Consider the following 72,089-nt stretch of genomic DNA (forward strand, 5'->3'; position numbering starts at 1 on the left):
ACATGGACTGGCCATTGGCCTTTTGTTGGAACAGACGTTTCACTTTTCATATGCTGAATAAAGCTTTTTTCTTTGTCCCTGTGAACTTGATTTAGCTGTACATCATGTTGATGTTGTTTTACATGCCCTTGCACCTGTAATGCTTGGTTTACAATGTTGCATACTGATGTGTTGATGTGAGGTACTCCCTGTGGTCCATGAGATATGTATCCTATTCTGGTGGGTATCCATGTCATCCTTTGCAGCTACCTGGGTGTGTCTGGATCAACTATTTGGGAACATCTCTCTGTGAGCATTTCATTGGCATGGTCACATCTGTGGCGTGCACCCCTGCACATATGATGTGCTTCCCATTGTCCAAATTGTCACTTCCACATACTTCGTGCTCATCACTACTGGACCTACAGGTGTGGGCATCATTGTAATAGGAGCAACTGGCGCTCTGTGCAACTTGCTAGACATATGTTTTGGGTATGTGCAGATGACTTAGGGAAGACTCCCGTACCCAGGCTGTTGTGACCAGAGCTTTCAATGTGTGGTAACTGATGGCTGACTGACCAAGTGTTCTGCAGACATGAGTGGGACTTGCGGGGAATATGTTTGGCACAGCTGGGCTCCCACAGGAGTTTTGTCCCCTCAAATTGGTGTGTTGTCCAGTGACATGGCCTGGGCCCATGGTGTGTGTTGTATGTGCATGTGTGTGTGTCCACATCCCTGTTCATACACAGACAGTGTTCCCTTGATATGTTCCTGTTGTTGATGCTTGCTGAGTGGTACTGTGTTCATCCCACTACTTTTCCAATGGGCTACCAGGTGTGTGGGTGCATGACACACTACTGTTAATTGGTGTATCATCATTGGGATTTGTCAGTTCTGAGTGGTGATGATGTTGTCAGACACATATGGGACACAGTCAGGGTTCCTCAAGGCACTTGTTTGTTTGCAATATCATGTAGTTGTCCCTAGGTGGTATTTTTTAGTGATTGAGACATTGGTATGTGTGTGTGACTGCTCCCACTTGTCGGGTTCGCGGCTGCGATGCTGGCAGGTGTCAGCATGGGTGCCTTGTGTTTCTCCTTGGCATCTGCATGGTCCTGGGACTGTGGCAGGGATTCTGAAGGTTACATGACCTTTGAGGTCATGGCCATGTACCGCATACTGTGCAGTGTGTCTCTCATTCCCCAGGGTTGTAAACAGTCCTTGTGTGATGTGTGTGTGCACCATAGTTCCTGCCAACATTCCTGTGTTTGGCATGGGTGCATGTGCAATGTCACCTGTCCATGTGGACTTTACAGATATACATTGTTGCAGTTCAGGTGTGTGGTGTTGAGGGTGAATTGATGTGAATGTTTGCATAGATGGTCCCCTAGCTCCTGTTTGTCCATGGATGAGGGGCCATGCTGAGTGATGTGTGTTTGTGTATGTGTGATGTACCTTTGTGGCACAGGACACATGTCTGGGTTTCCCAGTTTGTACGACATCTGCCTTTGTCATCACAGTGGAGGTGTCATGCATGCTTGTGTCACCCCACTGTCTGGTCCATGGGGGTAGTGGTGTTGTGTGTCAGTCTCTTGCTGTGTTAGTTGGTGTTCATTCCAGCTTGTGTCACATGTGTCTGTTGTGCTTCCTCTCATCTCCCAACGCCTGATTGCCCACTGAGGGTGTCCCATTGATGGTTTACTTTTGTATGGCACTGTGTCCACAACTGTGTCACTGTGGTTCAGCCACCCTCATGTGTTGTGTAGTTGCCTGGGGATACTGTGACACACACACATGTTGTGTCCGATGTGCAGTGTGAGTTTGCCTGTTTGTGCATCTGCACCAGTGCATTGGTATTGCTGTTGTGGGCCTTGGTCTGGATGCTGTTTCTGTGATTTTGCATGCTGTCCCTGTGAGTCATTTTACATCATTGTGCACATTCAACATGGTTGTTGGGTGCCATTGCTGGCATGGAATGCGAGTTTGTGAGCTGACACCTACAGTCTACACATGTTGTTTTGATTGGTGTGTCTATTTTCGAGATGTGTGCATGCTTGGTGATGCTCACTTCTGCTGTTGTGTTGTGCTGTTATGTTTTCACAGCACTGTTAGCCTCACCACATCTCGGTGTGTATGGGACACAACCACTAGTTTGCCCCAGAAGTGTTTGATGTGTTGGGAGCAGGGATCATACATGCTGTTTGTTATTTGCAGCTTTGACCATGATGACACTTACCTTTTGGTCACTGTGATGAGGGGAGGTTTAGTCCCCATCACCACAATGCTCCACATCTGCTGCATTTTGGAAACCCCCACTTAACTTCTGTTCTACACAGTGAGGGGGTGTTCTTTTTACATTTCCACAGTGCTATGGTGATGCTTGCCTTGTGTATGTCACACTCATGTGTTGGTCACACATGTGCTGTTACTTACATTGTATGCTCGTAGCCATAATCACTGTTGTGGGCATTTGTCACAGACTACACACTGTTGTCATGATGCCATGGGGGATGTATTTTGCAGACATACCTGATGTTTGCGTATGCTGGATGTGCTGCGCATCACCCATCCTATGGCTGGGGGTGGCAGGGGTGATGGGCAACATAAGCACTATGGGTGTGGGTGGCAGTAGTGCTGGGCAACATAAGCCCTATGGCTGGGGGTGGCAGGGGTGATGGGCAACAGGTCCCCTGTGAGTGGGGGTGGTAGGGGTGATGGGCAACATAAGCACTATGGGTGTGGGCAACAAAGTCCCTATGGCTGGGGGTGGCAGGGGTGATGGGCAACATAAGCCCTATGGCTGGGGGTTGCAGGGGTGATGGGCAACATAAGCCCTATGGCTGGGGGTGGCAGGGGTGATGGGCAACAGGTCCCCTGTGAGTGGGGGTGGCAGTGGTGCAGGGCAACATATTCCTTATGAGTGGGGGTGGCAGGGGTGATGGGCAACATAAGCCCTGTTAGCGGGGGTGGCAGGGGTGATGGGCAACATAAGCCCTATGACTGGGGGTGGCAGGGGTGATGGGCAACAGGTCCCCTGTGAGTGGGGGTGGCAGGGGTGATGGGCAACATAAGCCATATGGCTGGGGGTGGCAGGGGTGATGGCCAACAGGTCCCCTGTGAGTGGGGGTGGCAGGGGTGATGGGCAACAGGTCCCCTGTGAGTGGGGGTGGCAGTGGTGATGGGCAATAGGTCCCCTGTGAGTGGGGGTGGCAGGGGTGATGGGCAACATAAGCCCTATGGCTGGGGGTGGCAGGGGTGATGGGCAACATAAGCCCTATGGCTGGGGGTGGCAGGGGTGATGGGCAACAGGTCCCCTGTGAGTGGGGGTGGCAGGGGTAATGGGCAACAGGCCCCCTGTGAGTGGCAGGGGTGATGGGCAACATGAGCCCTGTGAGTGGGGGTGGCAGTAGTGCTGGGCAACATAAGCCCTATGGCTGGGGGGGCAGGGGTGATGGGCAACATAAGCCCTGTGAGTGGGGGTGGCAGGGGTGATGGGAAACATAAGCCCTATGGCTGGGGGTGTCAGGGGTGATGGGCAACATAAGCCCTATGGCTGGGGGGGCAGGGGTGATGGGCAACAGGTCCCCTGTGAGTGGGGGTGGCAGGGGTGATGGGCAACATGAGCCCTGTGAGTGGGGGTGGCAGGGGTGATGGGCAACAGGCCCCCTATGTGGTGCTGGCCATGCAACCCGTATGGTGGGCTGTTGTTAGTGGCCAGGATGCGGATCCCCTGTGTGTGTGTGCCATTTTGAGTGTACGTGTCGTTTGTTTGTGTTGTAGGTGTCTAACTTACTGTCTGCGCCGTCGGCGTCGGTCCCTGATCCGGTCATAGATGTAGAGTACTGGTATGACCTGCGCGATGGGATTCATGATGTGTTCGTGTCGTACACGTTGCTTGTTGCTCCGTCTCATACCCGCTGCAAGCTGGTCCGTCTCCTAGCCGTGTATTGAGTTGTGGCGCGAATCGTAGCTGATATGCTTGTTTTCCGGATGTTGTGACGTGCCGTACGTGATGACCCGTCCGGCACGTAGGAAGTACGCATCGTACTTGTCATGCCGGAAACTGCAATGGATACTGCTTCCGGGCGACTCGGTTCCTCTTTAGGACTTGCGGCTCGGACGGAGAATGGGGCTTGATTCACAGCCTACGTGTCGGTCGTATTTTTGGCAGTTATGCGCATTGTACTTACTCTGCAGGACGGACCGGCTCCGGGTACGTGTCGGTCGCAGGGTAAGGCTACGGACAGCTGTCCGACCAGCCTTAGTAGGAACACCATTAACTAAAATAATTAATTGTTCACTTTCTTCTTTCTCTACACCAATAGTTTCAATATTTGTCTTTAAATCTAGAGGTAAATATACAACTCTTCCTTTCAATCCTCTCTGTAAATCTGTGGGAGGCAATTTACATGTTTTAGGCTCCATACAAACAATAGCCTGAAACAGGTGCACAGATTGAATCCGAATAGACTCATACGTTTTTAAATCTATCAGTTCTGGAGGAATAGCTACCAACTCTAGATTATTATGGGCAGCTCTAGCTGGCATTTAATTATCCTCTAATTTGTTATAACAATATTTACAAATACGTTGATCAGTACCCAAATCAAAGCAATCCTCTACCAACAAATAAGTTGCAAATTCCTTCCACTTATCATTATTTTCTCTTTCACTTTTTAAATGCAGATCAACCTTCCTAGTCTGATGTTTATAGTGTAGTGAGTTCGTCGACAACAAATACAAGTACAATTTGGCCTTTCACACGAAATTACCTTAAACTTTGTAATTTCTTCTTCAAACTTCTCTGTACCACTATTTTCCACATTTTCTTCAACGCCTACTTCTATCAATGTTTCACTTTGTCTACTCTCTTCTTCAGGACCAAAGTAACGAAACTCTATTTCATCACTAACTTTTTTTTACATCTGATACTGACCCATGCAAAAGAGCACTGTTTAAGTCATTTAAAAAAATTGCTGGACTTTTTGCATAATACAATCTTCTGACTAACTTCCGCATTTGAGAATGATGTACTGCTAACATTCTAAAATGATGAAAAACAATTCGACATACTTTTCTAGAAAGACAAGCCAGAGAATGACATTGCAAACCAGTATTTGTTCTCACTCTGCAAGGATGTAGTCCTTGAAACATCTTAATTTTTTGTTTAACACTTTTTTTACTATAGACTCATAAGCAATTGTGTAAAATATCAATAGATTCCTGTTGTATACTGCAAATACTACTACAATCCCTGTATACACTGGGGCTTTAGTACGTCTCCCTAGAACTTCATCAGCTATCACTTCTTCTACATTTCTAGGAACCATCTTTTCTTTTTCAATTGGACAACCGTTTTTCACTTCATAAGCACGACCACTGGTATCAACTGCATACAATAATGTATTAGTTTGAAAATAGCTCTCTTCATTAAAAAAAGGCTCTGAACATGAACTGTGTTTCCATTCACCCAAAAAAATATCACGAAAGTTAGTTCTGTTAATTACTCTCTTCTTTTTACTTTTGGCCTTCATAACATGTATTGGCTTATCTAATGATCGAATTCTGTTTAAAACTAAAATGAATAATTTCCTTTTAAATTCAAAAGCCTTTTCAACAATAGTTTCAATCAGTTTCTTCTTTTTATAAAATGCTGATCTTTTTTTTATATTCCTTCACATCTTTTAACAAATTAAAGACAACTCTATTATAAAACATTCTTTTCCTTATTTCATCAAATGTATTCTTTCTCCTTTTACCACACATTGTTTTTTGAGAATGTAATTTTCCATTAATTTTTCCTTTTTGCTTCTTATTTTTCTTTGTTGTTGAGGCATTCTTTCTACTTTCCACATTGTGCACACTGTTTCTAGCCTTTGAAAGTTTTTTAAATAAATTCTTTTGTTCTCTTACCGCAAGACTTTTTCTTTTTTCCCACATGTTGTTGTTCATCTAATTCTTGCTGTTGTGTTTTCTTCAAATAATGGTCCTTTTCTTGACGTTTCCTCTTTTCTGTTATTCTAGTCATGGTACGTTTTTTTTAATGATGATGAACAATATCCGTTAAAAAAAAAAATATATAATATTATTAAAATAAATCTATAAAATATACTATTATATTAGTAAACAAACATGTACATAAAAACCATTTAAACAATTTGTTTTAAAATCACAATCCATTTACTGCAGTACACAGGTACTAACTGGATAATTGTAGGACTCAATGAGTAGTGTTTACGTGTTTGGAGGACTGCATCAATAGTGGCTAGATGATTGTAATACTGGATGTATTAGTACCTGGGTCATTCCATGAATACATGGGTACTGACTGGATGATTAGCGTACTGCAACAAAAGAGAATGATGAATTTATAAGTGCTCGTGTCTTGGCACAATGATTAGATAGGGACATGGTTCTGTCAGGATGATTGCAGGAGTGGACAGAGAGTGACAATATGATTGTTGCACTGCATGGCTACTACCTGGGTTTTGCAGGAGTGAATCAGTAGTGTGGAGGGGGTTAGGGCACTGCATAGATTGTGCTCATTTGACTGTAGCACTAGCTGTCTTCATGCCTGAGTCATTGTACAAGTGCATGGATAGTGACTGGATACTGACAGTGCTGCAAATTGAAAGCAGGGTGAGTTTATAAGTGTTTGTGTTTTGGCACAGTAATTATATAAGGACATGGTTCTGTCAGGATGATTGCAGGAGTGGACAGAGAGTGACAGTGTGATTCTTGCGCTGCATGGCTACTACATGGATTTTTGCAGGAGTGAATCAGTAGTGTGGAGGGAGTTAGGGGACTGCATAGATTGTGCACATTTGACTGTAGTACTACGTGTCTTAATGCCTGACTCAATGTACAAGTGCATGGAAAGTGACTGGATATTTACAGTGCTGCAAATTGAGAGCAGGGTGAGTTTATAAGTGCTTGTGTTTTGGCACAGTAATTATATAAGGACATGGTTCTGTCAGGATGATTGCAGGAGTGGACAGAGATGACAGTGTGATTGTTACTCTGCATGACTACTACCTGGGTTTTTGCAGGAGTGAATCAGTAATCTGCAGGGGGTTAAGGGACTGGATAGATTGTGCACATTTGACTGTAGCACTGCGTGTCTTAATGCCTGAGTCATTGTACAAGTGCATGGATACTGACTGGCTAGTTAGAGTGCTGGTAGTTGACAGGAGGGTGAGTTTAGAAGTGCTTGTGTTTTGGCACAGTGATTAGATAAGGACATGGTTCTGTCAGGATGATTGCAGGAGTGGACAGAGAGTGACAGTGTGATTGGGGCATTGCATTAGTACTGCATAGGTTATTGCAGGAGTGAATCAGTAATCAGCAGGGGGTTAGGGGACTGGATAGATTGTGCACATTTGACTGTAGCACTGTGTGTCTTAATGTCTGAGTCATTCTACAAGTGCATGAATACTGACTGGATAGTTAGAGTGCTGGTAGTTGACAGGAAGGTGAGTTTCTAAGTGCTTGTATTTCAGCACAGTGATTAGATAAGGACATGGTTCCGTTAGGATAATTGCAGGAGTGGCCAGAGAGTGACAGTTTGATTGGGGCACTGCATGAGTACTAACTGGGTTATTGCAGGAGTGAATCAGTAATCTGCAGTGGTTTAGGGGACTGGATAGATTGTGCACATTTGACTGTAGCACTGCGTGTCTTAATGCCTGAGTCATTGTACAGGTGCATGGATAGTGACTGGATAGTTAGAGTGCTGGTAGTTGACAGCAGGGTGAGTTTATAAGTGCTTGTGTTTTGGCACAGTGATTAGATAAGGACATGGTTCTGTCAGGATATTTGCAGGAGCGGACATAGAGTGACAGTGTGATTGCTGAACTGCCTGGCTACTACCTGGATTTTTGCAGGAGTGAATCAGTAATCTGCAGGGGGTTAGGGGACTGTATAGATTGTGCACATTTGACTGTAGCACTGCGTGTCTTAATGTCTGAGTCATTGTACAAGTGCATGGATACTGACTGGCTAGTTAGAGTGCTGGTAGTTAACAGGAGGGTGAGTTTATAAGTGCTTGTGTTTTGGCACAGTGATTAGATAAGGACATGGTTCTGTCAGGATGATTGCAGGAGTGGACAGAGAGTGACAGTGTGATTGTTACACTGCATGACTACTACCTGGGTTTTTGCAGGAGTGAATCAGTAATCTGCAGGGGGTTAGGGGACTGGATAGATTGTGCACATTTAACTGTGCCACTGCGTATCTTAATTCCCATAGTTATTGTACAAGTGCTTGGATACTGACTGGATAGTTAGAGTCCTGGTAGTTGACAGCAGGGTGAGTTTATAAGTGCTTGTATTTCAGGACAGTGATTAGATAAGGACATGGTTCTGTTAGGATAATTGCAGGAGTGGACAGAGAGTGATAGTGTGATTGGGGCATTGCATTAGTACTACCTAGGTTATTGCAGGAGTGAATCAGTATTCAGCAGGGGGTTAGGGGACTGGATAGATTGTGCACATTTGACTGTAGCACTGTGTGTCTTAATGTCTGAGTCATTCTACAAGTGCATGAATACTGACTGGATAGTTAGAGTGCTGGTAGTTGACAGGAAGGTGAGTTTCTAAGTGCTTATATTTCAGCACAGTGATTAGATAAGGACATGGTTCCGTTAGGATAATTGCAGGAGTGGCCAGAGAGTGACAGTTTGATTGGGGCACTGCATGAGTACTAACTGGGTTATTGCAGGAGTGAATCAGTAATCTGCAGTGGTTTAGGGGACTGGATAGATTGTGCACATTTGACTGTAGCACTGCGTGTCTTAATGCCTGAGTCATTGTACAAGTGCATGGATAGTGACTGGCTAGTTAGAGTGCTGGTAGTTGACAGCAGGGTGAGTTTATAAGTGCTTGTGTTTTGGCACAGTGATTAGATAAGGACATGGTTCTGTCAGGATATTTGCAGGAGCAGACAGAGAGTGACAGTGTGATTGCTGAACTGCATGGCTACTACCTGGAATTTTGCAGGAGTGAATCAGTAATCTGCAGGGGGTTAGGGGACTGCATAGATTGTGCACATTTGACTGTAGCACTGTGTGTCTTAATGCCTGAGTTATTGTACAAGTGCATGGATATTGACTCGATAGTTAGAGTGCTGGTAGTTAACAGCAGGGTGAGTTTATAAGTGCTTGTGATTTGGCACAGAGATTAGATAAGGACATGGTTCTGTCAGGATAATTGCAAGAGTGGACAGAGAGTAACAGTGTGATTGGGGCACTGCATGAGTACTACCTGGATTATTGCAGGAGTGAATCAGTAGTCTGCAGGGGGTTAGGGGACTGCATAGATTTTGCACATTTGGCTGTAGCACTGCATGTCTTAATGCCTGAGTCATTGTACAAGTGCAAGGATTGTGACTGGATAGTGAGAGTGCTGGTAGTTGACAGCAGGGTGAGTTTATAAGTGCTTATGTTTTGGAACAGTGATTAGATAAAGACAAGCTTCTGACAGTCTCTCTCTGTCCACTCCTGGAATCATCCTGTGTGATTGGTGGACTGCATAGGTACTACCTGGGTAATTGCAGGAGTGAATCAGTAGTCTGCAGGGGGTTAGAGAACCGCAGAGATTGTGCGCATTTTTTTTTTTAAATCTTTTTATTAACTTTGCTCAAGGTCTCATACATTACACAGCAGTGTTCAAATGCCTCGCAAACAAACAGCATGACATTTCACATTTGAGGACCAACTGGGCAGCAAAATGGGCCAGCTACAACTGTCCCCCCTCTCCCCCCCACCCCTCATAGCTCGATACTTGCACCATGGACCCCACACCCTCTTCCATTTCTTAGCACAACCTCTGGACTTATAGATTGTTTCTTCCGCCCTCTGACACCGATCCAGGTCCCTGAGCCATTGGTCCCATTGTGGGGGCGCCTGCGCCCCCCAACTACTCGTGATTTTTCCTTTTTGCCACCCCAGCCGCTGTTGCCAACCAGATCTCGTACCTGGACCAGTCCGTGGCTCCTTTGATCAAAAGAAGTAGACACCTGGGTTCCACCGGGAGCAGCGATCCCACCACCGTCGCCATCGTGTGTGCTACTTTAGTCCAAAATGGCACTATGTTCGAGCATTCCCACAGGATATGGAAGAAAGTACCCTCCCCCCGACACCCCCTTACACACAGAGGGGACAGGCTCCTACCCCATGAGAATAAGTGGGTACACGAGTAGTACACCCGATGCAAGATTTTAAATTGCACGAGGCGGAACCGCATCCGGATGGCAATTTCGCGGGGGCCCTGCAGGGCGTCCTGCCAGTCCTCGTCCTCCAGGCTTCCAACGTCCCCCTCATATTTTTCTCGCAGGGACACCAAAGGGTCAGGCATTTTGTTAATGAGCTTACGGTAGATGGTGGTTGTTAGTTTCCCTGGAATAGGGTCGAGTAGGAGCCTATCCTCCAAAGGAGAGTATTCGGGGAGCGAAGAGCCCAAGTGTATGTGAGAGCGTAGGGCATGGGTGAGGTGCAGATACTGGTAATGTTGGGAGTTGTGCATTTGGTACTCCTTTTAAAGGTAGTCAAAGGATCTAGGGGCGCTCCCCTTCCAAACATCGCCCAGGTAATCTATCCAAATCAGTTTCCATCCCTTGAAGCCGGATAGTCTCAAGACCTCAGCTAACTGGTCACCGAACCAGAGCGGCGTCCTGCCCGTGAAGGTGCCCGCCCACCCTAAGAATTTATTGGCCTCCCTCCAGCACTGTATCACCACCCTGGTATGCGTAGGTAGGTCCCTGCACTGCTTCCACGAGTACAAAAGCTGCTCACAGTTGCCCGCCGGCATAGCATATCTATCCACCCTGTAAGCCGGCTCCGACCCTACCGCGTACACCCAATCATTGACCATATGCAACTGGGAAGCCCAGTAATACTGAGGAAATATGAATTTTGTGATCAGTTATGTCCCCTATCGTAGACCCCAACGGCTCCATGTACATGCTATAAGTACATGTATGTTCCCTCCTACTCCAGTTTTGAAGACGCAAATATATGTGCGTCCACCGTCAACATGTCCTCTTTCAGATCCGCCATGAATGGGTCAGATATTCCATTCCTAAGTATGAAAGGCCACCGACTTTATGTGGTTCACTTTCCACATTTTACAGATTCAGGCGAGTAGGCCCGAATTCTGTCATCAAGCCTTTTCCTGCCTTCTGCTTCTGAAAGCTCCAGTCTGAGCCTGCATCTGTGACCATGAACTTTGTCTTACTCCTTGCGCGGCTAACGGAGCCTGATCCAGCCTGTCGCCTGCCAAAAACTGTATTTCACCTTCGAGATTATCTCCTTCGCTCCTCATCCGATGCATTCCTGTCTAGTAGTTTAGGTAAACATTCCTCCAGCTACCGTGCAAAGGGGCCAGGCCTCGCTGTCCTCATGCAAGTAATTCATAGCCCCGTTACCATGGAATATTCCTACCCCCTCGCATCTAGTGTAGACACTTAGACGCTTGTACACGCACTAACAGTCAGTATAGTCAGTATAGAATAAGATTCTATCCTAAGAGACCTCTCTTTTTGGATAACACAGTTCTTTAAACATAGGATATTAGATATGATTAGGGATTAGGTTGACATAACCCCAGACTTCTGTCTCCACACGTAGAGCTAAATGTCAAGTCCCCTTCACCCTCTAGTTGCACGTCAATCACACGTCATGCGGCTGCGTGCGCATCTTTGCCAAACATTTCTGCTGACATTGCAGGATTCTTTTATGGATCCACCCACTTGTGACATCATGTTTAATGACGTTTCTTGAATTACGCCCTCTATTAGCTACGTATGCACCTTTTATCAGCTGTTACGCCTCTTGCATCTGTTTCACTGTAATGTATTTTCTATAAAACTGCCTACCTGTCAATAATATATGCTCCCTTCCTTCCTGAACTTTCGTGGTGATGGAATAGAAGGCCCACAATTCGAATTGTCTTCCTTTTTATAGGAATAAAGCATTTTAAAACCTCTAATACCACGGATTCTGCCTCTTATATTTACTGAGTTATTCTTAATAGACTTTACCGCATAAAAAATAGTACCGGTAACGAAATATTTACCACAAAAATTGGCGCCCGAACAGGGACACTTTCTCATCTCACGCGCCGGCGGTGCGTTGCAGGCCCGGTCTCCTGCCACAGCTGAACGGACAAAAACGCGTACCCGCAGGATTTCCTGTATCTCCCTCCGGCCAAGCGGGAGCGACTGAGGCTGCGATCAACACCCAGACGAGGCGGTGAGAAGTGCGAAGTATCCCGACCAGAGCCTAGCTGAGAGAGCAAGATCCGAGGTATACAGAGACCCGCCAGGTTCCGAAGTTCCGAGTCCAGTCGAGTCGAGTCCAGTCCGGTCCAGTTTCAGTTCCGTTCCGAGGCCTTCCGTTCCGAGCTACCCGGTGAGTACCATTACCGGGGAGGCATTTAACGTGCACATAGTCTGTGCCGGTCAAGACGGGTTTGGGTACACAAATCCGGTCTGCACTGTTTCAGCAGTGTATCTGTACTGTTTAGCAGTATATATAGTATATATAGTATGTCTTGCATATAAATAAGTATTATCTAGTGTCAGTATTATGTCAGTAACTAGTTTTCTATTAGTTATCATTGTTCGTAGAACTGTTAAGCGTTAAATGTTTTAAATACGTTCTATATATTGTGGTGTGAATGACTGTTCATTATTGTGTTTTCTTGTATAAAGTGTATTCTAGAAACAAGATCTAAAAATGCCGCTCTTTTCGAAACTAAGACAGATCAAAACTAGAAAAGGGGTACTCGAAGAAGCTGTTCCCATTCCACCTAGGGACACTCCAGGGTACTTCATGTATCATAAGCATGGCCTAGATGCCGTATTATTTCTTGATTTATGGGTGGACTACACCAAAGAATTACCAGAGAGTCAGAGATGGCCCGCAGCGGGGACCTGGGATGCAGATTGCATCATGAGAGTAGAAGAAGAATTATGGAAAAAGAAAGCCAGACAGTCACAGAAAGATGCCATTGAATTATGGCGTAAAGAATCGTATAGACGTACAGAAAAAGCACTCAGACAGGAAGATAAGGGTAGAGAGAATTCAAATAAAACCCGAGAAAATCTATTACTTGAGGAAGGTACCCGAGTAAAATCAGAACAAGTAGATAGACAAAGAAACGCCCTTATGAATGGTATGTATCCACTTCTGGCCGAAGGGTTACCTAAGGCTACTCCGGAAATACCAAAAGACTTGCCACCTCCATTGTTTCCGATAAAAGCACATCCCAAATCACATCCCAAAACAGCAAAGGACGTTTTTCTTTCCTCCTATTTAGACGACGCAGCTCCCGAGTATGCTAATGCCATACCACCCACACCGCTTGCCGATGGTGTTCAACACCAAGAGCATACGTCTGTATCCCCGCAATTACAAACTCCTACACAAGTTCCAACAGACTCGTCCGTCTCTACAGTTTTTCCCGCATCTACAATCTCCATCCTACGCCCAACGAATCCTTTCGTGCCTAGCACCTCAGATGGTGCTACAGGAGGTACGACAGATATGTTTGCCACACCGCCGAGAAATAAACAGACTCTTAGAGATTTAGCCCTCCAACGTACGCCCAAACTAGCAACTCCCGACATGCTTAAGGAACTTCTAGTAGATTGTAGATATGATCCTGTGCCCGGTAAACGGGATGAAATGCTGCTGTCATCATTACGTATTCGACGAGCTGCAATATATTTAACGAAGCTACCAGGAATGGCTACACATTTAGAAAATATATCACTTTGTCCAGTCAGGGCGAGGTCCTGAAAGTATTAGCAGAGCCATGGAGTACCAGAAAGCGGAGGTACAAGGACAACTGTTACGTTTCCTCATAAACTGTGTAATTAGAAATCAAGACCGGTCTGGGGTAAATCCGGAAGAAATGCAAAAACTTGTCACTTGGGGCCAGAATATATCAGAAGGGAGACATGATAAACAGTTATGTATAGTAGCTATGTACCGAAAGATCCGCAAAGAAGTAGAACGAATACACGAAGAAAGATTAGAGGTAGACGCCGCTGACCTAAACAGAAAGAGGAGGAGCAAGAGTCAGAGCAAGTAGAAACGATAGCTTATGTAGGTAGAGGAAGACCCCATAATAATACTAGAGGCTCTAATGACCCGATACGTCCAATACGTCCAGAATATAATAGACATTTTCCAAACCCTATGCTAAATACAAAATCCCCCGAACACTTATTCCAAGCCGCTGATAAATTACTCCGAGATCGAAGGGGGTACCACATGCTCGATTCCATGGACGAACAAGAATTAGCCAGGTCAGCAGTACAATGGGCTGACAGTCCCGGCGAATACAATGATGATGTACTTGCACACACGTTTCTGAATCTTGACCCGTACGAACAGCGTTTAGCTAGTATATACATGATTCAACACCTCCTTATATTATATAAAAGCCAACACTCCGATCCAGGACCCTTACCTGACATATTGACAGAACTACTCACGAATATATGGAGAGGGTCAGGTACTGATTTGATTAAGGAAATACTAGAATCCCGAAACCAATATTTAAATTTCGTATGCCCAGAACACGTTCCAGTTCCCATAATGGGAAGAAAAATGTATCACATAGATAGACAGAACCCGTTACGCGAAGTACACCCAATTAGAGGTGCCGGTGATAATTTTACACGCGTATTTGTGTACACGCCTATAACTAAATTAGAATTATTAGAAATGAAGAAAGTAGTACCCAGCCATGACAAGGATCCAGCAGGTTTCCACCGTGAGATAAAAGACATGTTACTCATGGGAGAGTATACCTACCCCGACATTATGAAAATATTAAAAGTCCTATTACCCGCCGGTGTTTATGAGAAACTCAAAGAAAAGGAATGGGAGGTGGGAGACCAAAAGATAGATTGGACAGCATTAGAAAACGAAGAAAAGGCCCGAGCTGCAGGAGCAGGACTTGGGGAAAAGACTACAGCACTAGCAGGACTACTAGTGCAGGTACTGCCACGTTTATTAACTACGAAAAAGGAAGACTGGGGTGCAATCTCAGCCTGTAAACAAAAGCCAGACGAAGATACTAGTGATTTCTATTCCCGATTTGAAAAATGTTTTGGTATAAATAGTGGCATAAAAGCCAGTAGTGAGTCATACCCACATCTGTTTGTGACAAAATTAGTTGAAAATTCTCTGATACAAGTTAAGAATAGAGTATTGAAATTCGAAAGTACCTGGCAAGGTAATACCCCAACACAGATGCTCCAGATGTTACAATATCACCACAATAGAATTAGAGAAGAACAAGAACACGAACAAAGACGTATGAAAGATACAAAAATGAAAATGCTTGTTGCACAGTCAGTTCCAGCTGATGGTCATCATAAGGGTGATTCCGCAGGTCCTACGAAAGGGACATGCAACTATTGTAAACAACCAGGTCATTATATACACGATTGTCCAGTCCTGAAACATAATATTGCCACAGGTAGAACGCATGAGAGACCACGTCCACCTAGACAGGATCAGAATCAACAACAAATACCTCAGCATGCACAACCTAGGTTAGCTCCGCAACAATTAGCTCCGCAACAGGCAGCTCCACAACAGATCGTAGCACCACCACAAGCGCAGCCTATTGCTGCAACACAAGCAACAACACAACAGATGTATCAGTATGCACAAGCAGATTATCCCGATTATCAACGATACTCATGAGATAGCCTAGAGAGGGAAGTTGGCTTACCCCTTATTGAGGTTCCTGTAGATCAAGAGGGACCTTATGTACATAGTGAACTATTAGGGGAAGACAGAAAGTTTTTACTTGATACAGGGGCAAGCAGAACAACTATAAGACGCAGTGAAGTTCCAGGGGCACCCCTCTCAGGCTCACAGAATATTTCCCTTGGATTCTCAGGAAAACCTATAATTAATGATGTAACACAACCTCTTCCACTTACGATTGGTCCATTGACACGTACTACAGATTTATTGCTTACTAAATCATGTCCAGAAAACTTGTTAGGTATAAAAACATTGAAAGCTCTAGGAGCTATAATATGTTGTTCTCCGGAAGGAGTACGACTATTTTTACGTGACTTTAAAGGTCACTACGTATCCAGAGACATGGATCACCGACTGCAGAATTTACCTACACATTTATGGGCACAAGGCCCCACTGATGTTGGTTGCATGAATATTACACCATATCGTGTCACACTAAAAACAGGAGTAATATTACCACGAATACGACAATATAAGTTACCACCGGATGCTGTTGTGGCTTTACTGCAAATCATTGACGAGCTCATTGCACAAGGAGTGGTTGTTGAAACCGACTCCAATGTATGTAATTCTCCGATAATTCCGATTCTTAAAAGAACGGATCCAAAAGCTCCACCAGTATATCGATTAGTTATTGATCTGCGCGAATTAAATAAATGTATTGTACCACAATACCCCGTGGTCCCAGATATCTCTTCATTACTCACAGCTATTGACTCAGAAGCAACGTTCTTCACTGTAATTGATCTCAAGAATGCTTTCTTTAGTGTCCCAATCGATCCGGAAAGTCAATATTTGTTCGGGTTCAGTTTAAATGGACGAAGTTTTAAATTCACACGCGCACCTCAAGGATTTACAGAAAGCCCCAGCATCTATAGCCAAGCACTGAAACGAGAACTTGACAGTATCCACATGCCAGTTAACACTGCCTTGCTTCAATATGTCGATGATCTGCTGATCACTGCCCGAAGCGAACCTGAATGTGAAAAAGCGTCACTGACGGTTTTAAAATTTCTGGCTGACAAGGGGCACAAGGTGTCCCCTTCTAAGCTGCAATTCTGTGTCCAGCGAGTTGTTTACCTTGGGCACTCGCTGTCCAAGGAGGGAAGGCAGCTTATATCCGACCGCATACAGTTAATCGCTAACATACCACCACCCAAGACACAAAAGGAGGTACGGGCTTTTATAGGCCTCACTTCATACTGTAGGCAGTGGATCCCTCAATATGCATTTCTAGCAAAACCACTCATCCAGTTGACAACGCAGGAGGCAGCCACATCGACTGTCCTCCCTTGGACTCAAGAACATACACACGCCTTTGAAAATTTAAAGAAAGCTTTATGTCAAGCACCTGTTTTAGCAACACCATGTTACAGTAAACAGTTTACACTCTTTGTTACAGAACGCGAAGGTACTGCCTTGTCAGTACTCACTCAGGAACAAGCAGGATCACACAAACCATGTGCTTATTTCTCTAGTACATTAGATCCAGTAGCTCAGGCTCTTCCTGCGTGCCTGAAATCGGTGGCAGCAACAGCTTTAGCAATCAGACAAAGCGATGCCATAGTGTTAGGACATCAATTGACAGTACAAGTACCACACGCAGTAGAGGTTCTCTTGAACCGCACACAAACACAACACTTGACTATAGCAAGACTCACCGGTTACGAACTGACATTGTTTCAGCCACACATAGAAATCAGACGTTGTAATACGTTAAACCCTGCTACACTGTTACCAGTAGGCGGAACAGATCCATTGGCACATGATTGTGTCGAAGTCATCACTATCACGACGAAACCCAGACAAGACTTGACAGACATCCCTTTGTCAGATCCAGACTTGACATTGTATGTAGATGGGTCATGTATGAGAACAAGTACAGGAGAGTTAGTGGCCGCTTACGCAGTCACAACAGACACTGAAGTCATTGAAACAAATCGTATTAACACTTTGTCAGCTCAAGCAGCAGAGCTCACCGCTCTGACACAAGCCTGTATTCAAGCCACAAATAAAAAGGTCAACATATACACAGATTCACGTTATGCCTTCGGAGTCGTCCATGACTTCGGCGTACTGTGGCGAGAGAGAGGTTATTTAACTTCTCACGGGGCTCACATCCAACACGGACCCCTCATTCAAACCCTATTAGATGCGATTCATCTACCTACTGAAATATCGATTATGAAATGCAAAACCCATACAAAAGTTACCGATATCATTTCTCAGGGTAATGACCTAGCTGACAGAACAGCTAAACAGACTGCTCAGAATCAGACTCACACAACTGACATGACAAAGACAATAGTTCCGACACCAACACATTGCATGACAGTTAAGGATCCCGCCCTTGATGTAATTGACATACAGACACATGCTACACCAGAAGAAATAAAGAAATGGACTGAATTAGGAGGGATCCAAACGGATCAGGGATGGATGACGAAGGAAAAATCTATATGGTTTCTTCCCGACTCTATGGTCCAAGTCATCATTAACACAATACATAGTCCAGCACACCTAGGAGAGAAAGCTATGCTAGACAGCATTCAACACATTTGGTTCAACAAACACTTGCGAGCCGCAGCTAAACAAAAAGTTCGTACCTGTATGATATGTTGTCAGTTTAATCCAGGTAAAAGCATCCCCGTAGAGCAGGGTGGATTTCAACCTCCTAATCATGCTTTTGAAGTCCTCCAGATGGATTATATCCAGATGGAACGATGTCGAGGATTCAAATATGTTCTCGTAGTTGTCTGTGCTCTTTCCCGTTGGACAGAAGCATACCCGGTTTCAGATTACACTGCCCCGACTACTGCCAAACAGTTAGTTCGAGAATTCTTCCCACGGTACGGTTTACCACGTGTTGTCTACTCAGATAACGGCCAGCTGTTCTCATCCGAACTAATGAAACACGTTTCCCTTCTATTAGGCTATCAATGGAAATTTCACTGTGTCCGACATCCCGAGGCAGCAGGTCTCGTAGAACGCCATAATCAAACTTTGAAAATCAGATTGTCCAAAATATGTAGAGAAAAAGGAGTCGATTGGATAGTAGCCTTACCAGTTGCGCTCTTTTACATGAGAATGGTAGCACATTCTCGAACAGGGCTATCCCCGTATGAGGTGATCTTCGGGAGACCACCAAATATGTGGGGGACGCCTATACCTCGTAAAATCACTGACGTTGACTGTAATATGCTGACAGATTACCTGGCTTCCTTGATGTCTGCACTACAATCTTGTCGTTCACAGGTATCCGCAGCTTTTCCCGATAATACTGAGGTGAAGCCCCATGACGTGGTTCCTGGTGACCTGGTGCTGGTCAGGAACTTTGACCGGAAGACCCAACTGGATCCTAGGTGGAAGTCACCGAAGTTGGTTTTACTCACCACAAGGACAGCCGTGAAAATCGAGGGAAGAAAAGGGTGGTTGCACTCGAGTCATATCAAGAAATTTTATGGACTACCACCCTGTGTAGATACTCAACCCTGTATTCCCTCACAAACAGACTCAAAGCTCCCCTTGGTTGAGCAATCGAACTCAGAAATTTATAAACTAAAATTGAGGTCTAGTAAGTCAGACAATTTGATTGTTTAAGTCCTCTCCAAGGTGAATCGGTTGAATTTGTCCCTGACATGTATCCTCTAGACCGGAATAGAGAAAAAAATCATCAGATGCAGCTCAAGAAGCATGCGTATTGTAAATCACTTCGTAGTCACTGTACAGTAACATTATTAATTTTGTTTTTTCTAAGTCTTCTGATCATCATTGTCAGCATCCTATTGCACATGTATTACCCTATTCCTAAGCGTGCTTATAATATAACTGCAGAACATTCTTTTAGTGAATTTCCTCCGCATGAGTTGTCCTATAGATTTGCGCTGCGCAACAACACATTTATTAGTATGTTACATCATTCCCATCAAACCAGCAATGCCACAAATTGTTGGATATGTGGCCGACTCCCTCCCTATCAGAACTATAAGGGAGTTTTGCCCCTCTTTCCCTATCCATTTACACACAATGGCTCCTGTGGAGCATGGTTTAGTTTGATTAATACCCTAGATTCAAATTCCGCAGTTTATCAAGACAACTGGGTATGGGGAAACCTGAACCTAGTTTTGCTTAAAGTCTGCTACCCTAACAAGGAGGGACTTCCCAAAAGAACAGGAACTGATCTAGAAAATGAAGTATATGGATTAGGTAATTTTACACTTAACCTCATGATCCTGAACGTTGAATCTGAAACTACACCAATCTTGTCCGCCATGTCAGTATTCCCAGTAAAAGGGGAATTATGTATAAGAAAGAATGGTTCCATACACATGGGCCACAGTAAATGCACCACTGTAATAACATTCAGTGATCAAGGCAAGTCTACATTTAGAGCTTCCCATCATTCCTACTTCATATGTGGCCAGACCGCATATATATGTCTACCTTTAGATTGGGATGGTACCTGTTACATAGCATTCCTTCTGCCACCTGTTTTCCTAGCTCCTCCTGATTATCATAGAAATACCCATTTAATACACAATAGACAGCAGAGAGATCTCCCAATTGTCGATTACACTGAAACAGCATGGGAAAAATACACAGATTTCAATAAAGGTTTCTTTCCCTATATAGGTACAGTCACTAATAGTAAGCTGATACGTAGATTAACCAGAACCCTTGAAGCAGTAGTGAATGAGACTATTTCCGCCTTAGGCAATTTAACAGAAGAGCAGTCTGCTATGCGGATTGTTGTGCTTCAAAATTGTCTTGTCCTTGACGTCATCCTGGCCGATAGGGGCGGAGCTTGTAGGGTCATCGGATCAAGTTGTTGCATTTTCATACCAGAAAATTCGCCGTCAGTATATAAAGCCATAACCCGCCTTCATAAGATTATAAGCCAGATACACCAGAGTCCAGGCACCTGGACTTGGTCCGGTTGGTTCTGGGGCGTGTTGTCAGCCTGGGGATGGAGAATCCTATCCTTCCTAGGTATTGGCTTTCTCATACTATTCAGTTGCTGCTTATGTCTACAATGTGGGCCAGCGATTTGTGGTCTGTGTGCCACCTCGTGTATCCCACATCCAAGTTTTCATTCGAGATCCCGGAAGAAGAAAGAAGAACAAATGATGCTATATGAACAGATCGATGGATTGATGAAGATCGATATCTCCTGAGGGTCCGAAGGGGACAAGGAGGGAATGAGGAAATATGAATTTTGTGATCAGTTATGTCCCCTATTGTAGACCCCAACGGCTCCATGTACATGCTATAAGTACATGTATGTTCCCTCCTACTCCAGTTTTGAAGACGCAAATATATGTGCGTCCACCGTCAACATGTCCTCTTTCAGATCCGCCATGAATGGGTCAGATATTCCATTCCTAAGTATGAAAGGCCACCGACTTTATGTGGTTCACTTTCCACATTTTACAGATTCAGGCGAGTAGGCCCGAATTCTGTCATCAAGCCTTTTCCTGCCTTCTGCTTCTGAAAGCTCCAGTCTGAGCCTGCATCTGTGACCATGAACTTTGTCTTACTCCTTGCGCGGCTAACGGAGCCTGATCCAGCCTGTCGCCTGCCAAAAACTGTATTTCACCTTCGAGATTATCTCCTTCGCTCCTCATCCGATGCATTCCTGTCTAGTAGTTTAGGTAAACATTCCTCCAGCTACCGTGCAAAGGGGCCAGGCCTCGCTGTCCTCATGCAAGTAATTCATAGCCCCGTTACCATGGAATATTCCTACCCCCTCGCATCTAGTGCAGACACTTAGACGCTTGTACACGCACTAACAGTCAGTATAGTCAGTATAGAATAAGATTCTATCCTAAGAGACCTCTCTTTTTGGATAACACAGTTCTTTAAACATAGGATATTAGATATGATTAGGGATTAGGTTGACATAACCCCAGACTTCTGTCTCCACACGTAGAGCTAAATGTCAAGTCCCCTTCACCCTCTAGTTGCACGTCAATCACACGTCATGCGGCTGCGTGCGCATCTTTGCCAAACATTTCTGCTGACATTGCAGGATTCTTTTATGGATCCACCCACTTGTGACATCATGTTTAATGACGTTTCTTGAATTACGCCCTCTATTAGCTACGTATGCACCTTTTATCAGCTGTTACGCCTCTTGCATCTGTTTCACTGTAATGTATTTTCTATAAAACTGCCTACCTGTCAATAATATATGCTCCCTTCCTTCCTGAACTTTCGTGGTGATGGAATAGAAGGCCCACAATTCGAATTGTCTTCCTTTTTATAGGAATAAAGCATTTTAAAACCTCTAATACCACGGATTCTGCCTCTTATATTTACTGAGTTATTCTTAATAGACTTTACCGCATAAAAAATAGTACCGGTAACGAAATATTTACCACAATACAACTGGAAGTCCGGGAGGGCCAGACCCCCGTCGTACACCCCCCTTGTGAGCTTCCGCATCCCTATCCATGGGTTTACACCATTCCAAAGCAGCGTCCGCAACGACTGGGATATGCCGTTAAATACTCCCCCAGGGATCGGGTAAGGCAAATTTTGCAGGATGTAGAGGAGGCGCGGTAGGACCAGCATCTTGAAAAGTGTGGCGCGCCCCATCAGGGACAGAGGCAAGGATCTCCAGTGAGTAACGTCGATGCTAATCTCGTCAGGTGGGGTTCCAAATTTTTTGTGAAAAACTCCACCTTGTCCCTGGTAACATACACCCCCAGGTACTTGAAGCCCTCAGACACCACCATGGCAGGGCACCCATCCGGAATCCGCGGGGGGGCCGGAGAGGGGGGAAATCAATGATTTGGGCCAATTGATCCTATAGTCAGAGTAGCTGCCAAACAGGTCAAAGAGATGAAGCGCCTGCGCAATTGAGTGGTATGGTCTAGCTATGTAGAGGACAATATCATCGGCGTACAGGGATATACACTCCTCCCACTCATCGCTAAGCGATAGGCCCCAGTCTCTACGAATCCAGTGGGCCAACCGTTCCAGAGCCAAGGTGAAGAGGAGAGGGGACAGTGGACACTCCTGCCTGGTGCCTCTACGCAGGAGAAATGCACGGGATAGCGCTCTATTTACCCTCACCCTCGCCACCGGCTGTGTTCGTACAGCAGGAGCACCCAACTACAGAAAACCGGTCCAAAGCCCAGTCGCTGTAAAACCATAAATAAGTACGGCCACTTGATGCTGTCAAAGGCCATTGAGGCGTCCAGCGCCATCAATGCCATTTGGGTGTCGTCCTCCCCCTCAGTCATATACAGAACCCCATAGAGCCATCGTAGATTGAGTCGAGTGCTCCTGTGCAGCATGAACCCTGATTGATCGACATGCACCAATTCTGATAGTACCGTGAGCAGTCTCGTCGCCAAGGCTTTAGCCAGGACCTTGGCCTCCACATTGAGGAGCGAGATAGGCCAATATGACGAGCATTGGTCAGCCGGTTTCCCAGCTTTGTGGATGACCACAATTGTGGCTTCTCGTTGATCCGGTGGAAGCCTACTCACTCTCCGCGCCTCGAGGAACATCTGCCTCATGGGGTCAATTACAATGTTAGCTTGCCTCTTATAAATCTCCACAGGGAGTCCATTAGGCCCTTGTGCCTTCCCAGCCTGGAGGGAGTTAAGGGCTTCGCCCAATTCCACCCTCGTGAGTTCGACCTCCAGGCTGTCCGTTTGCTCCTTAGACAGGGTGGACAGGGCAAAGTCCCGTAGGAACTCCTCACAATCCGACTCCATCCTGGTGCATACCGGGGTGTAAACCTTCTCGTAATATGACGCGAAGGCCTCGGCTATTTCCATGCCTGTGGTTACCAAGGACCCGGACTCGTCCTTAACTTCGGCCACCCAGGATCGCTCCCGATCCCTACGTTCGAACCAGGCCAGTAGTTTCATACATTTGTCCCCCGCGTCGTATATCCGATGTTGCGTGGCCAGGGAATATGCACGCGCCTCGCCCTCCACCAGAGAATGAAGTTCCTTCTGTTTGAGGGCCAACTCGTGGCCCTGCTGCATTGAGGGAGCCCCGCCGGTACCCCTCTCTAAAGATGCAATTTCACTTTCCAACTGTCGGATCTGGAGCACTTCCTCTTTTTTTTGGGTGCCAATCAGTGCCTGGGCCTGACCCCTCAATACCATTTTATAAGCTTCCCACAGGACCAACTGGGAATCGACCGAGCCCTGGTTCTCCGCGAAGTATAATTGGGAACCCTCCCTTAACTTGTCAACTATGGAGTCGTCCCTGAGGCGCCACAGGTCTAGCCTGGGAAATGCCGCCCTTGTGATTGCTGGCCCCTTGAGAGTGACCCCTACCGGAGAATGGTCTGAAATTCCCCTGGCCATAATACAGGAGTCCACAAAGTCTCCCGGCTGGTCCCCAGGTACGAAGAGATGATCTATTCTGGAGAAAGACCCATGCCTAGCAGAGTAGAAGGTGTAGTGCCTTTGGGAGGGGTTTTCCCCCCTATTCCCCTGTCTCTCCCCATAGCGATCCAGGTCCGCATCCATGACTGCATTTGTATCGCCCCCCAGCACCAGAATGCCCCGAGGAAGGTCCGCTATATGGGTCCCCAGTTTTTTTAACATCGGAGCATGCAGACCGGTTGGGATGTAGCATGAGCTCAAAACTATTGTTCGCCCCTCCCATCTGACCGCCACTGCTGCCATACTTCCCGTATCTTCCGTCCATGTGCCTGTGATTACAATTGGAAGGGCATTAAGGACGAGAATACTCACCCCCCTGGAACCAGACGTGAACCTAGAATGGGCCACCATCCTATAGCCGAACCGGTCAAGGGCCCTGCATTTGTTACCCTGCAAGTGAGTCTCCTGTAGGAGCACCACGTCTGGTGAGTGGCGTTTCAAGTATTGTTGGACCAAAGTACGCTTTATTTTATTGCCCAGCCCATTGACGTTCCACGTCCATATCTTTATGTGTGCCTGGTCACCCATTCCAGATCAGCACCCGCAGTCGCCTCCGGCCGCTTGTCTCCCACTGCTTACCTTCACAATATAACCTCTGAGCTTTTGAAGTTGAGACACCGAGAGCTAAACATAAACAACCCCACAACTCCCTACCCCCCAACCCATCCCATACCCCCCTCCCTGCCTCCCTGCTACGTGGGCCCCCAACCACCCACCTGAGAAACACGCAGAGTGCCTGTCGCCCCATCATCCCCAACTCAACAAAACGAGGGAACATGAGTCTGCAACCGCAGAAGAAGACATAGATTATGGGCGGATTGCCCACCCCATGAACGGAGAATAGTTAACAGATCCCCCCACCCCCCAGCCATCCACCCTCCCCCTCCCCCAGGCCAGTGCCGGAGTCCTGAGTGTTCACCACAAGGTACAATACCCACCCGGAACCAACAACTTTGGAGGTGTCCATAGTCATTAAACCCTTCTCCTGACTTCCCCAGAGAGGCAAGGACCCCGGTATCGATCAGACCCCCCACCTCCCATGACCAGATCACCATGTACCGGCTCTCCCATTCAATCACTCAGGGGCTGTCTGCTCAATCTGCCGGGACTCTCGTGGTTGAGTATTGCTGCTCTGGGACCCCTGGCCCATGCGGGTATGGGTCGGTTGGTGCGAGCCGCTCTGATGGCCCATGGTCTGCCATCCCTCCAGCCAGTCGTTCGCCTCGGCCGGTGAGTCAAAAGAGTACGCTTTTTCACCATCCAGAACCCTGAGTCGCGCAGGATACAACATCATATACTTTAGGCCCTGGTCTCTAAGGGCTCTCTTGACTCCCTCAAATGACCTGCGTTGGCGCTCTACATTTAGTGTGAAATCCAGGAAGAGACGGATTGTGGCACCGTCCAGCCGTAGGTCTCCGGAAACCTGTGACGCCTGCAGGACAGCATCCCGGTCTCTATAGTTCAAAATGCGGGCAATGATGGTGCGTGGTGGAGCCCCTGGATTGGGCCTCCCCCACAGCGCGCGGTGGGCCCTCTCCACCGAGAAGAAGTTAGACAGGCGCTTCGGCTTAAGATGCTTAAGTATAAGATCCTCCACGAAGCAGTCTGTGGACGGGCCCTCCATGCCCTCCGGGACCCCCACAATGCGGAGATTATTGTGCCACGCCCTGCCTTCCTGATCCTCCAGGCGGGCGGCAATGTCCGCTTCATTTTTCGTAAGCGTGGCCACCTGCTCCTCGAGCCTCTTCGTTTTGGATTGGAGGCAGCCGATGCCACTCTCCGCCTCCACCACCTTGTTTGACATGTTGCTAAAGTCTGCGCGGAGCAGGTTAACCTCCTCGGTTACGGAGTCCAACTTGGGCTCCATGGTGCCACGCATGTCCTTTATGGCGCCACACATCTCCATTATAGCCAGCATAATGTCTTTGAGCAATGGGTCAGGCCCGTCATCAGCCGCCCCGCACCGCTGGCTCCCGCCTTGATGGTCATCCTCTCAGCCCATGTTGACTGTGTATTTGTCGATGTGGTTTGTTTGGCTCTGAGCAAGCGGTCTGTTGCGGCCCATGGTTTCTGAGGGACCCGCACCCCGAGGCCTCTTGGAACTCACTCCCCTGTATGCCGGGTGGCACTATGCTCCACCCCGCCGACCACAATGTTCTAGACCCCAAGATGCGCTTCCAACTTCCAATCGGGGCAGCACCTCGATGGCACACGTGACCTCCCCAGCCTGCGCCACTCGTGGGAACCCTGATCACCAAGCGGATCCTGCTGCGCCCTGCAGTGGACCCCGACAGTGCCTCACAGGGGCCCGCTATACTGCCAGCCTCAGTTCGTGGCTCGGGCTCTAATGGTCCAAAACTCTCCGCGGCTGTTCCCGTTGTCTCCTCCGCAGCGGGCCTGCTAGAGTGCGCATGTGGTATAAGGCATTATGGGCAAATCCGTTCCACCAGCGGCACCAGCACCTTGCTGTCGGCAATGCACCAGAATTGATTTAGTTTTGAAGTTTCTTTCGCATGCCCCCTGCTGTACCAATCGCCTGGGGCGGGACGCGCTTCGCCAAGTTAGTTCGCCAGGCCATCCGAGGCTGCCAGCTTGTCTGCCGCTGGTGCTAGAATTGCACTCTCCCGGGACTCACTACCGTATTCAGGGCCTCGCACTCACGCCGGGGCTGGGGCGTCCCCTCCAAATCCGCACACCAGCTCCTGGACCCCACCCGGCTCTGTCTGCCCGCTTAGAGGTCCCCAAAGGAGTGCAGCGCCTCGCCGTCCAGTGCCGCTCCTTTCAATGTCTCCGTCTGCAAGCTCCCCGCTCCGTGCGCGGAGGCAGCCGACGCACCCCCACCTGAGGCGAGCCCGGCCTTTCGCGGCCCCGCGCCGGCACTAGGGCCCAGGATTGGTCCTTCCAGAGGGCAGCTGTCGTCGTCAGCATGCCCGCTGCCCCGGAGCATGGATCCCTCCACCAGACGGGCTGCGGCCACCCAGCGCCAGAATCCACAGGACAGCGACGCTCAGCCAAGCGCCCGCCTGCTAGCTGCCCAGCGGGACACTCCGTTCGGCGCAGAGCCTCAGGTACGGAGCTCGGCGGTGGCGGGCGCCATTTTCTAGCTTCTGGAATCGCGGTCCACACTCCTGATCGGCGGTCAGGGATCGCCGCAGACAGGTCCCCGCAGGGGGAGAAAGCGGTACTCCACCGTTCCACAGCTTCACAGGGCGGTAGGTACCGTAAGCAGTGTCGGATTGTGCCGGATTGCGGGTGAAATGTTCGGATCTGCTACCGCAGCTCTCCTAGTGTGCGGCCATCTTCTTTGGCTGCAGGCCACCCCCCCTAGATTGTGCACATTTGACTATAGCACTGCGTGTCTTCATGCCTGAATCATTGTACAAGTGCATGGATAGTGACTGGATAGTTGAAGTGCTGGAAGTTTACAGCAGAGTGAATTTATAAGTGCTTGTGTTTTGGCACAGAGATTAGATAAGAACAGGGTTCTGTAAGGATGATTGCAAGAGTGGACAGAGAGTAAGAGTGTGATTGGGGCACTGCATGATTACTACCTGGATTATTGCAGGAGTGAATCAGTAGTCTGCAGGGGGTTAGGGGACTGCATAGATTGTGCACATTTGACTGTAGCACTGTGTGTCTTAATGCCTGAGTCATTGTACAAGTGCATGGATTGTGACTGGATAGTTAGAGTGCTGGTAGTTGATGGCAGGGTGAGTTTATAAGTGCTTCTGTTTTGGCACAGTGATCAGATAAAGACAAGCTTCTGACAGGATGATTCCAGGAGTGGACAGAGAGAGACAGTGTGATTGGTGGACTGAATAGGTACTACCTGGGTAATTGCAGGAGTGAATCAGTAGTCTGCAGGGGGTTAGGGAACCGCATAGATTGTGCACATTTGACTATAGCACTGGATGTCTTAATGCCTGAGTCATTGTACAAGTGCATGGATAGTGACTGGATAGTTAGAGTGCTGGAAGTTTACAGCAGGGTGAATGTATGAGTGCTTGTGTTTTGGCACAGTGATTAGATAAGGACATGGTTCTGTCAGGATGATTGCAAGAGTGGACAGAGAGTGACAATGTGATTGGGGCACTGCATGATTACTACCTGATTATTGCAAGAGTGCATAAGTACTCTTCAGGGGATTAGGGGACTGCATAGATTGTGCACATTTGACTGTTGCAGAGGATAAGGTTTTGAAATCTCTCTTATCCCTCCCCCAGTCAACATCTGGATATATTGTTCACCAAGAGTGCGGGGTAGAATATCTTGCAGACCGTATAGCCTTAGCCCCGCTATTAAAATGGATATCAATATGGTTAAACCCTGATTTAGAGTTGAATCATGAAATTCTTAGGGATTGTTTAGCCCTTGATTATGGTAAAACTATCCCCTGGTTGAGCTATACTAAAAAATTAACCATAGAATTGGGTCGTCAAGAATTGTTTGATCACCCAAATAATTTATTAAAAGGGGATGTGAAATGGGTGAAAGACACATATAAACAGTTGGTTTACATAATTCCTTTTCTTCTCTTGCTAGGTAAACCAACAGTGAGGGCTCACCAGTTGTTAATTACCTCCAGTGGTATGGAACCTTATCTGGGAATCGTCAACAATTTGAATCATCGTTATTTGTTGACTAAGTTTAGATTGAACAAATTCCATCTTCTGCTTACTGAACGTCCCGGGTGGACGAAGGGAACGGATCTGGAGATTTGTTCTTGTGATAGCTTCTCTATTAAAGATACCGTGCATTTTATTTTCTTTTGTAAACATCTAGGCCCCATTCGTAAAAAGTTCATTATTCCTCTTATTAAAGATGGAGGTTTTAGACAAGTTAAACCTGCTCTTTTGTACCTACAGCTGTTGCGCAACACTTGGGTGATTTTTAATATAGCACATTTTTTATCGATTGCAATTAGACTGAGGAAAAAGATTAATTGGCTATAGTGTTTATACTGGCAAATTCATGAATTCTGACTGAGTGTTCTGTTTTTCCTTTTAAATGTGTTTGTATTGTTATTTATATGTGATTTTATTGTATGGCTCATAATAACTCGCACTATTGTTGTGTCATATTTTAATTAAGTGGTCTTGACTTCGATGTACTATGTACCATACTTTTATGGTTTTTGTTATGAACCGAATAAAGTACTTTTGACTGACTGACTGTAGCACTGCGTATCTTAATGCCTGAGTCATTGTACAAGTGCGTGGATAGTGACTGGATAGTTAGAATTCCTGTAGTTGACATCAGGGTGAGCTTATCAGTGCTTGTTTTTGGGCACAGTGATTAGATAACGACATGGTTCTGTTAGGATAATTGCAGGAGTGGACAGAGAGTGACAGTTTGATTGGGGCACTGCATGAGTACTACCTGGGTTATTTCAGGAGTGAATCAGTAGTCTGCAGGGGGTTAGGGGACTGCATAGATTGTGCACACTTGACTGTAGCACTGCGTGTCTTAATGCCAGAGTCATTGTGCAAGTGCATGGATACTTACTGGATAGTTAGAGTGCTGGTAGTTGACAGCAGGGTGAGTCTATAAGTGCTTGTGTTTTGGCACAGAAATTAGATAAGGACATGGTTCTGTCAGGATGACTGCAAGAGTAGACAGAGAGTGACAGTGTGATTGGGGCTCTGCATGAGTAGTACCTAGATTATTGCAAGAGTGAATCAGTAGTCTACAGGGGGTTAGGGAACTGGATAGATTGTGCACATTTGACTGTAGCACTGCGTGTCGTAATGCCTGAGAAATTGTACAAGTGCATGGATAGAGACTGGATAGTTACAGTGCTGGTAGTTGACAGTAGGGTGAGTTTATAAGTGCTTATATTTCAGCACAGTGATTAGATAAGGACATGGTACTGTCAGGATGATTGCAAGAGTGGGCAGAGAGTGACAGTGTGATTGGGGCACTGCATGAGTACTACCTGGATTATTGCAGGAGTGAATCAGTAGTCTGCAGGGGGTTAGGGGACTGCATAGATTGTGCACATTTGACTATAGCATCGCGTGTCTTAATGCCTGAGTTATTGTACAAGCGCATGGATAGTGAGTGGATAGTTAGAGTGCTGGTAGTTGACAGCAGGGTGAGTTTATTTGTGCTTGTGATTTGGCACAGAGATTAGATAAGGACATGGTTCTGTCAGGAGGATTGCAAGAGTGGACAGAGAGTGGCAGTGTGATTGGGGCACTGCCTGAGTACTACCTGCATTATTGCAGTGCAGTAGTGAATCAGTAGTCTGCAGGGGGTTAGGGGACTGCATAGATTGTGCACATTTGACTGTAGCACTGTGTGTCGTAATGCCTGAGTTATTGTAGACGTGCATGGATAGTGACTGGATAGTTTGAGTGCTGGTAGTTGACAGTAGGGTGAGTTTATAAGAGTTTGTATTTCAGCACAGTGATTAGATAAGGACATGGTTCTGTAAGGATGATTGCACGAGTGGACAGAGAGTGACAGTGTGATTGGTGCACTGCATGAGTACTACCTGGATTATTGCAAGAGTGAATCAGTACTCTGCAGGGGATAAGGGGACTGCATAGATTGTGCACATTTGACTGTAGCACTGTGTGTCTTAATGCCTAAGTTATTGTACAAGTGCATGGAAACTGACTGGATAGTTAGAGTCCTGGTAGTTGACAGCAGGTTGAGTTTATAAGTGCTTGTGTTTTGGCACAGTGATTAGATGAGGACATGGCTCTGTCAGGATATTTGCAGGAGTGGACAGAGAGTGACAGTGTGATTGCTGAACTGCATGGCTACTACCTGGATTTTTGCAGGAGTGAATCAGTAGTCTGCAGGGGGTTAGGGGACTGCATAGATTGTACAAATTTGACTGCAGCACTGCGTCTCTTAATGCCTGAGTCATTGTACAAGTGCATGGATACTGACTGGCTAGTTAGAGTGCTGGTAGTTGACAGGAGGGTGAGTTTATAAGTGCTTGTGTTTTGGCACAGTAATTAGATAAGGACCTGGTTCTCTCAGGATGATTCCAAGAGTGGACAGAGATGAACAGTGTGATTGGGGCACTGCATGAGTACTACCAGGATTATTGCAGGAGTGAATCAGTAGTCTGCAGGGGGTTAGGGGACTGCATAGATTGTTCACATTTGACTGTAGCACTGCGTGTCTTAATGCCTGAGTCATTGTACAAGTGCATGGATTGTGACTGGATAGTTAGAGTGCTGGTAGTTGACTGCAGGGTGAGTTTATAAGTGCTTGTGTTTTGGCACAGTGATTAGATAAAGACAAGCTTCTGACAGTATGATTCCAGGAGTGGACAGAGAGAGACAGTGTGATTGGTGGACTGCATAGGTACTACCTGGGTAATTGCTGGAGTGAATCAGTAGTCTGCAGGGGGTTAGGGAACCGCATAGATTGTGCACATTTGACTAAAGCACTGCGTGTCTTAATGCCTGAGTCATTGTACAAGTGCATGGATAGTGACTGGATAGTTAGAGTGCTGGAAGATTACAGCAGGGTGAATTTATAAGTGCTTGTGTATTGGCACAGAGATTAGATAAGGACATGGTTCTGTTAGGATAATTGCAGGAGTGGACAGAGAGTGACAGTGTGATTGGGGCACTGCATGAGTACTACCTAGGTTAGTGCAGGAGTGAATCAGTAGTTTACAGTGTGTTAGGGGACTGCATAGATTGTGCACATTTGACTGTAGCACTGCGTGTCTTAATGCCTAACTACGAGATTGGACATTATAGAACCAGTAAATCACTTCTCATGTACTTATAAAATCGTGTATTCACTGCCTTTGCACTCCTCTAATCTGTCAGGTACCTCTCATTAATTCAGTAAATATACACATAACTATATAAATGCAATCTAAACAAATACATGGGTCATAACATACTATCTACTTAAGTATATACCTACTACATACCAGAAAGAGTAGAACTGTTTTTTTTTTGCTACATATTTTCCATTAAATCTATAAATATGCAACATCATCAAACTGTACCTCTCAACAGACTAAATGAAGAGGAGTCATAAACAACACCTTTTTTATGAGGTTTTTCTAAAACCGCACAAACTGTACAAGCTAATAACAGAATCATAATTATTAACACCTTTTATGATCATATATATATAGATTACACAGTGGATATGCTAAATGGACCTGCACATCGTATAGTTCAAGCCGTAATGCAATCAATTGTTATTAGCAATAGTATTGGGTGCTAGCATGACGCCACATACTCATCCACCAAGAGTAATAGTCATCTCAAAGAATATCAAATTCCCAAGATGTTAAACTTTTACAAAAAAGGCAATGCTGCACACCCCAAACGTAACCTTCACCCCTTAAGACAGTCTTATTACTGGGTGTAGTCAAAATATGGTAAATGTTCATACGAAAAACACCATAGATATCCGATCTTGATGTGACAGGATATGTTATGTTTATTCTTTCATAATCATATAAGTATCCAGTTTTCACAACGCAGCCGACGCGCGTTTCGCCCAACGGGCTTTCTCAAGGCTGCATACAAACAAGAAAAAGAAGAAAAAAACAACGTATCTAATTTTCTGTATATACAGAGACATACACAATATTTACAGCTGTGTTATGCCGTACAATCTAATGTAAAACAGATCCATAATTAATCATCAAATTTAAAGGGAAAGAGTTCCCCAAGGGATAGAAAGTGATCCCCTTCCTTGTAAAATTAGTAGAGAGATAGATCCCAATAGGTTCCCCAAGTGGATACAACTTTGAAGTCCAAGAAACCACTGAATCACTAAATGCTACTGTCATAAATTGTCAGAATTAGTCAATCATCTTACACCGAGGAATATAGTGAGTGTTAATGGATGTGCCCGTGTTAAATGCCAATGTCCGAACAGTCATTGGTGCTCAAGTGCTCCAGGTCATATAATATAAGGTGATGACATCTCACCTTGTCCGTTTCACTATTATTGTTGGTATTAGGTGTAAGGGAAATTCCCAAACTTATACCTGAAAAGTAGAATTGTAATATACTGTAACCACTGACAATCTAACTCAAATGGTAATCGTCAACACATCTATTATGACAGTCTATATTGCTTACCTAGTTCCCACCAAAAGATCCAGTAATACGTAACCCAAGTAAGGAACTGTCAATGTTTCTTCGTATTTGTAGTCAGTCGCATGTCAACAAGGACCAGGATCCGTCCCCTCTAAATTCAAAGTGCAATGAAAACAAAAATTTACTATTGTGTAGTGTCAGGGTCATCATTTAGTGATGGCCACTTAAATACTACATGCGTGAGCAATTGGAGGACTGTAGATGCTTGCTGTGATCTAATGACGGTCATGATTCGACAGTTATGTAGCTATATTTATTCCCCAAAGTAAATCAACTCATGCATTAAGGTCCAAACGCATATGGCAATGTATTCTTGTTCATTACAACCCGCTTCGTATCACTTCAAATATTTACGTGACACTGTCTGTAACGCGAACGGAAATGTATTAGTGTTCCTTACACCGCGCTTGGTATCACTACAATTATTTACGTGACACTGCCCATATCGCACTCACCTCCTTCACGTTATAGCTTCACCCGCATGTCCCTGGGCGTTTGTCAACCAAATGCCTCCCGCCATTACGATGTATAAGTAGAAGTTATCGACACAGAAAGCGGACTAGCACCTGAAGCGACCAGATTCAAAGTAAGCGAACTGGCGGCCATATTGTAACAATACAGCAGTATATGTAATGTATCTAAACTCCGTCCTCTTTTTTACTGTCTCAAATTCCTTCGATATGTTTTGATTGTCAATTTCTGTTCATATATTATATATTCAAGAAGAGACCCGACATCATCACCATAGTGACATTCAGAAAGGCGAGAGAGCATAGTATAACATAATAGGTAGTTAAAGTCAGAAATAGAAAGGACAGGTAGCAGCAGGTCTTATGAGATAGGAATCCTGGCGCCACAGCATGTCACAAACAAAATATTGTTTTGAAAATGTGTTACAACAAGATTGTAGTTAGCTATAATATTGCACATATTCCATTGTTATAGTAATGATAGGTGTCGATAGGTAATATACCCAACTTTGAACTTATAATCATCATTTATAGTACATAACCCATAGATCTACAGAAATTCAAAAAGTTCCTTATCGATGTTGATCCCATGTTCAACTGCTCTGAGGGAAACAATCCATTTACATTCTTTTTGTCTGAGCATACTAATCCTGTTGCCACCTCTCTGGTGTGGCAGTACTACCTCAAGACCATGAAAAGTTATTCTGATCAATTCAGTGTGGCTATGTGTGGTATTAAAATGTAAGGCTAACGGGTATTGCAAATTATTATTTCTAATGGCTCTTAGGTGTTCCTGTATCCGTTCCTTTAATGGTCGAATGGTGCTGCCAACATAAATTTTACCACAAATGCAAATAATACAATAAATAACGAATTTCGTGTTGCAATTAATAAAGTCGTTGACTGTGTACATTCTTTCAGAATTGTATTTGAATGACGTGGTTTTATTCAGCGCAAAGGGGCAAACATTACAGGTACCACATTTAAAAAACCCTTTGGGTTTTGCTGGTAACCATGTCCTTTGTAGCGTTTTTGGAATAAAGCTGGGGCATAGGGATTGTCTCAACGTGTTACCCCTGGCAAAAGTAATGTTGGGCCTTGGTCCCACCGCCTCCATGATTTTCTCATCATCTGTTAATAAATGCCAGTGTTTTCTAAGAATTTTAAAGATTTCTCCACTCGCATTAGAGTATGGTGTAATAAACCTAATCATTTTTGTACTGTCTGACCTTCTGTTTGTTTTCATGCGGCCCTTCAACATATCCGTTCTAGTCATGCTGTTTACAGCTTTGCGTGCCTTTCGGATATCATATGTCTTATATCCTCTGGCCCTAAAACGTTGTTCTACTGTGTTGAGTTCGTTATCCAATATTTGTGTATCACTGCAATTTCTTTTTGTACGGATCATCTCCCCCAAAGGAATTGCTCTAATCTGTGAGGGTGGGTGTGCGCTGGTAGCATGCAGAACTGCATTGCATGCCGTATCTTTTCTGTATGGTCGTGATAGCAGTTTATCCTTTGCCACTACAATTGTAATATTAAGAAAATTAATTTGTGTAGTGCTTTCTGTTTTCGTAAACCTTAAGTTGAAAGAATTGGTATTGAGATACTGGAAAAATTCATCAAGCATTGATTTTGTGCCTGACCAAAACATCAGTATATCGTCTATATACCGACCTAGAAAAAGGATATTTTCCGTTAGTGTATTGGGACCCTTCTTCCAAATATGGTGCAGTTCAAAATATCCCATATAGAGATTGGCAAATGAGGGCGAAAATTTCGCCCCCATCGCCACCCCTCTAATTTGACGGTACCAAGTGTCATTGTGCATGAAAATATTATTTTTTAACACCAATTCTATCAGTTCGAGTATCATGACAGTGTGTTCTAGGAATTGTATGGACCTAGATTCTAGAAAATATTGTGCTGCCAGGAGACCCATGTCCATAGGTATACTGGTGTAGAGGGAACACACATCCAGGGTGACAAGATAGTGTCCCTCTACCCAGTCTACATCCGAAATCTTACTTAAGACATCTGTAGTGTCTTTAATAAACGAAGGTAGGTTCACCACCAATGGTTGTAAATATGCATCAATGTATTCAGAGATACGTTCAGTTGGTGATCCGATTCCCGAAATGATTGGCCTACCAGGGGGGAAGGGTTCATTTTTATGGATTTTTGGTAGAACGTATATACACGGTATGGTTGGTGTATCATTGTATAGATATCTGTATTCGATATCTGAGATCAAACATTTGTCCTTCCAAAATCGTAATGTATTCTGAATGAGTTCTTTGGTGGTGTTAACCGGATTATGGTCTAACAGCTGGTATGTCATTTCATCACTCAATTGTCTGTTGATTTCATCCATATAGTCCGATTTATTCATTAGTACAACATTACCTCCCTTGTCAGCCTCACGGATGACAAGGGAGGAATCATTTTTGAGACTGAGCAATGCCTGTCTTTCCTCCCTCGTGATGTTTGTTGGATGATGTTTTCTCTTCATAAGATATTGGTCTTCTAGTTTATACAGATCATTAAAAATGTTATGTTGAAATTTGTCAATCAGATTGTGCCCTGGCAATTGTGGTGTAAATCTGGATTTGTGTCTCAAACCACTGTCGGAACTAGCAAATGTATCAAAGTCTAGATCCATTGCTACATCTTGTAATGATAGAGTACAATCGCTGTCGTCGATAGAAAGTAGTAATTGGACATCTCTAATGTCCCTAATCGATGGTGATTCTTCTAAATGGGTAACATTACCGATTGCACTGGACAGCTGTTGTTTATCCTGAAAGTGTTTTAACAATTTGATCTTTCTAACAAATTTGAAACAGCTGACATGTAAGGATGTGAAGTTTGGAACAGCACTGGGACAGAAACTCAAGCCTTTGCTCAATATTTTAATTTCATGTTCATTGAGTACATGATCCGAAAGATTTACAACATTAACAGTATTCAAACCTGTCATATCTTCAGCATTATTCAATTCTTCTTATGATCATCTTGGAAACAGCACAGTTGAACCTAATTTTACCAAAATATCTATAATAATGCAATATTATTAGACTATACCTTTTTACAGAGAAGAAATAATCATGCCTAATAAACTACACCTTATATGAACATTTTAGAAAATACACATTCTTAGTACATATTTAACCAATTAATAATAAATAAGAGGCATCATTCAACTATACCTTTCAACACACGTAAATATATATATATCACTGTACATACTGTTTTTTAAACAAACTTCAAGTACCATAAAAATACTCCCAATATACATCTCTACATTTAATAATATATTTCAAACAACACATAAATAAACCTCAAAAATATATAACTCACCTATTAAATAAATCTGTTGAATGAAAAATCTCACACAATCAGTCAGGATTTTCTTTTACACACAGAGAATTTAGATCAACACACTCTCCAAGGTAAAACCAGTAATGGCAAGATTTCCCTCTACTTTACCATACTAATCCACATAAGGAACAAATCACATTGCTCCCCAGAGATTTTCAAATTGAAAAACACATTACTATTCGTCATACATAATAACACTTTTCAACTGACTTCTTCACCTTAAGGCCAGTTTCCATAGCAACAGCTCATGCAACATTCAACTTAACTCTCAGGTCAAATGTTCACCCCAAAATGTTGCAAATGACAACAGCAAGTATGGTTGCTTTTGCATGCCCGTATCCTTTCTGCTGTACCTTTCCAACATTTGTTACTAACCAATAAGATACATGCTTTCTAAACAAAGTAAAATGCACCCTATATTTGAATGTAGAATGTTCTTAAACAGCCAATTAAATCTCTGCTTTCTTAAAAACAGCATCTTGTCCACCATTTTAGATGTATTTTATTCTACCACCTGCTTACCTCAGCTACAGATATCTTTTGATTACCTACAGAGATCCCTTCAAGATGCTTTCAGTGTGGATTGTTGGGCACAGCTATGTTTTCTGGTGCAAAAGGTATGCTGAAAGCAGAGGTATTGACAAAGACCTAGCTTTGCAAAATGTAGACAGTAAATGGATTGGACAGAGAGGATTAAAGTGGCACCAATTGATGCCATTGGTTAAAACCTTTATGCATCTCCAACCCCCTGACCTCATGATTGTACACTGCGGTGGCAATGACCTAGGCACATTGACTGGGGTAGGTCTGTAAATGCTAATGAAGGACACCTTTGCAAAATTGATGTTGCTTTTCCCTCAAACTGCCTTTGTCTACTCTAACATATGCCAAAGACAGAAATGGAAGTGGTCCAATCAATTTTGTACACAGATTGAGAAAGCTAGAAAAAAAATCAATAAAGCTGTTTCTGATTATCTCAGAGACCATAGTATGGGGTCCATATACAACAACAATCTGCGTTTTGATATGGATGGCATCTACAGGAGTGATGGTGTACATTTCACAGATAAGGGAAACAGAGTCCTTCTCAACAACTTAAGACTCTGCATCAGCACTTACATGTAGCTACACAAATCTCCCAATAAACACAAGGGCTCTTTTTAGAGCCACCCTATATCCTAACATATAACCTAGGTTAATAATAAAAAACATCTTCAATATTTTTGATGGGAGTCGTGCACCCATCGCGTTTATGCCAGGGGGCCGTGCTGGGAGCCGCGTTCACACCAGGGGGCCACTCTGGGAACCACGCACCCCTCACATTCACACCAGGGGGCCGCACTGGGAGCTGCGCACCCCTCATGTTCACACCAGGGGGCCATGCTGGGAGCCACACACCCCTTGCGTTCACACCAGGGGGCCGTGCTGGGAACCACGCACCTTTCACATTCACACCGGGGGGCCACGCTGAGCGCCGCGCTAGGGTCACGACTCCAAATTTTACTAAATAACCTGTCCCCTACCATTAATTTATTTTCGCCCCGGGGATGCCATCTCCCGGGGCATACCAATTCGTTGGGGACCGTGGGAGGAGCCCCAATGCCCCCACGGTCCCGCTGGCTCCCTGCGTCCTGCAAGAGCCGGCATTGCTTTCCCACATGGGGAACTGTTGACATGCAGCTCCCAATGTGGAAAAGCAACCTGCTTTGGATTTTGGAAGAGAGAGCAGGTTTCCCTGCTCTCTCTTCCAAAATCCAAACCCGAGTTTGCTATGGTAGAGGGGGAGACGTGCTCCTGCCCTACCATAGCAAACAGCAGTGTCTCGTTTGGCGGTCCCCAGGGCCATCGAAGGCTCCAGGAGGGGTGCTGTACTGCCGGGGCTCGGGGTCCATAATGGACCCCCACATTTACACAGTTCGTGCCAAGGGGAGGTGGTGGTCCCCGGGGCATGTAGGGGAGGCTCGAGCCCCTCCACACAGGTAATTTTATTTTAAAAAAGAGAGCCCCGGGGAGGTGGCAGTCCCTGGGGCTGCAGGGGCCCCCATGGGCCCCCGCTACACATTTTTTAAATACCCCCGAGTCCTGGCCCACCCAGGGGCTTAAAATTACCCAGAGCGGAAGCCCTTGTTTTTTTTAAATTTGTCATCCAGATTCGCGCACCCAGAGAGCATGCGGCCATTTAAAAAAACAAAAAATGTGTTTTTTGGGCCCAGGGGGCCCTTGTGCGACCCCATGAGCAGGCCTAGGGGGTCAGGATGTTTCTAGCCTGCCCCCTTTTCTTCTTTCTCACCTTTGTTTCTCTGTTTTCTTCTGACTCGGTTCTACCAACACTGCCAACACTTCCTGGTTTGGAGTGTTGACAGCCAATTAGAATAAAGCTCGTGGTCGGGAGGGTCCGCGGATCCACCACGCCTCTAAATTTTATTTTATTTTCTCAGCAACTACTGAACGGATTTACACCATTTAAAAAAAAGGGCGCTTCCTGAATCAAGCACTAACATTTTGCCAAGTTTGGTATAATTCCGTTCAGCAGTTCGAGCTGTAGCCGTGTCTAAAGTTTCCTATGGGAAATTCATTTTCCGACCTCTTTTTTTTCAATTTCTCAGGAACTACTGAACGGATTTACACCATTTAGCAAAAGGGGCTCTTTCTGAACCAAGGGCTACCTTTTTGCCAAATTTGGTGTAATTTTGTTTAGCAGTTCGTGCTGCAGCCGTGTCTAAAGTTTCCAATGGAAAATAACATGGAGAAAACACGTTTTGGGACCCCCCTTTTTTCTCGCCCCCCGCTTGGCGAATCACCCCGAAACCTTCATAATAGGAGCTGACTGGAGCGCCCCACTAGTTTTGAAAATTACGCGAAGATTAATCAACCGGCGCCAAAGTTATTGGGAAAAGAAAAAACGCTTTTCCTATGGAAAATAGGTCCTAACTATAACTATCTACTGGCGACCGCCAGTAGATAATATATATATATGTGTTTGTGTGTGTGTGTGTGTATGTGTTTCCAAACAAAACTCATACAATAAATATAGACATTTATGGAGTGGAAGTTTCCTCCTGCTATTTGCATTGATTTCCACATTTTGGAGATTAAAAAAATCAAGAAATATGCATGGAAATCTACGTGAATCAAAGATTTTTTCATGTATTGTCCTTCTTCAATACACTTTTTAGGTCTCGCCTAGCGATGCAGCACGAATGTGCTGCCATCGCTTTGCGAGGCATGCAGTACACACTTTAGTGTGGAAGATTTGTGGAAGCTCCGCCCACTCTCTGCCCATTGGCTTTTTCTTAAATGCTGCCTTCCAATTGGTTTGAGGCTTGTTAGTCCCTCCTCAGTTATCATTTGTATCCTTCCACGGCTACTGGCCCCTTTACTCCTAATACTATTTTCTTCCCTGTCTCCCCCCCAGTCCCCTCCCGGCCCCCTCCCTCAGTCTGTGACTTCTCGCTCCCCACTCCCGTTCGTGTCTTTTTGGGTCTTCAATGCAATAGGACTTGTATAAATCACGACCGGCTTTGTTTACGCTTAGCGTGCTGTGCGCGCTTTCACTTTCTAAGCCGCCGGACAATCGAGCCGGTGCTGTTTGTGTCTTCAATGCATTAGGACTCGTGTAAATCACGACGTGCTTTGTTTACGTTTAGCGCATCGTGCCACTGGTCCGACTCCCTGTCGCTGTCTCAAGGCGTGCGGGAGGCTGGCCAGTTATCATCAATAAAGAAGGAGCCAGGAGGGCAGCCCATTGTTTAGCACCTTTGCCACCGCGCCCCGCCATTGCAGTCAAAGGACGCCCCTGCTGATAGACCGGGGGCAAAAGAGTTGACCTCCGAACAATCAGCCAGTGCCGCCGGTCCGCTGAGGCAGCCGTGACCCAAAACGCCTGCTCCGAAAATCCTCACATGTTTAGTAACTCAAGGACCGGCTGCGGGAGAGGTTATAGCGATGGATTCACTTGGACGCAATCTTGCCCCGCATATTATGCCTCAGAGTAAAGTTGATTGATTGATTGAAACATAGACTAGGAATATGATGGAATTGAGAAATATGAAAGATAAAATACCAGTAACAACATCCATTGGTGCGCTACGAATTGACTTTTTAATAGCACATCGGCAGCATTTTTGCTCAAGGTTATCTTTGATATGTTTATGATGCTATGTCTGTGCCCTGGGATCTCTCCATATCACCAATAATTTTTACTTCTGGAACTCCAGTTTTGTGAATCAACAACATCTTTTTTTTTTTTTCATAAGCAGTGATGTCTCCCTGCCTACAGAACACATTGGCTTCCTTGCAAGGGCAAGGTGTTTGAAAACAGAGCGAGGCCAGATGATTGTAGAGGGACCCCTTACAGTCCATGAGGGGAAGGGTGGAGGCTAAGATTTTGTTACCCCACTGACGCATTGGTGTAACTTGGAACAGCATGCATGCTGTGTTCATCGCACATTATTCCTCTGTGGTGTCACCCAACACAGAATTGACGGCAGAAGATTTACGAGCATATTTGAGTTAGCACTTATTCTGTGACTTAATAACACACTCGGCAAAGACCTCCATGTGCGATATTTAGCGGGTATAAGCTCGCAATTACCGCGTCACTTATAACAAGCTGCTTGGATTTCAGAATGTTTGGGGTGCTGTACTGTACAGAGCTACCAGTGCAAGTTTTGATTCTGAAGTTTGTAGAATAGGTTTCATGACCCCACTGTGCAAAATGTAAGAGCGTTTACAGGTTAGAACATTATTTAAACTGCGCAGTTTCTCATATGGCTTGGAGTTCAAGCTGCTCATGCATATAGATGACTTAAATCTATACAAACAGAAAACTCTGGAGGTGTTAAAGCCAGACCTAATGTCGTTGCCAGTGCTTGTTCAACCTTGACATTCCAGCGAAGGTTAGCCCGATCTCAAACCATAACAAGTTTTGCAGATCATATTTGTTTCGCAGCTCATATTTCAAGTTCGGCTCATGTCTTTCTCGTAAACAGAACACACTTCTGTTTCAGTCTAGCTATTGCTCATGATCAGTTTCAGTTTCACACCACACTGTTCTTTACCTCCACATTCCTCTGCTGCTCCACGTCCCTGACAAAGCAACACAAGCATTTGAAAAGCTAGCTGGTCCGACTTATGCTGCCAGCCTTTTGACTTTGTCTTACAGTTACCTTAAACCCTTTCCATGGCGCCCCACTGAGAACAAATGCTCTTTTCATCCGGTTATAGCAGTTGTGTAAGGCTAAATGAGAAGAGTTAATATAACACCCAGGATAATGTGCTGCATGGCTAAATACTTTTAAGATCCTAAAGGAGAGACTGTTGCATTGCAAATGCTTGTTTTTAAAACTGGGCACTTCTGGGAGTGATAGGCACACACCCCTCATATGTCTAGGCACTGCTGGGGGTCCTCTGCACCCACCCCTCATATTTCTGGGCACTGCTAGGAGTAGTGATAGGCACCCACCCCTCATATGTCTGGGCACTGCTGGGGGTCCTCTACGCCCACCCCTCATATGTCTGGGCACTGCTGGGAGTGATAGGCACCCACCCCTAATATGTCTGGGCACTGCTGGGGTCCTCTGCTCCCACCCCTCATATGTCTGGGCACTGCTGGGGGTCCTCTCCACCCACCCCTCATATGCCTGGGCACTGCTGGGAGTGATGGGCACACACCCCTATGTCTCTGTCCACTGATGTGGATCATAGCACGACAAGCACGCTCTGAAGCCCTGGGTATGGGCCGTACCACCATTGTTGGGGTGCCGTAGGGGTACGGCCCGTACCCAGGCCTGAAGAGCGTGGGTACGGGCCGTACCACCATTGTTGGGGTGACGTAGGGGTACGTGTGGTGCGAACCGTACCCACGCTCTTCAGGCCTGGGTACGGGCCATACCACCATTGTTGGTGTGACTTAGGGGTACGTGTGGTGCAACCCGTACCCACGCTCTTCAGGCCTGGGTACGGGCCGTACCCCCAATGTTGGAGTGACGTAGGGGTAGGCGTGGTACGACCCGTACCCACGCTCTTCAGGCGTGGGTACGGTGCGTACCACAATTGTTGTGGTGACGGGACGCGTCCACGTCCACTTCCGTTGGGGCGGGACGCAGGCCTTGGTGCCCCCCCCCCCCCCGAGTGACCAGTCCCTGGAGGTACGGTATGTACGGGGCATGTATACATTTTGCCTTGGGTGGGGGTTATGTTTCCTGCCCCTGCCCCCCACCTTTACCCCTGGGTGTTGTTCTGACCTTCTGCGGCATCTGCGTCGGTTCCTGTGCACCAGGTCGTAGGCTATGAGGGCCGGGATGACACGTAGGATGGGGTCCATGGCTGTCCGTCACGTACAGGTGCTCCTTCCTCATGTCCTCCTCAATTTCCCGGCAGTTTTTGTCTCCCGTAAAAAATGCTACGTGCGGAGTGACGTAGGCACGAATCGTACTTGCTGGTTCGTAAAACGCTGCCTGACTCCGTCCGGACGTCACGTACGCGGTGTCCCGGATCAGAATTGTGGTATATTTTAGCCGGTCGGTGTTTTGTACGAATCGTACGGAAATGGTATTTCTGTACGAATCGTACTTGCGGGTTTGTAAGGTGGTTTTCGCAGGTACGAGTCAGACGGAGAAAACGCTCCGTATGACGGTTCGTACCCGGGTTTTACAGGATCGGAATCGGCACCTTATGGTGTTATTGCAAAAAAAACAAATAAAGTTTAATAATTAAATTGAATCGTATGTAGTGTAACTTTTTGTAATATAAGTATTGTTCATGTTTTTTAATATATGTGTTAAATTTCTAGTAGTTGTTACATTAAATTAAATTAAATGTTGCATGTTTTAGTTCTGTAGCAGGTTGTGGGTTTATAGTGGAATAGGGTGGGAAGTAATTTAACTATAATAATTTAATGATTATTTTTTATTTAATTATATTTATTTAAATGATATCTAGGTGCCGATTCCGATCCGGTAAAAAAAAATACCGTACGACTCGTATCCGTATGTTTTTACGTACGAGTCGTACAAGTACCGTACAAACGGCCAAGTACGATCCGTACGCTAAAAATATCTACGAATAGCATCGGGAAAAGTGTACGAGAGTTAGCCGGACATTTGTACGTGCAAATCGTAAAACACAAGTCCGAACGCGCAAGTACAATCCCGACCGTCCGTCCGAATACACAATCGCACGGAAAAAGGCCCGTACGGAGCTAATGCAGTAGCACACATGTACACGGGTAAACCTATGCCCGTGTACGAGCCGTACAGCCCCCCCACCCCCAATTCTGTCAGCACCGTACACCACCCTGTCCGCACTGTACCCCAGCCCCGCAACTGTACGTGCCGTCCCCCCCTGTACGCGCATCACCCCCGCATGTACGCGCCGAACCTCCACATGTATGCACCGTACCCCCTGCCCCCCACCGCATGTACGCACCGGACCCGAGCACCGCCTGTACGCACCTTACCCCCTGCCTCCCCCACCGCATGTACGCACCGTACCCCCTGCCCCCCTACCGCATGTACGCACCGTACCCCCTGCCCCTCACCGCATGTACGTACCGTACCCCAGCACCGCATGTACGCACCGTACCCCAGCACCGCATGTACGCACTGAGCCCCCTGCCCCCCACCGCATGTACGCACCGTAACCCTTGCCCCTCACCGCATGTACGCACCGTACCCCAGCACCGCATGTATGCACCGTACTCCAGCACCGCATGTACAGACCGTACACCAGCACCGCATGTATGCACCGAATCCCCGCCCCCCCCCACTGCATGTACGCACCGTACCCCCTGCCCCCCACCGCATGTACACACCTACCCCAGCACCGCATGTACGCACCGTACCCCAGCACCGCATGTATGCACCGAACCCCCTGCCCCCCTACCGCATGTACGCACCGTACCCCCTGCCCCTCACCGCATGTACGCACCATACCCCCTGCCCCTCACCACATGTACGCACCGTACCCCAGCACCGCATGTACGCACCGTACCCCAGCACCGCATGCACGCACCGTACCCCCTGCCCCCCCACCGCATGTACGCACCGCACCCCCCATGTACGCACCGTCCCCCCTGTACACGCAGTACCTCCACATGCACGCGCCGTACCCCAGGTCCACCCGTGTACGCACCGTACCCCCACCGCATGTACGCGCCGCACTCCAACACCGTACCCCAGCACCCACACCCAGCATCGCGTATGTACGGATCGCACCTACGCGAAAAAGTATCTTACAGAACCAGGACACTGTAAAACAGCACAAGGAGGGTCAAATAGACTCGCACAACACCACCAAACACATCCACACGACAAAATACATCTCAATGACTGACCTGGCACATCCAAACAGCCAAACAGAGGCCACAAATCACAACCACCTCTTATAACACACCCACCAAAATTCAAACACAGCCACACCCAAAAATGGTCCAATAAAAAGGGCCCACACACACAACCCATGAGCCTTTGCAACACACCCACTGCTGCCAGACCCCACACACAAACAACTCCACATCACTCATACCTTCACTACACCTTCACTCACACACCTTCACACAACCTCCACCACAAACACCCCCCTCTTCACATTCACACACTCACACTCCCATACACACCCACACACCCACAACCATCCACACCCACACCATGCCCACAGACAAGAATCCAAAGTTCACTACGGCGGAGCTGGAGCTCCTTGTCAACGAAGTCATCAGAGTCGAGCCACAGCTGTTTGGAACATTGGTCAGACAGACCAGCATATCTACAAAATCTGCCATGTGGCAGAGGATTGTCGACAAGGTGAATGCTGTTGCACCCGTCCGAAGGACCAGGCATGAATGCCAAGCCAGGTGGTACGATCTGCGCCGGGCGGTCAAGAGGAAAATGAATGAAGAATATGCCCAGACTAACATCACTGGAGGTGGGCCACCCCGCAGACCCGTACACTACCATCCCTGGGAGGAGAAGGTGATGGCCCTGCTACCGCCGGTGGGAGTACACGGAGTGGAAGGAGTCGCAGAACCTGGTGAGTACACAAACAACTTACGTAACATGGGGGCAATGGGGTCCACACAACATATACACCAAATGCACGCAACTTCCCCCAAGCACTCACCGCACACAACCACACTCACAAACCACGCTCATGCCACTAACGTCTCCATGCACCCTTCACAAATCAAGGCAAGGCCATGTCCAAGGCTACAACAACCACAAACACAAGACTGGATGTCCGGGAGGCTGGGAGGGTGGGCCCCACACAACACATTGTGGAAATGAGACGCAGACATCAATGCCCTCAGCCCATATGGCATATGTACATACCCATGCACAATGCACAGGGACTGGCAAACTACTGACAAGGTAGCTGACACTGGGCCCTGCTGTATGCAGCACAAGGCCCTCCTGGGACCACTGTACACTCAAACTCCAACTCAACAAGCACAGGTATCTAGCACAGGAACTCACACTCACTGTCATGCCAGCATGCACCATGAGGGGACAGACACATCACCTGGGAGACCCAATGACAACTCACACTATACACGACAGCACGCCCGGTCACACACCCCCACCCCCCTAACACAAGCACACACCCCCGGGGCAGGCAACGGATTTACACACTCCCACAATGGACATGTGACACAACTACACCAATCCAGAGCCAAATAAGCATCAGAGCCACCAATCTACAGGTCAAACACTCAGGAGAACTTCCCAATATGTCCCCCGCAACATACCCATACCCAAGTGGACATTGAGAGGAATGCTAAGGACAACCAATTACCTGGAGGAACTGTGTCAACTTGAATATGTATGAAACATAGATGTGGCAGGAAACACCATTGACATTGTCTCTCTCTCACACACAGGGCAACGTCGTCGATCTCCCCCCAACACTGGGGGGGAAGAATCACTGTCCCAGGCTCCGCGTGAAGACGATCCCACCGGCAGCGACGACTCTCACCACTCCGTGGATGACCCCGACCAACCTGGCCCCTCTGGGGCCCAAGCACCTGCAGCACCTGCGTCAGGTACATCTGTGCCAACCACCACCCCCATTCCTGCCACATCCCAGGACACACCCAGGAGCCCTGCTCGCACAGAACAACAGAGCCAGTCTGACCAGGAGGGACAAGGTTCTCCGGGCACCCAGGAGGAGGCAGGCAACCCTGCAAATGCCATCCCTCAGGGGTCCCGTAGACCCGATGTGCCCACAAGGGCAGGCCAGGCTCAAGTGGGCAGAGGTGGTGGGAGTGGAGGCAGGCGGAGGTGCGAACCTGACCAGCCAGCTCAGGACCCCGGTATGTCACACATACGCAACATCCTGGACTCATACCGGCGTGACACCAGAGGCATCGACCAGGTCGTGTCCAGACTTTCCGGGATGCAGGGGACCCTCGATGTGATTAAGAACCTGCAGGTCGAGCATCATGCCAGTCATCAACAACACCAAGGACGGATGGAGGCAAGACTGGCTGAGCTCCTGGCGGTGCACAGGGACGTGAGCCAATCACTCTGTCAGATCGCCCAAAGCCTGACAAACCCTCCCTGTACCACCAGGCGTAGACCTGCATCAGACACAGGGAGGGACGAGGAGGAGGAGGATTCGTCTGACGGAGCGTCCCTAACATCGTCAAGGCCTGCATCTGAGGGTCCCCGGAGGAAGGTGGGTCGTCCACATAAAAGACCGTGAGAGTCAGCGGACCATCCCCATCTCCCAGGTCACCTGGCCTGGCACCTGGCCTTCTGGCGCAACAGCAGCACCTCACCCAATGACATTCTCTGCCACATGGACTTGCTGGTCACAGTCTGACCAATGATGACCAACACTGTGGTCTGGACTCTGATGACTCCAACTGACAAGGATGCCATCTCCCCCTGTGAACTTTGGATTCTATTCCCCCGGTAGTGCACCTTAGCACATCTACCAAAAGACTCACCCCAACAAAAATAAAATCTTATTTTTCTGAACATGAGATGTTGCTGTCATTTGGCATTATTCAACGACATATGTGTGTGGAAATGTCTAACTATGCCTGAGTGTTGAACTAACTCCAGCCATCCATACCCTGAGATCAGAGTCTGGTACAGGACACACATGGGTCACAAGGTATCATACAATGTAGGCATGGAGCACAACATTCACCTGTGATGGCCTCTGGCTGCTGAGGGGGTGCTTGCTAAACTGTGCGGAGAGACCTATTTGGGAGATTATCATCAAGGCGTAGGGGTCATGGCTCATGTGGAGGTACCCGGGGAGGGAGTCCCAGGTATGTGTGGCCAGGTGGGAGAACAATGTCCTCTATGCTGGAGTACAGTGGATGTGAAGAACGGTGCCCAGGGCAAGGTTGGATGCACGGAGATGGCCCAACGGGATCTAGGATGACAGACGTACAAGGTTGGTGTGGGGTCGGGTTTGTGGACTGCCTCCTGAGTGTGGGTGGAGAGTGTGGAGGTCATCCTGCAGCAGACAGTGATCCATTGCAGCTATCTATGCTGGACGGTGAGGTGGCTGGGGCGCAGGGTGTTGAAGCTGAGGTGTGCAGATGCCCCCTGGAAGTGGACCAGTTTCCTGGGAGTTTGGATGTACTTGCTCCGTAGAGGGCAGGGCAGTATTTGACACGGATGTTGCCATGGACCTGGGGGATGGTCTGTCTTTACTTGGAGTGGATCCATCTGTGGATCAAGTGCATAATGCAGAGGGCGTTGTAGCAAGAGGTACAGATGCTGTGGACTAGCATGGCATATGTGAGCCAGCCAAACATGATGCACACCATCTTGTGTGTGTGGCCATTGGGTGCTTGTGCAGGGCCCGCAGCAGCAGGCGCCATCTCCCTTCAATATGCCACATTTTGCACACAAAGACTAGGATGTCAGAAGGACAACTGCAACAGGCGCGGGTGTAAAGTAAGGAGTGTCCAGTGTCACATGGCACACCCAGCGACAATGCATGCACAATCACCAAAGAGCCATTACACCGGATCAGGAAACTGAAGGCCGACCTGCGCACAGGAGACACACCCTCAGCAGCTGTTGATGGCCCATTGTGTGGTCGACCTAGCAAAAAAACATACACGACCATGTACTATATGCCCAATCGGGAGCCTAATCCATGAGCAACTGCGTGCATGTCGCTAAACTACACATGGACTCCTATGCATTATCTACAACAAGTATGCCAGATATGCCGCATGCTAAGTGGCAAGAGACCTGCATTGACAGAAATGAGGCACCTTGAATTGTTACGAACACCTTTATTACTCAGCCTCACACTAATGTGGTACTTTAAAATTTGGGACCGCGTAGGAGGCATGGCCCTACCCTGCCTCTTCCGGTATCAGCGAACCGCGAATGGCCAATGCAGTATGTACAAGTGTTTTGCATAACGTTTCATCGATTAATTCACTTTGTATACAATATTACACACCGACTTCGTGGGTTCCATTTTTGGAGCGGTAGCCATCTTATGGTTGCCCTCACATAGGCTACACATTAAGGACAAGCACAGGCCTTCAGAACACATGTGCCTTCTATTGACTTCTCTGTGACCTATGCGACTTGGCTCCACCGCCCCAGGTCAGTCCGGTCCCACGAGCTCCCCGTCCTACGGCCACCTGTGATTAGCATCAGGGTTTGACACACCATAAAGCCTTTTCATCCCACACAAGCCTCCGGCTAATCTCTTTCACACCTAACTCTTCCTGATTTATGGCTTGTTTTACCAACAGGAGGTGCCCGTGTTTATTGGGGTCTGCTGATATCTGATGAGGGATCTGAGCCTCGCTGGGTAAATAATTGTGGGCTGGCTGAACTGGAATGTGGGATGGTCATCATGACTCTGCCTTTTCGTTTGTAATGAATACACATGAATGACCATATCGTAAAACGAGGAATGTGTGCCTGAAGCATGATATTTTGTATATAAGGAGAAGCCCGTTTTGGTAAGGGAGGCAGTCTCCTGAGAACATACATTGTGTTGTACTTCTCGGATACCTGTAATTGGTCTGCAGCCAATAAATACGATCTTTGACTTCACCTAGAAGACTCTGTGTTTCTGTGGGTCTGAAACAGGAAGAACTCGAAGTCTTAGGGTGTGTTCCCCTGCACCGCTGGGTTTTAAAAACCCAGTACTTCACTAATGGAAATGCAACCATTGGAACAGACTCACAGGTCATTTGGCTGAACATGTGTGACCTACACTGGACACCCCCTTCAACACACAGATGTGGTAAATCCTACAGAGCTGGCACACAAGTGAAGGGGTTGAGCCTAACACCCCTTGCTGCACACGGAGAGTGTGCAATTCCCCATTGAGGCTGTCATGGGGATGTCCCACACCATGTCCACCATTAGCATCCCGTATGTTCCTGAGGGACGTTATACACACATTGATGCCTTCATTAGAATCCACAATCCATGACAGATGACTGTCAGGAAGGGTGACTATCAATTCATGGGAGCCATGCAACACGTCATGTGGCCCATGGTGAGTCGACATGTATGCATGGTAACACACCATGCACAGGAGCAGTCCCCACAAATCACAAACACGTACCACCCACAAAACGCCTTGCTGCACTCCTTACCCCAAATGAATGTTCACCATGTCTGTGCATGTCACTCTGATCCAGCACACGTTGCAATACTCATGAGGAATAGCAGGACGGCAATGATGACATGAGCAGACGACAGCCGCAGGAACCTGGGGAGGACAGACACACAAGTCAGCTAAGAGCTAGTAATCCGCAGACATGTACATGTACTCTACAGGAATGATACCGTCACCATGCTATTAATGATTTTTGTGTTCCTGCAAAAATGTGTGGATTGACATCATCACTTAATTGACACATCAGAACACACCTCCAAGTCACTCAGCACACAGTCAGCTCGACACACACATTGCAACACATGCCACACAAGGATCTAAGAGTGCACACTCAGACACAGGGACTCACCATCATGAGAAGAAGTTGCGGATAAGCTGACTCCGGATGTCCTCATCCTCATCCTCACTTGCCCCGTGCCCAAGCCCTTCATCCTCCATGGGTGGATGATCCTGCTCATCGGGATCCAGGATGAGTGGCACGGCCTTCTCCACTGCCATGTTGTGCAGCATGCAGCACACAAGGAAGATTTTGCAGACCTTCACCGGGGCATATGGGAGGGCGCCGCCGGTCTTGTGGAGGCACCGGAATCTGCTCTTCAGGAGGCCAAACGTCCTCTCAATAACGCGCCTCGTCTGCCCATGGGTGTCGTTGTACCGGTGTTCTGCGGCAGTTCTGGGGTTGCGGAGAGGCGTCATCAGCCATGGCATGTTGGGATAGCCAGAGTCCATTACATGGAAACATCATGGGCAGAAGTGGGTCAGGAGAAGCAGTAAGATATTGAGATACCGCAAAAAACTGGACTAACAGAGTATACCCACCAACAAGACATGCACGTTCGTTGCGCAGCTGCAGCATCATTTCAGGCACCCTGCTACGCCTCATGATGTAGGCATCGTGTGCTGATCCTGGAAAACGGGCACAGACATGGGATATCAGCATGTTAGCAAGACATACCACAAGGGCATTGATGGAGTGGTAGTGTTTGCGGTTACGAAAGGCTACCTCATGTGCCTGTGGTGGTACCAAAGCCACATGTGTCCCATCAATGGCCCCAATGACATGGGGCATCCCTCCCAGGGCATAGAACTCACCCTTGACACCTGTCAACTGCTCACGAGTTGGAAAATGTATAAATTCATCCAGGTGTAACAACATGGCCTCGAACACATCATGCAGGACACGGCTGAACATGGTCTAGGACATGCCACCTACATCAGCTATGGTCAATTGAAACGTACCCGTGGCAAAGAAATGTAGGGCTGCCATCACCTTCATCTTGGGGGTCAGTGCAGTAGGATACCTGTGTAGCGGTTGGAGGTGTGGTGCCAGCCTTGCGGTCAAGTTGTCAATCAACGGTTGTGAGAAGCGGTAGCGGCGTATACAGTCACGTTCCATCATGGCAGCCAAGTCTGGCATTGGTCGGGGGAGAGGCGGTGCCCTGCAGAAATTTGGAAGGAATAACGAAGATTGAGTACATCACTACACAAATGTCAATGAACAGAGCACATGTCCAACAGCTAATACACATATGCTACATACAGAGTCTGTTCTGTGTAATGCATCCAGGCCACGTATGGCAGCCAGGTGATACTCCTACTACGAGTCAGCTACACACGTGGGTGCTCAAGGTCAACACGACATGCCATGAAACTAGCTGTGGGCCAGTGTAAGTGAAAAGCCAGACGCATTACAGGAGTGACAGACATCCACATATCAGCATTTGAAGGATGTCATCTCATACAGACAGCTGGCAGGAGTCTAGACGCACAGGTCACATGTAATCTTGAAAAGGACAGACAACACACATTACCATGAAGGGGTACATGTCAAAAACTGATGACACAGACATTGAGAGAATGTAGATATTGCCTCATGTCAGGGAGTCATCTTCGAACCATCATGACACATGTAACGTGTGAGTCCACATGTGGCATGGTGTGCGTATATGTGTGTCATGCACATATGCACACAGACACATGTTGGATGCTGCAACAGCAGATGGATTTGACGGAACACCAACGGAAAGCTCATGGGAACACATGACACACACTTGACATAGTCACATCGTGGCACGCTGGGAGTCACATGTGAGGTGTAATTATCCGTGTACCTGGCATCAGGGGACAGTTGCGGGTGTTGCTGACTGTGCCATACCAGTGATGCAGTGCTTGACACGTGTGTCCTACATGCACACATGTGCAAAGTGTGAATTGGAAGTGTGCCACGTAGTTCCCCATCACACATGACATGTGTAAACAGCTCATCACACATCTATTGTGCCACAACATGAGGAGACATGTGCCTCATCACTGCCTGACACACCTAGGCCCTGCACATGAAGGACTGCACTGACAATGACTTGATGTACAGCCTTGTGCGAGTCTGACGCCTCCATTCCTTTTGTGTGCGCCTCCTATCACCAGTGTAAGCTGTGAAAGGCAGTACACACGCTCTGAGGGAGTGTGTAGGGCCCATACTCATGCGGGTACGGGCCGTACACGCGTGAGTACGTGCCTATCACTAGGACCTACGGTACCCCCAACTATAGTGATACGGGCCGTACTCCCGCGTGTACGGGCCGTACACGCGTGAGTACATGCCTATCACTAGGACCTACGCTACCCCCAACTATAGTGATACGGGCCGTACTCACGCGGGTACGGGCCATACATGCGTGAGTACGTGCCTATCACCAGGACCTACGGTACCCCCAACTATAGTGATACGGGCCGTACTCACGCGTGTACGGGCCGTACACGCGTGAGTACGTGCCTATCACTAGGACCTACGGTACCCCCAACAATAGTGATACAGGCCGTACTCACGTGAGTACGGGCCGTACACGCGTAAGTACGTGCCTAACACTAGGACCTACGGTACCCCCAACTATAGTGATACGGGCCGTACTCACGCGTGTACAGGCCGTACATGCGTGAGTACGTGCCTATCACTAGGACCTACGCTACCCCCAACTATAGTGATACGGGCCGTACTCACGCATATACGGGCCGTACACGCGTGAGTACGTGCCTATCACCAGGACCTATGCTACCCCCAACTATAGTGATACGGGCTGTACTCACGCGTGTACGGGCCGTACACGCGTGAGTACGTGCCTATCACTAGGACCTACGGTACCCCCAACTATAGTGATACGGGCCATACTCACGCGTGTACGGGCCGTACATGCGTGAGTACGGCCCGTATCGTTATAGTTGGGGGTACCGTACGTCCTAGTGATAGGCACGTACTCACGCGTGTACGGCCCGTACACGCGTGAGTACGGGCCGTATCACTGTAGTGATGGTGCCCTAGGGGTACGTGCGAAACGCGCCGTACCTGTGTGGGGAGTTAAGAATTACAATGGGGACACATGAGGGACAAGTATTAGGGCCTAAATGCATGCAGGTTGTCATGGATACCGAGTTTCACGTTCAAAATTGAACATCATGTGGTCTGGAAAAATCAGTTGGACACATTTAACAATGTTGCAAAGTGGTTGTTGACTTGACATCATGCTGCAAAGTCGAAAGATGCAAAGGCTGTCACTGGTGTCTGTTTAAAGGGATTGGAGGAAACGTAGGATGCAAATGAGTCTGACCAATCACTCTGTCCTCCTGTAAATGAAATAGGCCAGCAAGGCAGCTATATGACAGCCAGAACCCATGAGAGGGCACTTGCCTGCACAACATGTCAGTCGATACCACTGCTGCTGTATTGTCTCCCTCTGGCACCATGTCAAGGACTGTGGAGAGGGCCCAGCCTTTCACCCAGGAGGAGAACGAGGCCCTGCTGGATGTGATCCTCCCACAGTACCCCATGCTGTATGGTCGACCAGGGGAGCAGGTGAGTGCTGACTCCACTACCTTTGCCTGTGCACCTTTCTTGTGTCTGTCACTTCTGGCATTGTGGCCAGGTGTGACAGACATGCAATGTTGGTTGGAGTGGGTCCCAGGGGGGGGGCTCATGTCTCTCATGCAGGGCTTGATGTAGTTCATGTGTGCACTCCTCACTTGCATTGTGCTTACTGTGACATTCACTGCATAGTGCATGGCACATTCCGCCAGCCTAATCCTCTTGGGCATTCTTGTTCTATTGTCCTGCAGTGATTCAGTGGTCACCCCGGTGTGAAAGGTGACTGCACCCACAGATGTGTGTGAGAGTTGAGTGGAGCTGTGGTGAGAGTGGTGAGAGTGTCCAAATGATGTGTACGCCCCCTGGACATTGATGTGTGTGAATGTTCCTTGTCATGTGGGTGAGTGTCCATGTGGAGTGTTGCACCACAGCTGCATGGAGGAGGCAACTGCTCAATCCATATGATGTGTGAAGTAAGCCGTGCTGTGTGCCTGACTTGCTGAGGTAGCCCCACATCTGTGACCCCCCCCCTGGCAAGTGGCACATGTGCAGAGTGAGGTGTGCATCCACAGTTGGCAATGGCAGGTGATTGATGTGTGCCTGTGTGTGTCTGTGTACTCTGCTGAGGTTTTGTCAGTGGCCTGGGGCATGTGACTGATTTTCGATGCTGTCCATCAGCCTTCTGTTGCTTGGGATGCAAAGTGTGTGCCATGATCAGGGATTGTTTTGCACCCCTCATGCCACCTGTGCACTTACTATGCCATGTTGTGCATTGGTGCGCCCACAGTGGAAAAAGTCCCTATGACTAAGGTGCTATTACTTGCAGCATACTATGCCTTGTTCAACAGATCAAAGATGTTCAAATGTGTGTCTCTGTGACATGGTGCAGGTGTAGTGATGTTGTCCAACTTTGTCATCCACACAGGTATCCACCTACCACAAGGGGAAGATCTGGAAGGATGCCGTCAAGGCCGTGCAATCGGTGGAGGGTCGCAGGCGTCGCCTGCCACAAGTGAGGAAGAGATGGCAGGACATCCGGTGCTGGACCCGGAGGATCGCCCGGGTCATGCTGAAGGAGGAGGAGCCTCGCAAGCATGGCGGGCGCCGGCGCCTGACCCACCAGATGCGGCGTGTCCTGGCGGTGGTCTTCCCTGACCTGGATAGGCGGATACGGGAGTTACAGCAGCAGGAAGGGGGTAGGTACATGTGTGTTTGTTGTGTGTCACCAGCTTTTTGATCTGCTCAGTCGCCTGGATACACTGCCAGGCTATATATGTGCAGTGCATATCCAGTTCCCCAAAGTCAACCTGTGCTGTTCTTCCTCCCTTCCCCTCCTTGACATGTGTTACCTGGTCTGTGTGCCATCACTATTGCACATGGTCATCTAGGCTGCCAGTTTATCAAGGTGCACACTGCTTTCAGCATCATGTGTGGGGGTGGTCTGCCTGTGCCCTGTCCTGTTTGGTCATTTTGGGGTGCTTAATTGTTGGCACTGATGCTGAGTCTCAACATAGGAGTGTGAGGGTTCAAATGAACAGACTTGCAGCATGCATTACCAATGTTGTGGCCTCAGACATGATGTGCATGAGTGGGACATATGCTTAGTGCCGGGACGGTTGCTCCTGCAACAGTCAGCTCATTCCAGGACCATGGAGCAGTGTGCACACTACAGTACCCTGACACAGCCTGCCCTCCTACTCATGTGTGTCATCCAACACTGTGCACATTCACTGTAGGTACATCATGGCTCTGCCTCTGTGGCATTGTTCCCTGGCCTAGGTTGTATTTTTCACATGTGTGATACATTTGTCCACTGGACAGGGATACACCAGTTTGCTTGTGCATACTCACACTGGGCAGTGCCTGTGTGGCTATTCACAACAATCTGTTGATGTTTGTTTCAGACTAATATGTTTTGCCAGCCCTACAAGGTGATGTCGTGTTAATGAAGCTAGTTTTCAAGCACAGTTATTGTAACCCTGAATAAGAGGTGTCACTTCTTGATCGGTATCAGTCACATTGACTCAGGTATGGGTGGGTGTGTGCGGGAGAGGCGTACATGTTCAACCCTGATGTTTCATTGCCAGTTCTGACTTGTGTGTGATGAGTCGTAGTACAGACAGTCATCGTGCAGTGCCCCCGTGATGTTGGCCAGTGCTTAATGTGCGTGCGTCATTGGCAGTGTCAGTTTTTGACAATCATGTATCCTGGTTGTACATTTTTGCCACCTGTGTGTGGTTCAGATGCTACACAGTTGTGACTTTGTGTGCTGACATCTGTGGGTACATTCTGGCTTGCCATGAGGGGGAACCCACAGTACAGCTAGGCTTTTTTGCTACACAATTGCAGGCCCATTAGCTTATGCATTGTCCTGGGTGTGGACATGTGTGCCACTCCAGATGACAGTCAGTAGGTCATATGTGTAGCCAACTGTGTGATCAGGTGACGGATAGCCATGTGACAAATGACAAGATTCAAGTTGTTACACAGAGAAAATGTCCATTGGCACTCACTACACCTGTCAACATGTCTCAATGTTTCATATGCGTGACCTTGTTGTTTTGTTGTGAAGGACAATGATGTGCCGGTGTTGGACTTGGCCCTTCTGGCAGGTTCACCCCTGAACTTTTTTTGCTTTTTATTGGTGACTTGGTGTGGTGATTTCTTGGTTTCTACGCACTTTCCCTGTGTCCCAGGGTAAAGTGCGTGCGCGCTCTGAGTGCATGTGGTGAGATAGGCCTGCCCTCCCATAGGAATGCATGGGGAATGTATGTGTCCCTAGTAGTTCCTGATGCGTGGGGTGTGCAGGCCCGAGTTTGTTATGTGCGGACTCGTGTGATTGAATGCTGCGCGGTGATGTGTGCGGCGTGCATGTACCTAGTGTGAAAGTGCCACTTCTAGAAGTGGGCACTTCGGTGTGCAGTGTAAAATGTGTGCCTTGTCGCGTGATTGGCTGGTTGAGGTCATGTGATGGGCTAGGGATTCCCCAGAGTCAGGATGAGTCACCCAGTGGTGAATGGGGAGATCAGCAGCTAGATGGGTGGGAGGAGTACACCTGGGTCCTGAATAGGGCAGGGTTTTCCCCACACAATGCTGGCTCCGCCCCCTGTGGTGCGACTGACGACCCTAGCCCTGCCAGTGAATAGAGTGAGGGGCTGAGCACATCAAGGGTGCTCCCCAACCAGCTGCGACTGGTTTTCCCCCTCACCCTGAACCCAGAACAAAGGGAAAAGATGTATAAAAATAGGGCTGTGTCCCCACAGAAGTTGTTCTCTGCCAGGATCTTACCTGAGGGGGGCTGCTGTTGCTGTTGGACCAGAAGACCGCCACTTGGACTACCTTCCTGCTGGAGGCCCAGTGAGCTGGCTCTGGGTCCAGCCTTGCCCCCCACCCCTGCCCTGCTGCATGCAGGGAAGAACTTTGCTGGACTTAGGTGTTGACTGGCACCCCTAAGCGCCTGGAAGTGCTCTTCTTTCCCCCAAAGCGCTTGGATTTGCCTTGAGCGCTCAGGAGCGCTTTATTTTTGGACGCCGGTGCCCACCCGGCATTTGCCCTGTCTCTGCCGATTCCGACGTCCACTGGCAGGTGCCCACCCTGCCAGGGACATTGCGGAGCGTGTTAGCGGGAGCCTACCCCGCTTTATTAGGAAATCAATATCCCTAGCGGGTGCCCACCCCGCCAGGGACGTTCCCACTCGTTTCTGCCACCTAGTACTGAAATCCGAAGGCGGGAGCCCACCCCGCGCTTCGGAGGAAGCCGGCATCGCAAATCACCGCCGCAGCCCGGAGTCCCGGCCGCGTCATCCCCCTTCCGCGCTGGGATTGGTCCAGCGGGAGGGGGTGTGGCCCACGTGATCAGGGCCTCCAGGAAGAAGCCGTCGTAAGGAAGGGAAGCGGACGGGAGGCCACCCCGCGCTTCCCCGGAGGAAGGAAGATCCAGCACGTCCCTACGCAGCAGCGTTGCTGCTGCCCGGCAGGAGGGCGGACGGCCACTGCCCCAGAAGCGGAGACGACACGGGAGTCCCCCCCGAGGATAGCCCGGTAAGTAGGAAGGGCTGGGGGACTCCGTACGGGTACTGTGGGTGCCGGTCCCAGACCGGCTGACTCTTCAAGCGGCCCCTGCCTTACAGAGAGCCTCGCTCAGCTCTCCAGCGTTTGGGGACATTCTTCTTTGAGAGCGCGAGGCGCTCCAACTTGGAACATTGCTGGCATGAGTGTTTAGAGCGCGAGGCGCTCCAACTTGAGACACTGCTTGATTCAGAGTCCGTAGGGACTCCAACGTTGGGTGCATTATTCTCTTTGAGTCCATGAGAAGGACTCCACCGTTGGGGGCTATGTTTTGAAGAGCCGGCGAGGGCTCCAATGAGGAGGGCAATCGTTGTTCTAGAGCGCTAGAACGCTCTAGGGGGCACATCATTGAAAGAGCCTGGAAGGCTCCCAAAAAGGCACATTATTCATTTCAGAGCCTAGGAGGCTCCAACCCCTGCAATATTTGTTTAGGAAGGCACAGGGGTGCCCCAGCATCTCTCCAGTTGCCCAGCACTTAGTGGGCAACTGCTACGTGTAGGTTGTGACTTGTGCGCCTGGTTTGCGCAGCCTGCGCAGGCGCGCCCTGACTCTGCTGGACACAGGGTGTCCTAGCCCCGACAAGGTCAGTTGGCCTAGGGACTGCCACAGTGGTGGCTAATGTGAGTTTGGCGCTATTCTTCCTAACCTGCACCGCTGAATGTGTTTTTATGCGTCATGTGCCTTGTTTTACACCGCTGAATGTTTTTATGCATCATGTGTTTTCCTTCCCTACACCTCTGAATGTTATGCATCATGTGTTTATGTGCTTAGACCCCTACAGGTATTGTGATACTTAGGTCGTTGTTTTCTCCCTAGCACAGGTGGTGCTAGTGGGGTCCTGATTCCCTGCGCAATATTTTCCTAAGGTGGTTAGGGTTGCGTAGGTGGTACTTACCTGATGCTAGTGTGATGACGCAGAGGTCATTATTGCGCCAGTAGTTACTGGTTGGGTGCTACATGGTCTATTTTAGTGCTACAGGGATTGTAAGTGCTATGGTCTAAAGTATTGTTCCTAAGTTCTAAAAGTGCTAATTCCGGACAGTGGTCCATGTGGCCCTGTCCCCTGTACATATAATCCCTTGTAAATTCTGCCCGTGCCTGTTGGCACATTGTAAAGTGTGTGTTTTTATCTAATGTGTTGTGTATAATACAAAGGCTATTTTTATAGAATACCTTGTGTGGAGTTTCCTTTGTGGTGGGCCTTGGGTGTTGTTGCTGGGTGCGCGCGCAAACGCTTTACACATCGCCTCAGAGATAAGCCTGACTGCTCGTGCCAAGCTACCAAGGGGGTGAGCAGGGGTTATCTTTGGCGTGTAACTTCCTTGCCCTGACTAGAGTGGTGGTTTCTGCCTGACTTTGGCGCAAGCCTTAGCCAACCAGAAATCGCCATTTCTAACAGCCGGCATGCCAGATGTCTCCCAAGGAAGTGCACAAGACACCACCTTTACACTTTCCAGGGACACGCTGGCACATTGTACAGTAAGGCACAGTTTGAACAAAACTTGTTTGGAGTTCATACATATACATCTTCTCACAGTGTGCTAGCAATTGGGTTCGTCCTTGGATGTTGCTGATACCAACTTACGAGTGTCAAGTCATCCAGACCACCCTGGTGCCATGTATATGTACTTACTGATACGCCATTTCTGCCTAACAGTGGCTGATTTGAATGAGTCTGGCAGCTCAGACAATGACTGTGTACATGTAGTTTGGTGTGCACCTCCTTGTGTGACATCTGCTATACAGACACATGTGTGTTGTGTTCACAGAGTGCCACATTCACACATGCTAGACATGTCCATTATGTAAAGGGTTGTGAATCTCCAGGAGTCACAATGTATTGCTTTGGGGTGTCAAAAGTACTCACAGGTCTCTGAGTGTGGGGATACCTTCTGCATTGGCATGTGGTCTTTGGCCTTCGTTGCAACAATACTGTTTGTTTCACAGTGAACAAGAGGTGGCATGCCTTCATAGTCTCGCTGTGCTCAACTGATCCCAGACACTAGCTTCTCATGATCTTGTGATTTCAAGTTATTTGCTGTTGTGTCCTAATTTTATTTTTATCCAAGTGGCATGGTGGGTCAACCAACTGGGGAGTGCAGGGCTTACATATGTAGGGAGTATCCTAGATGTTACTCATGATGCCTTTCCTGATATGCAGTGTTGCCTATTTTGTTTGGACTCATGTGTCAGATGTATACAGGTGACTGATTTTTTCCTGTCTCTTCACCTTGCCCACAGCATCATCTGAGGACACCGAGGGAGACACCGGCACGGACGTCGAGGAGGGATCGAGCAGTGGTGCCACCACTGCTGAGGAGTCGGTGGAATCCAGTGGCACGGAGGGCGAGGGGAGTGAGGCGTAGGACCTGCCCAGTACCAACACAGACTACAAGGCAGACGGGTCCGAGGCTGAGCTCCCAGAGGGGGCGGAGAGTGCTCCCACAGCTGAAAGCAGCAGTACATCTCTCGCCGCCCCCTCCATTCCCGTCACCGCCCTCCCACTTGCTCGGGTCCCTTCTGTCCGTGCTAGGCGCCCACATGTCTCCATCGTGCCAGGCACCGCACCCCCTACCCCTGTCCCCCCTACTGCCCTCGCTGCCGAGTCTGTGGACATTCAGCGGTAGTTGCAAGTTGGGCAGACATCGATCCTGACTGTCCTCCATGGCCACACCAGACTGCTGACACAGATGGTGTCGTACATGGAGGGCATGTCATCAGCTATGTCTGACCAACGGAGGTTACTGAGGTCCATGGACTCAACACTGACGGCAGTAGCAAATCATCTGCAGTGCTGCGTCCCTCCCTACCCCTGCCCCATCCACAAGTCCCACAACCATGCCTGTCCCAGTCACACCAAGACATCCACACACACGCACCCCACCAGACAGTAGCAGCACACCACCACATAAGGGCAAGCGCACACCTCCTGACACGCACACTCAGGGGGAAGCAGGCACACCCACTGGGTCTGGGGCACACAGGCAGGCACGCAGCCACAGTCCTCGTCCACATGACTCACTCCCCAGTCCCTCCGATGTCACTCCCCTTGGCCCCCCTGCCCCAGATTTGGAGAAGGAGGCCTACTTTGCTGGGCTGGGCCTCAGCCACACTAGTTCACCTGGGCGGAAACGGTCAAGGCACTCCACGGGTAGGGGAGTTAAGTCCCCCAGCCAGTCCACCACCTCCCCCAGTAGCGCTGCAACCCATCCCTCCGGGTGCAGGGGAGACGCTTGAAGAACTGTTATAAGTGTGCAGCGCCGAGCTCGCCTCCACCTTTGGCGCTGCCCCACCCCCTGTGGTGGAGTCGTCCGTCCCTGCACCCATCACACCTACCCTCCCCCCTCCTGTCCCTGCGGTGCCTGGTCCTTCCCCAAATGATGCCCCCCCAGTCGACGACACAGTCTTGTGATGTGCAGGCAAGCTAGGGGAGACGCATGGCCATGTGACCCCCCCCAAGGACTGATGTAATGGACTGGCCATTGGCCTTTGTGAATAGTCTTGTTTACACATTATTATTTTGCTGCTGAACAAAGCCTTTTCTTTTTTGTTTGAAAAGTCTTGCATTTCAGGTATTGATGTTGATGCTGATGCTACAGGAGTTGGGGTTGTGGGCATGTGTTATGTTTCAGGGAAATGTTGTAGTCTGCTGCTCATGGGGTGGAACCTGGTATCTGCGTGCCATCACAAGGTCTCTGCAAAGATTCTTTGTCGTGTCTGCTCTTTGTGTTTGGAGACATTGTCCCAAGGAGTGTTCTTTCCTCTGTGTCACCTGGCATCTCCCCTGCAGAGAGTTGCACAATTGTTGTGTTGCCCTGTGTCTACATATCCTTGGCTGGTGATGGATCCCTTCAACTCTGGCCATGCCTGCTCAGCAATGTGTCCGGCTGCATAGTCTGTGCCATCCTTGGTACTCACTGTACTCATGTATAGAGTGTTTTGCCATGCCTTCACGGAGACATTGTCCCTTTTCCGCACAATGCATGTGTGTAATCCCAGCCTAGTACACATATGGTACTTGTCCTGCTGGGTATTTGAACACCTGACTCACAATTGTGGCCTTTGTATCTGTGGGAACTCCACCCGATTCCTTCCGTGACAGACAACATCTTGGTGGCTAGGCCAGCCCCTGAACATTCCTATCAGTCCTGGGATGTGCGTGTCAGTGTGTGTTCTCTTTGGCTCTCTTAGTTTATTAGGCAGTGGCATGACTATACAGTCTTGTGGCATGATCTCAGTGTGTGTATTGTGCTGCATCTGCCAGGGGTGGTTATGCATGTGTAATTTGTCCTCACACCCACATGTGGTGTGTCATGCAGTGGGGGAATGCCATCCATCCTCCTGGGAGTGGGACACTGCTGTCAGTGATGTGTTGTTATGGCACTATCATCATTGTCCTAAGTTATGGATACGTACATTGACCCATGGAGCTGTGGTCATCTGATAATGATGTACACCGCCCCATATCTCTGTCCACTGCTGGGAGTCCTCTGCACCCACCCCTCATATGTCTGGGCACTGCTGGGAGTCCTCTGCACCCACCCCTCATATGTCGGGGCACTGCTGGGAGTGATAGGCACCCACCCCTCATATGTCTGGGCACTGCTGGGAGTGATAGGCACCCACCCCTCATATGTCTGGGCACTGCTGGGATTGATATGCATCCACCCCTCATATGTCTGGGCACTGCTGGGAGTGATAGGCACCCACCCCTCATATGTCTGGGCACTGCTGGGAGTGATAGGCACCCACCCCTCATATGTCTGGGCACTGCTGGGAGTCCTCTGCACCCACCCCTCATATGTCTGGGCACTGCTGGGAGTGATAGGCACCCACCCCTCATATGTCTGGGCATTGCTGGGAGTGATAGGCACCCAACCCTCATATGTCTGGGCACTGCTGGGAGTGATAGGCACCCACCCCTCATATGTCTGGGCACTGCTGGGAGTGATATGCACCCACCCCTCATATGTCTGGGCACTGCTGGGAGTCATAGGCACCCACCCCTCATATGTCTGGGCACTGCTGGGAGTGATAGGCACCCACCCCTCATATGTCTGGGCACTGCTGGGAGTCATAGGCACCCACCCCTCATATGTCTGGGCACTGCTGGGAGTCATAGCCACCCACCCCTCATATGTCTGGGCACTGCTGGGAGTGATATGCACCCACCCCTCATATGTCTGGGCACTGCTGGGAGTGATATGTACCCACCCCTCATATGTCTGGGCACTGCTGGGAGTGATAGGCACCCGCCCCTCATATGTCTGGGCACTGCTGGGAGTCCTCTGCAGCCACCCCTCATATGTCTGGGCACTGCTGGGAGTGATAGGCACCCACCCCTCATATGTCTGGGCACTGCTGGGAGTGATAGGCACCCACCCCTCATATGTCTGGGCACTGCTGGGAGTGATATGCACCCACCCCTCATATGTCTGGGCACTGCTGGGAGTGATATGCACCCACCCCTCATATGTCTGGGCACTGCTGGGAGTGATATGCACCCACCCCTCATATTTCTGGGCACTGCTGGGAGTCATAGGCACCCACCCCTCATATGTCTGGGCACTGCTGGGAGTGATATGCACCCACCCCTCATATGTCTGGGCACTGCTGGGAGTGATAGGCACCCACTTGCGCCCTTGCTGTGGTACACTGCTGTCCTGGCCATACACCACCCCCAATTTACAGCTGATGTGCTGCACCAAGCCGTACGCCTGCATCCGTGGCGTGTGTACGCCTTATGTCCATCATGTAATGGGGCTGTAGGGGTACGCGTGTACGGACTGTACCCACGCTCTGGGGGCGTGGGTACGGTCCTTATACGCGTACCCCTACATCACCACTACTATGGTGGTACGGATCGTACCCACGCTCTGGGGGCGTGGGTACGGTCCGTACACGCGTACCCCTACATCACCACTACTATGGTGGTACGGACCGTACCCACGCTCTGGGGGCGTGGGTATGGTCCGTGCACGCGTACCCCTACATCACCACTAGTATGGTGGTACGGACCGTACCCACGCTCTGGGGGCGTGGGTACGGGCCGTACCACCATTGTAGTGGTGATGTAGGGGTACGCGTGTACGGACCGTACCCATGCTCTGGGGGTGTGGGTACGTCCCGTAACACCATTATGGTGGTGACGGGTACGCGTCCACGTCCACTTCCGTTGTGGCGGGACGTGGGATTGGTGGACACGCCCCCCGAAGTGACAAGACCATGGAGGTAATTATTGTGCAGGTTGTATTTGTATTTTGTGGGGTGTGGGTTATGTTTCCTGCCCCTTGCACCCCCCCCCCTTTGCCCCTGGGGGTTGTTCTGACCTTCTGCGGCGTCTGCGTCGGGGTCTGTACACAAGGTGGTAGGCTATGAGGGCCGGGATGACGCGTAGGTTGGGGTCCATCGCTGTCCGTCGCGTACCGGTGCTCCTTGTTCGCGTCGTCCTCAATTTCCCGGCAGTTTTTGCCTCCCGTAAAAAATGCTACGTGCGGAGTGACGTAGGCACGAATCTTACTTGCTGGTCCGTGAAACGCTGCCTGACTCCGTCCGGACGTCGCGTCTGCGCTGTCCAGACTCAGATTTGTATGTATTTTTTTGCCGATCGGTGTTTTTTACGACTCGTATGGAAATGGTGTTTCTGTACGATTCGTACTTGCGAGTTTGTAAGGTGTTTTTCCCGGGTACGAGTCGGACGGAGAAAACGCTCCGTACGACCATTTGTACCCGGGTTTTACCGGATCGGAATCGGCACCTTAATGATGTTAATTGTGCTTTTAAATTTATTTTGGTTAATTTTATGTGTGGGTTGTGGGGTTTATAGGGGTAAAAGGTGGGAAGTAATTTATTTTTAATTATTTTTAATTATTTGTTAGTTGCTATTAATTAATTGATCATTAATTATTGTAATTGTGTAATTTGTTAGGTGCAGGTTGTGGGTCTAATAGGGGTAAAGGGTGGGAAGTAATTTATTTTTAATTAATTAATTGGTTGTTTATTAATAATAATTAATTAATTGATAATTCATTATGGTAATTGTGTAATTTCTTTTTAGGTGTGGGTTGTGGGGTTAACAGGGGAAAAGGTGGAAAGTCATTTATTTCTAATTAATTAATAATTAGTTGAAAATTAATATTAATTAATTAATTGCTAACTAATTATGTCAATTGTTTAATTAAATTTTTTTGGGGGGTGGGTTTATAGGAGTAAAGGGTGGGGAGTAAATTAATTTTCACTAATTTATAATTAGTTGTTAAATAAAATATTTTTTAAAGTTCCATTTTAGAGACAGGTTGTGGGGATTATAGGGATAAAGGGAGGAAAGTTCATTAATTTTAGTGAATTATAATTTAGTTTTTAATTAATAATATTTGTTGATAATTAATTATGTTAATTGTGCATTTTTTTACATTTTAGATGTGGGTTCTGTGTTTTGCAAGGGTATAGGGGGAAGCAAATCAATTTTAAACAATTAAGAAGATTAATAATACACATTAATTTAATAATTAATTGTGTTTGTTTTGTGGGGGTATATTGTGGGGAGTACTGTTATATCTGCATTGGTATTGCTGTTTTAATTCTGGGGCCGATTCCGATCCTGGAAAAATTTCCCCCGTCCGAATTGTATCCGGATTTTTTTCTGTACGAATCGTACAAGTAGTGTACAAACTGCCAAGTACGATTCGCATGGGAAAAACTCCATGCGAATCACATCGGGAAAATTTCCCCACACGTCCTCGGGTCGGAAATTGTGTCCGACACATCCCCGGACGATTTACCGTACGAATCGGAAAAATGAAGTCCGACCGCGCAAGTACGATCACTCCCGTCCTTTCGATTTCACAACTGTATGGAAAAAACACCGTACGGACCGAACTCCCATAGCAACCATGGAGACATGTGCCCGCATACGCGCCGAACTCCCCACCACAGACCCCGCATGTACGCGCAAAACGCCCCCCGGCCGCGGATGTACGCGGCGAACCCCCACCAGTGTATGCATGGAACGTACCCCCACCCATGTATGCATGGAGCGTACCAACTCCTCACCTGTGTATGTACGGACCTTACCCACACCCCACCCGTGTATGTACGGACCGTACCACCACCCATGTATGTACGGACCGTACCCCCACCCCACCCGTGTATGTACGGACCGTACCCCCACCCCACCAGTGTATGTACGGACCGTACCCCCACCCGTGTATGTACGGACCGTACCCCCACCCGTGTATGCATGGAGGGTACCAACTCCCCACCCGTGTATGTATGGACCGTACCCCCACCCGTGTATGTACGGACCGTACCCCCACCTGTGTATGTACGGACCGTACCCCCACCTGTGTATGTACGGACCGTACCCCCACCCCACCAGTGTATGTACGGACCATACCCCCACCCCACCAGTGTATGTACGGACCGTACCCCCACCCCACCAGTGTATACCCCCACCCCACCAGTGTATGTACGGACCGTACCCCCACCCCACCAGTGTATGTACGGACCGTACCCCCACCCGTGTATGTACGGACCGTACCCCCACCCCACCAGTGTATGTACGGACCGTACCCCCACCCGTGTATGTACGGACCATACCCCCACCCCACCAGTGTATGTACGGACCGTACCCCCACCCGTGTATGTACGGACCGTACCCCCACCCCACCAGTGTATGTATGGACCGTACCCCCACCCCACCAGTGTATGTACGGACTGTACCCCCACACGTGTATGTACGGACTGTACCCCACCCCACCAGTGTATGTACGGACCGTACCCCCACCCGTGTATGTACGGACCGTACCCCCACCTGTGTATGCATGGAGCGTACCAACTCCCCACCCGTGTATGAATGGAGCGTACCCCCACCCGTGTATGTACGGACCGTACCCACACCCCACCAGTGTATGTATGGAGCGTACCCCCACCCGTGTATGTACGGACCGTACCCCCACCCGTGTATGTACGGACTGTACCCACACCCCACCAGTGTATGTACGGACCCTACACCCAGCCCCCCCTGTATGTACGGTGCGAAACACCACCACCGATGGACGGTGCGGACCAACACCCTGCCCGTGTTCGTATGCACCCTACCCCAGGCCCACACACCAGCACCCTCACCCAACATCGCGCATGTACGAGTCGTACTAAGCCATAGCAAAGGACAGCACTGTACAACAACATGGCCCATGTACGCACCATACAGACGCAAAAAACACTCATACTGAACCAGGACAAACCAAAAAAACACAAGGAGAGTCAATTCGATGCACACAACACCACAAAACATATCCAACAAGGCCAAATACATCCTATACACTGGCCTGCAACTGACAAACAGATAAACAGAGGCCCAAACCACTACCACTCCTTATAACACACCCACCCAAAGTTCAAACACAGCCACACCCACAAATGGACCAATAAAAAGGCCCAGCACACACAAACCATGATCCTTTGCAACAGATCCCCTACTGCCAGACCACAGAGACAACGCACTGCACCATACTACATACATCAATACACCTTACACTTGCACTCCTTCACACAACCACCATCACAAACACACCCTCATCACATTCACACACACACACCTGCACAACCACACTCACACAACCATCCACACCCACACCCCCACAACCATCCACACCCACACCCCACACCATGCCCACTAACAAGAATCCAAAGTTCACAAAGGAGGAGCTGGAGGTCCTTGTCGACGAAATCGTCATAGTCGAGCCACAGCTCTTTGGAACATTGGTCAGACGGACCAGCATAGCCGAAAAATCTGCCATGTGGGAGAGGATAGTCAATTCCGTGAATGCTGTTGGGGCCACCAGAAGGACCAGGCATGAGTGCCAAGCCAGGTGGTACGATCTGCGGAGGACGGTCCGCCGCAAAATGACGGACGACCACAACCAGGCCAACATCACTGGAGGAGGTCCGTCCCGCAGACCGGTACACTACCATCCCTGGGAGGAGAAGGTGATGGTCACGCTGCCGCCGGTGTGAGTAGACGGACTAGAAGGAGTCCGAGAGCCTGGTGAGTACACAAACAACTCACCTCACATGGGGGGGAACGCCATATACAACCCAAATACCAATCATGCACGCAACCCCCCCAAAGCCTGCACCGTACACAACCACACTCCAAAAACACACACATGCCACTAGCGCCTCCATGCCCCAAGCAAGACCATGCCAAGTCACAGGCCACACAAAACACCAACACAAGACAGGATGTCCCCGATGCCGGGAGGGTGGGCCTCAAAACTAACATAGAGCAACTCTGAAGCACACAACAATGCCCTCAGCCCATATGGCTTAGGGCACAGCCATACAAACAGTGTGTCCCCACACAGTACTGTTTTGCCTGCTAATGGTGGCCGCGTTGCAGGACGACATGGGTATAAAGGCACAATTTGCACATAACAGCAGCTAATGAAGACGCATCACACTGAAAAAGTGTCAGCACACACCGCCACAGCAGCAGCGCAGACTCAGACACTCCGCCCAATGGGTGCCGGCAGAGGAGAAACAAACCCACATCAACAAGCCAATGGCCTTTGAAAGACCTGCAAACTGTGTGTGCCCAGGAAGCTGGGCTGAGGTGACAGAGGGTGACACACAGAGGGAGGGAGAGGGGCAGAGAGAGGGACAGAGACAGAGGTGGACACAGGGAGACAGACAGAGGGAGGGAGGAGGCTGACAGAGGGAGGGAGAAAGGGAGACGGACAGAGGGAGGGGGCTGACAGAGGGAGGGAGAAAGGGAGACGAACAGAGGGAGGAGGCTGACAGAGGGAGGGAGAAAGGGAGACAGAGGGAGACGGACAGAGGGAGGAGGCTGACAGAGGGAGGGAGAAAGGGAGACAGAGGGAGACCAAATCACCCTTGGTTGGTGTGGCCATGTCCGCTCGTCAGCAGGTGGACTGTGTGCATGTAGACAAGGTTTGGCACTGCGTGAACCCCCCCTTCAACCTTTGATAAACACTGGGCCATGTGTCAATCTGTGCACGAGTACATCCGTGCTGCAGGCACAAACAGAACCTTACACCCAGTATACCCACCCACTGTGTTTGTCAGAACACTGTCACAAATTGTTAAGTTACCTACCTGCATTCTCAAATTGCATGGAAAAAACACCATTTGGACCGTACACGCGTGTGTAGGGTCCCTATCACTATGGGAGTGCTGGCGTATGCGTACGCCACAGTGATACGGAACGTACACGCGTGTGTAGGGTCCCTATCACTATGGGAGTGCTGGCGTACGCATTCGTCAGCACTCCCATAGTGATAGGGACCCTACACACGCGTGTACGGTCTGTATTACTATGGCGTACGCATTCGCCAGCACTCCCATAGTGATAGGGACCCTACACACGCGTGTACGGTCCGTATCACTATGGCGTACGCATTTGCCAGCACTCCCATAGTGATAGGGACCCTACACACGCGTGTACGGTCCGTATCACTATGGCGTACGGATTCGCCAGCACTCCCATAGTGATAGGGACCCTACACACGCGTGTACGTCCTTATCACTATGGCGTACGCATTCGGCAGCACCCCCATAGTGATAGGGACCCTACACACGCATGTACGGTCCGTATCACTGCATTTGGGGTGCCCTAGGGCCATGGAACGGACCGTACCTGTGTGTAAATCTTGAAATAACATAGGGGACTATTTGGCTAGATCTCTTTTTAAGTAGGTATTACCCCACAGAGTGAAAACTCCTCCCATTATATATGTGTGGTTTTCGGTTTGCATGTCATATATCTGTTTTGAAGGTATTTTATACAGAGTCACTGTGGCATAATGGTTAAGGTCTGAGACGCTTACTCTCAAAGTTACAGGTTCAATTCCCATTGATTCTGTTCAGTTCCACTTTTTTTTAAGTATGTATTACTCCACAGAGTAAAAACTCCTCTCATTATATATGTTGGGTTTCGGTTTGAATGTCATATATCTGTTTTGAAGGTATGTTATACAGAGTCACTGTGGAGTAATTGTTTAAGTCTGAGTCTCTTACTCTCAAGGTTGCAGGTTCAATTCCTGTTGATTCTGTTCAGATAGATCTCTTTTTAAGTAGGTATTACCCCACGGAGTAAACACTCCTCTCATTATATATTTTGGGTTTTCGGTCTGCATGTCATATATCTGTTTTTTAGGTATTTTTTACAGAGTCACTGTGGCCTAATGGTTAAGGACTGAGATTCTTACTCTCAAGGTTACAGGTTCAATTCCCATTGATTCTGGTCAGGTAGATCTCTTTTCAAGTAGGTATTACCCCACAGAGTGAAAACTCCTCTCATTATATATGTTGGGTCTTCGGTTTGCATGTCATATATCTGTTTTGAAGGTGTTGGTATACAGAGTCACTATGACCTAATGGTTAAGGTCTGAGACTTTTATTCTCAAGGTTACAGGTTCGATTCTGTCCAGTTAGATCACTTTTTAAATATGTATTACCCCACAGAGTTAAGAAATCCTCTCATGATATATGTTGGGTTTTCGGATTCCATGTCATATATCTGTTTCGAAGGTATCTTATACAGAGTTACTGTGGCCTAATGGTTAAGGTCTGAAACTCGTACTCTTATGGTTACAGGTTCAATTCCCATTAATTCTGTTCAATTAAAAAAAAATGTTAAGTATGTATTACTCCACAGAGTAAAAACTGTTCTGAAGGTAGTTTTTCACAGAGTAACTGTGGCCTAATGGTTAAGGTCTTAATCTCAAGGTTACAGATTCAATTCCCATTGATTCTGTTCAAGTAGATCTCTTTTTAAGTAGGTATTACCCCACAGAGTAAACACTCCTCCCCTTACATATGTTGGGTTTTCGGTTTGAATGTCATATATCTGTTTTGAAGGTGTGTTATACAGAGTCACTGTGGCCTAATGGTTAAGGTCTGAGACTCTTACTCTCAGGGTTACAAGTTCAGTTCACATTGATTCTGTTCAGTTGGATCTCTTTTTAATTAGGTATTACCCCACAGAGTAAAAACTCCTCTCATTATATTTGTTGGGTTTTCGGTTTGCATGTCTTATATCTGTTTTGAAGGTATTTTATATAGAGTCACTATGGCCTAATGGTTAAGGTCTGAAACTCTTACTCTCAAGGTTACAGGTTCAATTCCCATTGATTCTGTTCAGTTTGATTTTTTTGAAAGTATGTATTACCCCACAGAGTAAAAACTCCTCTCAGTTTATATGTTGGGTTTTCGGTTTGCATGTCATATCTGTTTTAAAGGTATTTTCTACAGAGTCACTGTGGCCTAATGGTAAAGGTCTGAAACTCTTATTCTCAAGGTTGCAGGTTTAATTCACTTTGATTCTGTTCAGGTAGATCTATTTTTAAATAGGTATTACCCCAGAGAGTAAACACTCCTCTTATTATATATGTTGGTTTTTCGGTTT

Source organism: Triturus cristatus, chromosome 12 (assembly GCF_964204655.1).
Source record: "Triturus cristatus chromosome 12, aTriCri1.1, whole genome shotgun sequence".
In the NCBI taxonomy this organism is placed as follows: Eukaryota; Metazoa; Chordata; class Amphibia; order Caudata; family Salamandridae; genus Triturus; species Triturus cristatus.